Genomic DNA, 72,089 nt, shown 5'->3' on the forward strand with positions numbered 1-72,089 from the left:
CAGGTGTGGAATCAATGACTTGGCCTTAATATCTGAAGGATGAAGTTACCAGTAAGCCATAGAGGACAGAAGGAGCCTGTCTTGGGGGTGAAGAGGAATCAGAAGCTCCCTTGTGGATATGTTACCTTAGAGACGATTGCCTGTCATCCAAGAGGAGGTACTGAAAGACAAGTTGCATTTTAAAGTTCAGAGTTGGGCTGGGGATGTGGCTCAAGCGGTAGCGCGCTCGCCTGGCATGCGTGCGACCCGGGTTCGATCCTCAGCACCACATACCAACAAAGATGTTGTGTCCGCCGAGAACTGAAAAATAAATATTAAAAAAATTCTCTCTCTCTCTCTCTCACTCTCTCTCTCCTCTCTCACTCTCTCTTTAAAAAAAAATAAATAAAGTTCAGAGTTGAGAAGAAGACTGGGCTCTGTGTTTATGTTCTTTATATTCTTAGCAATCAGAGCCATTTAATGACTGGAAGACAGTAGCTGCTTAATAAGTATTTGGCAAATGAATGAGTGAATGAAGCAATGTAGAATACACTAGAACTGATGTACATGAAAGTTTTATATATACAGATTGAATAAGGACCAAACCAGAGTTGACCTATGAAATAGATTTTTTTCACTCGTTTGATAAGAAAATGTAATCACAGAGAGAATCCACTGAACAAGTGCTTACATGCCAGATAGTGTGCCGAACATAACCTTCTATTCTCCCCTCCAGCTCCCAAGGGAGGTGTATTCTCCAACTCTCCGAGAAGCACATTGTGCTCCAAGAAGTTAATTCCATGCCCAGGTCCCGGAGCTAACAAAGTAATACAGGTGGGGTCGACTACTTCACATCCCAACACAAAAGCAACTTATTCTCCCTTCTTAATTAATCTTAGTTATCTCCATAATCTAATTAGAACATTCTCAGGAAAACCACCTTAGATTTTGACACCCCAAAGGAGTAATTTCCCTACACTGTGTATATTTTTTTTCTTCAAATTAAACTGTCCTCTAAGACAATTTGGGTCTCTATCCATGGTTGTCATCACTGCATTTTCAAGGAAATATTGATATTAGAAATTCTTTCCACGAGGGCAATGGGGGAAGGAATTGAATATCATGAAGATACAGGGAAGATCATTGGAGTAGACACAGGAGACTGAGAGGGAAGACAGAGGAAAAGGGAAAGATAAATGAAATGAATTTAGTAAAATATTCTTATTTCAGATACCATAGGGAATTTCACTTTTATGTATATGTAGAAGAAAGAAAATTTAAGGAAAATTGGGGGAAGGAGAAGGGGAGAAAAAGGGAGGGAGATGGAGCTTGAAATCAAATTCCTTGCATGTATTATTATTTTGTCAAAATAAACCCAATTACTATGTATAATTATGGTCCTTTAATTTTTAAAAAAAAAGGAAATGAAAAAAAAATTGTCTTTCCATTATATCCTCTTTTATAACTGAAGTAAGCAGGCCAGATCTTCTGAGTCCAGGGTTTTTTAAGAATTGAAGCCTCCTTTGGAACAGCTGTGGTTCACTGAGTATTCAGTTTTACCTCAGTATCCAAGACCCCCAAAGATGCAAGTCCCTTACATGAAATGGTGAAGTACTTGAATGTAATCTATGTACATCCATCTTCACACTTTAAATTAACTCTATGTTATTTGCAAAATCTAACACAATGTAAATGTTATCTAAATAGTTGTAGTATTATAATGCTTAGGGACTAGTGACAGGGGAAAAAAAAGTCCCGACATGTTTAGTATGGTGTTAGTCAGTGTTTGGTGACTATGACAAAATACCTGAGATAATTAACTTACTGGAGATATGGTTTATTTTGGCTCATGGTTTCAGAAGTTTCAGTCCTTGGATACTTGACCCCAGCTGCCTTTGAACCTATGGTGAAGCAGAACATCATGGCAGAGAATGCTTGGTAAAACAAATGTGCTTACCTCATGGCTGCAGGAAAACAGAGAGGAAGGACGAGGGTCCCAATATCATCTTTAAACGTCCATCCTCAATGACCTAACTGCCTTCAGTTAGGCCCCATTTCCTATAGGTTCCTCCGCCTCTCAAGAGCACCAGAGGTTGGGGACATAGCCTTCAACACACAGGCTTTGGGGTACCATTTAAGACCCAAACTGTAACAAGTAGTGATGGTTATTTCCCCACTATTTTTAATCCAGAGTTGGTTGAACCTACAGATGTGGAACCCACAGAGATGGAGAGCCGAGAGGGCAAACTGTGTATCGTGATCCAGTTACTTCTAGGCAGCTTACTGACCCTTCCAGGTCTTATTGAAAATGTTCCCAGTGACTCTGCTGTTCTTTTTATTCTTCCCTATCTTTTTCTCAAATGAGAGAAGTAAGCCTAGTGGGGGGATATAACTCAGTGCTTGCATCACATGCACAAGGCCCTGGGTTCAATCCCCAGCACCACACACACACACACACAGAGAGAGAGAGAGAGAGAGAGAGAGAGAGAGAGAGAGAGAGAGAGAAGTGAGCCTAGAGATCTTAAGTAAATTATTTAAAAATCACAGAAAAACACACTAAATCTAGATTCTAATTCAAGTCTCTTTGATTCCAAATTTTGTGAAAAATCACACTATTTCTTTTGATTTTCAAAGAGGTACTTTATAGAACCTCCCTTCCTGCGCACCTGACATTATAATCCTATGAGCATATATGATTACATGACCAGTGTATTACTACATCATGTACAACCAGAAGAATCAGAAGCTAAACTCCATTTATGTATATGTCAAAATGCATTCTACTGTCATATATAACTAATTAGAGCAAATTTTTTAAAAAATTTTTTAAAAACTACTGAATCACAGATGGAGGGAGGGGGGCTAAAATTTTCTTACTCCGGTATCCAAGAAAAAATCTTTATGCTTCCAGGTTACATGGAATATTAAGAACCACTTTCTTACCTTCTGAAACAGTTGGTAATAGAATCTCTTTGAATAAGCACAGAACATCAAGGATTATTTTGGGCTGGGGATGTAATACTTGTCTAGCATGTGCAAGGCCCTGGATTCAAGCCTCCAGCACAGAAAAAAAAAAAATTACTTCAAATTCCCTTAGATCCTGAACATGTCCTCTTAATCTCCATGTTGTTCTTACAGATAAAAGCAGGTAGGTGAAGGAAGGTGCATCAAGTGTACAGATGGGTGGCAAAGAAATTATATTTGTTCTTCCTGAACAAATGAAGGTTATGTCAAGTCAAAAAGAGCTGCACACTTACCGTTATTTAAGAACTGTGCATTGAAAGAGTGATTTTTACAGTTCTGTCCCAATGTAAGCATCTGCCTCTGTGAGGAATTGGTGAAAGGCAAGCAGGCCAGAAGGAAAGAATGGAAAATAATTAACTGAGCAACAACATAAAGTAGAAGTGAAGAACTTGATGGAAAAAAAAAATTATGTGCCAACAAAACAGAGTAAGCAAGAGAGGAAATAAATAAAAGACCCAAAAAAGCTATAATAGGTTCTGACTAGTATCAGAAAGGTAAGCCACTCTTTTTTATGTACTCTGATAGTTTGTCTTTTAATTGTTCTTTTGGGTTGGTTCTTTTTAATGGTGTGTCTGTGCGTGTGTGTGTGTGTGTGTGTGTGTGTGTGTGTGTTGAAAGGTAGAATTTGCTCTGAATGTCAAGGCAGTTTCAGCTCTTGAAAAAGAAAGCAACTGAATAGATAGCAAGCAAAATGTAGTCTTTATTATTCTAAGCTAAAAGAGGTAAAAAAAAAATGTTTAAAAAGAAAAAAAAAAGCACCCTTTGGGGAAATTTGCATACTAGTCAGACTTGGGTGCTCTGCAGTGGGTGGTTCCGGCTGAAAGGGAGCTCTATTCTTGGATGTCTGTGCTGAGGCAGAGTGGGGCGGAAATTGTTCACTGCTGCTTCAGGACCTCATAGTCATCTCCTTCAGTGGGGTTCACCTGTCAAGTCACTTTTCCCAAACCTGTGCAAGAGGCTCCCGTAATTAGAGGTGTCATCCCTATTCCTTGGCAAAGCTCAAAGCTGGGCTGTTTCTGTCAAGAAGATACTGAAACACAGTCTGTGTCTTCCACTAAAATGAATGCTGGGGAATTCCTTCCGCCCTTCTTTCTTTCCTTCCTTCCTTTCTTTTCTTCCTTTATTTATTTTTCTTTCCCACTTTTTTTTTTTTTAACAAAAGTGTGTTACAAGTGAACATATTTTCCTCAAGGTAAAACACGTGTTTTTTTTTCTTTGAGCAATAGCTTGAAGTACTGACTTTTTGGTCGTGTGGCTCTTAAACACAACCCAATCCACAGTAAGAATTTACTGTCTAATTACAAGCCAAGAGTCTTTGGGGCCTTTTTAAACATATGTTATCCTTGAATAAACTCATAGCTTAAAAAAAAAAAACAAAGAACAGTGAAGACACCAATCATAAGCCTTTCTTTCTAGTGTTTGGAACTCAGTCTTTAAGTTTTTTAAAAAATTAATCAGAATATCTGTATGTTTTAGAAAGTAGATTCTTTTTAAGCATTAGTTTAAGTTTTTATATTAAGGACTTCAGAGTTGCCTGTAGACCAACAATGTCTTGCTTTAATTATCTGAAACTCTGCTTGAGGATTAGTGTAATATATGTAAAAAGCATATTTAAAATGAGAATTCCCCAAAACAGCATTTTTATTAAGAACCTTTTACTGTTAGTCTTTTAATATCTGGATGATATAAGAAAAAAATATGTTAAGAAAGCAAATGTGAATGTTCTCTAAATGATTCTAAATCCATGCCTATTAACTCATCCTTTTACCATTTGTCATTTTAACACATTAACCTAAGAGAGTTAAAAGAAATGGATGCATTAAAGAAGGCATTGAATTTAATATATTAATATTAAAAGTGAATTTTTCTGAATCCAGAGGAAAACTCAGGCTAAATATAAAACTACCTTAAAGAAAACAAAATAAGGATCAAATGTGATGTTTGCACCTTAGAAAAATATGAAGATCGAGTGTTTATAAGATAGATATACTTTTACATGATTTTTCTATTTCAATATGTATAATTGCACTAAGATTTTTTTAAGATCACCGCTCTTTTTTAAAAAGATATTCCCTATGTGATTCTCCTAAATATGTATGTTAGTAAACATATATGACTCCAGAATGAAAATTGCTCTTAATAAACCGGAGACTAAGAAAAACTTGGAGAATTATGCTAAATCGATGATTCTCTGAACTTAGACATTTTATATACCAATTATACCCTGTCATTAAAAAGACAGAAAGCATATAGGCACATGATAAAGAATAGCTTATTTTAAAAATCAGAGATATATACCTTCATGAAAAACTTCCCATATTAACCTGTTTACTTCTACATTAACAGATAAGGTACAATGAAAATCGATATCCTAACCAATGAGCCATCCCTGAGTCCACTATCTACAGCATTAGAGTAAAGTCATATCTGTTAGGAATTAAGCCTCCTTACATAAGAATGTACATGAAAGCTCACCTGACATCCCACAGAGCTTCAGTGTGCTGCTGTTTGGTATATTTTAAAATTACTTCCTGAGCATCCAGTTTTCAACATTGTACGTTAGTTAAAACAAAGCTCCAAACATCTACATTGTTGTCCTCAAAAAGCAGAATAGAAATCAAAAGGATGAAGATTTATCTCTTTGATCCTGAGACAAAAAGTTGGATAACATCAAATTTGCAAATTTTATAAACCTTATAGATTGTTCTCACAAATGAAATTTGCTATGTCAAAGATAAGATTTGTGTCCCAAGAGCCAGCTTTGACAGTGGACTTTAATTAATGTTTCAATAAAAATGTGGTATTTCAGTATGCCATGAAGTTTCATTTAATGAAAATTAAAGTTCCAGACTGCTTTATGAGAACAGACTTTGGGTGGCACTTCCGTTCTTGGCTTTGCCAGAACTTCATAATTTACTCAACCAATGCAGCTAAAGAATTGTCTAGATCTTGTCAGCACCAGATAGTTGACCACTATTCCCTTATGTCTGCTAGACCTGGGCCTTAACCCCACTCAGGAGTGTCTCTAGCGCAGGCAAATGATGTTCCTGATTAGTGCCTGTGTGGCCCTTGCTGCAATGGCTGGAACAGACTGAAGATGGTCTTCTTTAGGGTTAAGGCCACATGGGGCCCCTAGGATGTTTGGCACAGCCCAGCTCTTGGGGACTTGGGTTCATCCCCATCATGCAGAGGTAGTGTTCCCTTCAAAGTAGAGGAACGAACCTGGTAACTGCGAACACGAAGATTTAGATCCCTCCTTGCAGTCTTCACACTGGCACCCTGCAAGTGTGAGACCCTGGAGCCCTTTGTTCTGCGTGGAGGAGGACATGCCTAAGTTCATGAAGCAAAACGTGGTAAGTTCCAAACAGTCTGACATTTCTGATGAGTGCGACCTGTGCACTGCCTTCCCTTCATTTTAAATCATTCATGAGGAGGGAACTATCTAGGTTAATCCAAAATTAACATGGGAGCCCAACACTGTTCCCTTTCTGGCTGAGCCAGTCACTCCCACATGTACATTTTCTGCTGAATGCACAGTTTCAAACTACACTGTAAGTCTTTTTATTTTCCCCCTGAAGTATGTAAGATTAATGCTATAGATCACAGTTAGGTTAAAATTTTGTTTTAAATATCTTGGTGACCACATTTCTGATACTACTTAATTGCTTGAGCACCTAAGAGAAAACAGAAAAATAAATACATATAGCTCAGACTTTAATTTTCCTCTACCCTACCCAACAGTGCTCTATGTATAAACAAACTAAGAAAAAAAATCTCCTTATTTCATATATCCCTAACCAGCAATTTATAATAATAAATGCTAACCCAAGAGGCTGAAAATATCACCTATTACTTCCATCAAACACATTTTTTTTTTTGGCAAGAAATGCATGGCATTTAATGTTAGTAACTATCAGTTAAAATATTTAAATTTTGAAAATAAAACTTTTAATTTAAAATTTTTTTAAAAATGAGTAATTATATTAAGACTGAAGCAGTTTTCTCCCTACCCCCAGCACCCTATCCCCAAGTGACTTCATGTATTTCAGGGCACATCAGTAATCATCTGGACATTCCCCTGCTGTTTTCCTTACTTAAAACAGTTGCTTGGTGGTCAATGTATTTACATAGTTCATGTGTGCTGTGCTTTCAAGCATTGAGAGTTCAAATTTATTTCACATAAAAGCAAGAACCCAAAGTGCCAAAAGGTGATCATGGGCATGAATTGAACCCAGCAGATATAATATTTGCCTATGACTCAGTTTCACCATTTGTTTTCCCAGTTGTCAACTATTGGCAACATCTTAAACGTGGCACAGACTACAGACTACTCAGAGAGGATATTGTTTTCCTGTTTTATCTCTCTATATGTAATATAAGCCATAGGAGTTCATTCATGCCCACAGAGTTCATGTGCATACCTGGGCACTGCCTAAGTCACTGCTTACACCAATTCTCCAGCCTTCTGCACCTGTGGCATAGATGGAACCTGAGCACACAGATGGTCACTATCCAAGAACTGGAGGTAGCATCACGTCCATCCATGGTATACATTGTGACCAGACACATCCACAAACTACCAAATATTTCAGAAGTCAAAGGTGCCTTGCCTTAGAGGTTATAAAGTCTGTGCCCTCCTATAGGTGAAGCCAGGAAGGTCTGTGGAGAGGTGGGAACTGACTTGCCCTCCTATAGGTGAAGCCAGGAAGATCTGTGGAGAGGTGGGAACTGACTTACAAGCCACGCTGTCACTGTCAGAACTGGGTCAGAAATCCAGCCACCATGAAGGCCAGTTCCAAGCTTTCACTCTCACTGCCTGCCTCACACTTGGTCCCCTTTCCTGGCCATCATGATATAACAAAAACAGAAGGGAAGAGGGATTGCACAGAATGCTTATCATGGCTTTCTCATTTATATATTCATATGGTGTTTCTACAAGATCTTAGTGTTCTTTTCCTCACAGTTTTCAAGATCAGATCTATTTATTATTCTTTAATGACTTTGTACAAAATATTAGTTCTTTCTAAATAAAGTTATTATACCCATGTTTCATAAGATGCATATATATAGATAGGACATTTTCAGCTTAGTCTCTTTTACTGTGATAGTTAACCAGCACTGACCCAGCTACTTTGAAAAGTAATGGTGCTGGGCAATGGTGGCACATGCCTGTAATCCAGGGGACTGGGAGGCCCACTCAGGAGGATCACAACTTCAAGGCCAGCTTTAGCAACTTGGAGACTCTATCTCAAAATAAAATAAAAAGGACTGGGGATGTAGCTCAGTGTGTGAAGCACCTCTAGGTTCAGTCATATTCATATATATATATATCATTTATATATGTATAAATATATGTGTGTGTGTGTGTGTGTGTCAAAAAATTTGAGGATCTTACTTTAAGCTTCCATACACACACACACAAAAAAATGTTGGGGGGGGGGGGTGGGCGGAGAAAAAAATACCCATACAGTGCTCTGTTCTTTAAGGAGGTAATTTACCCAGGGGAGGTCAGGAGGGGGGAAGTAAAAGAAAACCAGCAGTCTTTCTAACTTCTTTTTAATTGTTTAACTTTATTACTGTTGCACCATTTATACAATTACATATAATTTCAATGCATCCATTGTACATTTTTTTATTTTTTTATTTTTTATTTTTTTTTTCCATTTTCCAATGAGTGGTGTGTTGGTGTCTGTGACACAGAATGAAGAGAAACTGGAACTGCAATGAACGCAGACTTTTTTTTTTTTTTTTTCATTTCCACTGACCAATAAACAGAACTACAGGTGCACCCAACCACGGACATGCATTAACTCGTCATGAGAAATCTAGGTAGGCTAAGTACGATGAGAGAATGTTTGTTACTCCCAAAATTATCTGGAGAGGAAGAATGGAGGGTTGGCATCGAGATACATATGGACAAGCTAAGTGGGCTCCGTCTGAAAGTTGGCATTCATCCACAACATTAAAAAAATATCAAAATAAGAAAGGCTGTAAATTAAAAAGAAAACACAGAAAATACTGCTTTCCTAAAGATCTGATTGCCTTGGCACAGGCCCTGTGGGCAGCATCAAACGCCCCACTCCCAACTCCCAGGCAGAAGCGGAGAGACTGGGCTCCTAGCGGTGGAGTCGTGCGTGCGCAGCAGTTCACGTACCAACCATGTACTGTACTTTCAGACGCTCATCTTCAAAATCCAGGACTTATTGGTAAAGTTGACTGAAGGTATATTAGATATTTCCCCACAAAAATACTATTTGGATTCTCCCACCCCCTCCCTCCCTCGATGGGACAGCATCCTTTTCCCCCCTTGGGCAATACATATCCTTACTTCCGATTTGAAACAAGTTAGTATAGGAGAGAGACAGAGAGAGTGAGAGACAGTGTGAGAGACAGAGAGAGAGAGGGGGGGGGAGGGAGAGACAGAGGGAGAGAGAGAGAGAAAGAAAGAGAGGCTGTTTGTAAGTGGCATTTCCCTAGGCGTCCCGGTTACTCTTTCACGGCCACGCTCTGCTCGGCAGCTGGGGCCTCTCCGGGCTGGGGCTCGTCGGCGGGCGCTGCGGGCGCTGGAGCCTTGGTACTACTAGGCGCCTCCGAGGCTGCAGGGGGCTCCTTGGGGCAGGCGGCCGCCTCGGCGCTGCTAGGTTTTGAGTCTGAGGCCGGGGCCCCGTCACTTTTCGTTTCCTGGGTGGCAGGAGCTGCGGGAGCCTCAGTCTTTTTGGGTTCCCCTTCCTCCTTGCCCGCGCCGTCCCCGGGCGCGCTGGCCGAGCTCTCCGCCGCGCCCGCCTCGGCCGCGCTGGGCGCTTCCGCGGCCCCGGGCCCCGGCTCCTGCGCGGGCGCAGCCGCGGGCTCGGGCTGCTCCTCAGCGCCGCCCTCGCTCTTCTCGGGCTCAGCCTTGGGCGCCTCCTCCTTGGCCGCGGCCGCCGCCTTGTCGCCTTCCTGCGCCTCTGCTTTGCCCTCGGCGTCCGCCGCCTTGTCGGGCTTCTCCTCCTGGCTCTCCTTGGCCTCTGCCGCGTCGGCGGCCGCCTGGGGCTCGCTCTCCTTCGGGGTCCCCTCCTCTTCGGTGCCCGTGCCTTCGGCCTTCTTGTCTTTGTCCTTGGCCTTCTCGTCATTCACATTGTAGCCCTTCTTCTTCTTGCTGAGCTTGCCTCCCATCTTGGAGCTCTGGAAGCAAACAGAAGACAAGACAAAAGGGGTTACTGGCCAGCCGTCAAGGCGCGAGGCTCAGGTGCAGAGCAAGGGGCTTGGTCCCAGGGATCGCACGCGAAGAAATGGATGGCGGAGCACATTGTGCTACACGTATTGTATCACAGTTAAAAATAAAAACTGAACATGGGTCAAAAATGTAAAAATGGCAGTGGCAGTTCACTCTAGGTCTATATGGGCTTCATCTTTTTTTTTGGGGGGGGGGGGTGTACTGAGGATTGAATTCAGGGACACTTAACCACTGAGCCTTGTCCCCAGCCCTATTTTATTTAGAGACAGGGCCTCACTGAGTTGATAGTGCCTCGCCTTTGCTGAAGCTAGCTTTGATCTCGATATCCTCCTGCCTCAACCTCCCCAGCCTCTGGGATTACAGGTGAGCGCCACCATGCCCGCTGGGCTTCATCCTTTTAAAGTACATTCTGCATAGCTGCAATAAAGCACAAATCGGGAATTTCTAAGAAATAATCTCAAACTACAACTCTCTTCAAGCTCCTTCATTCATCTGTTTCTATACGCAAACACATCTTAAAGACCTGAGGGCAGGATTCACTCTTCTAACCAACGAAGAGCAAGAGTGGAAAGTACACTTTCTCTAGCTATATTTAATTTCCTAGTGTGTCTGATCTGTATTCATTGCTTTTCAAGGTACTTTTGGCTTAAACGAATAGTTCCATAGTAATATAAAATTGTCTCCTGATAGAATCTGAATTATATATGCCAGGTAAAGGGCCTTTAATGGCCTTTTCCACTGAAAAGTTACTTCTCTATCTTGAGGCTCTTTCTTCCATTCTGGTGTATTTGAGGGCCTACTATTTCTTTTTTCTTTAAGACAGGATCTTGCTGTGCTGTTCAGGTTCAATTCAAACTAGAAAACCACTTGCCTTAGTCTTGCTGAGGGGATAGGACTACAGGCATACACCATCACATAAGCTCAACTGGTTCTATTTGAATCATGAATTTTTCTTCTCTGATACCAAAGCATTAAACCAGAAAAAATAATAAATTATAAATTCATAATTAAAAATTCATAATTCACCATTGGTGCATTAAAAATTAGGAAACCTTTTTTTTTTCTTCAAATGCATTTTTCTAGTATCATATCCATGAGAATCCACTGAAATGTTGGTTTTTCAAAAGATATCAGTTGCTTTTCCCATAGGAAACATGGCCAAAATTACATCATGGTCCCCTTCAGTCCTACAAATGAAAGGTGTCCAGCAGAGGGGGAACACCTTCCCAGGTCCCAGCAGAAGCTGGAGAGTCCAAGAGACCATCTAGGTCTGGCCCAGGTCAGTGTTTACTACTGGGAGAATTATAGCATTCTCCTTAATCAGTCAACTTTTTGAAAATATCCATTCAGTACTGAAAATGAGCTGTTTATTCATTACACTCCATGGAATCATGATTCATGATAGTAAAATAACCCACGTTCATCTTTTAAAAGTCAGGTGTGAAATAGAAAGCACTACTCTTCAGTAAAATTTGTCTCTCCACTCTATCCAAATTTTCTGTCTGAAATGACTTCAACAGTTGGAGGGGGGGAAAGTAATAAATTGAAAGATGATTAAAATAATCTTATTTTCAAGAAAAGTCTTTATCACGTTATCCAAAAAATTCTCTTACATGTCTTTAAAAAATGGCTTTTGGTCAAAATCTATTTTAGACAATTCACAATTTTTCAAGCAGAAGTAGGAGCAAAATATATGGTAAAAATAAAATTTAGGGGGCTGGGGTGGTGGCTCAGCGGTAGAGCGCTCACCTTGCATGTGCAAGACTCTGGGTTCGATCCTCAGCCCCACATAAAAATAAATAAGTGAAATAAAGGTATTGTGTCCAACTACAACTAAAAAATAAATATTAAAATAAAATAAAATTTAGTTTTAATGCAAAGCAATAAATGAAAATAAAAATAAATCTGATCAATATTTTAAATTATAATTTGTAACTCTCAGTGAATTCTTAATAAGCCAGTGTACATGGTCGGTTTATATCAATTATAATTTTAGTTCTGATATTTCAAAATTCATTTTGGTACATTAGGTTGAACTAAAAGAGAAGAAACCTGAGAGGCCTGCAGTAAGTATCTTCTCCCAATTCCCAACCTAGAAATTACGGACCATGAGACAAATAAATGTAGTGTGCATTGTGAGCATAACGGGGGTGCTGCATTCTGACACCCACAGCATGAAATTCTATATAGCAATCCCCAGAGGTTAAAGTCCTGTTGGTTTACAAACCTAAAATCTAAGTTACTAAAATTGGTTTTCCAAAACCCAATTAAAGTCACATTCTATTCTCTAAGTCCAGCTGCACTGCTTTTCTGGGTAAGAAGTGAACACAATCAAGTTGTGGTGAGAGAATTTGTCTTTAATTCTGTTCTTTTTTCAAATGCAAAGTTAAGTAAATACCCCCAACTTTCAGGTAATTTACTTGTGTGAGCTATAGTGAGGTAGCAGAAAAAGACTTGTAGAATGCACTAGATCCCTGGAACAGCAGGGTCATCTGGTGAGTTCCCAACACAATGGAGTGAAGACCTTGCTTACTTTCAGGGGTAAATGAAAATCTAATGTTTCCTAGGTGCAGGCAAAATCCTAATCCTAAACATATATAGTCACTTAACTCTTTAAGCAGCACCATGCAGCTATTGGCCACTAGCACCCTCCTTTACCTATTAGGAAGTCCTATCTGAGTTCATGGTGCTGTATAATAAGCAAAAGGCCAAGTCCAACAACATCTGGTAGAAAAGAAGACACCATTGAGGAGGTCAGAGGGGACTCCACCAAGAGGCTGGCAACCAGGCAGAGCTTCCAGCCCAGGAATGTCACCCTCTTTGGGTCACAGATAGGGATGTGGGGAAAGTAAGGAAAAAAGTTAGCTTTTCATTTTCCTATTTGCCAAAGAACCTTTGCATCCACACTCTTAGGAAATAAGGGAGAACATGGGCATGGAGTCTAATAATTTCCCTCATTTCTATTAACTTCTGTAGATGGAAAAAAAATTATTTGATGGAGAAAGTTGGAACTTTCAAGTTGAAAAAGAGATGCATATTTCAACAAGTTACTATATAATTCTTCCCTGAAGTCACTTAAACCTAAACCAAAGCAAAACCCAAAGGGCTAAGGCTGCCTTTGCATTGGTCCACATTCAGGCCATTCACTAGCAGTTGAATGGCACAGAAAGGACCCTCAGATGCCGAATGCAGACTAAGTCCCATGTGTTCATACAACAACACACACTAGAGTTGATCTCAGTCCTCACATCCCAAAGGAAAGAAAATCAGTAGCTGTCCTTTAAAATCACAAGTAACCTCTCTGTCACAAGGGTCAACCTGATGTAGAAAATAATTAACAATAAATAGCAATAGAGAAAAGTATTTTGAGCTTAATCTGGTAAATGTTGGACTAGAATTGTTTCAGGGAAACTCTGGACACTGGGTCATGGTTGTCTCGTAAGGTGTTAATAAGAATTCTATCTCCACAGCACATCCACCTTGAATCCTTGGGTAAGTTATGTAACACTGTTGTCCCACTATTTCCTGTAAAATAACAAAAATCAATTTAGTGGGAATTTCAAGTGAGGCATCAGTACAACATTTGACTACAGGTCTACAATAAATGTTAGTTCCTTTCCTTAACATTTAATTTTATAATTCTTAAGTAATTCCATGCTTATAAACTACCAGAATAGCAAACATGGATTTCACAAACACACATGCTAGAACCAGCCATTAGAAGCACTGTACTTAAAAATATACATTAAAAATAAAAACTTTAAAAAATGGTATCTAAAGGATGTTTGGTATGTGTTTTATACCAAATTCCAAGCAAGTTCCTGCTCTCTCTGTATATGTGTAAAGGAAGTCTGACAAGTAATCTACTGTTGCCATACTGCTGTTAAAATCAGTCTGCTTCATTGATTTGAATGCTTTTATGTACTTAAGATTTGGGAGGCAGTGAGTCTTTTTAAATAGATTAACAGCCCATTATATGAAGAAATCAGTTTCTAGACAAAGATAAAAATTATAGATTAGTCATCAAGTTCATTGCTCTTCTTTTGAATGAGTCCCAGGTGATCATGGAAGAACCATCCTTCCATCTTCCCTGAATTCTCATGTCCTCTTCATCACTTGGTTCAAGCAAACAAGAAACTCTACTTTCATCATTAGGATGGAAAAGAATTCAATTGCCTTAGTTAAAATTCAATCACGGCCTCAAATTTTTATGCATGAAAGCTAAAAAATTTGATCTGTACTTTGTCTTGGTTAATAAGCTAAACATAAAAGACTTCTGAGAAAGTAACATTGTCAAGTCCCCTATCAACACTCCCTACAGATTCATTTTTTAAAATATCAAAGAGTTTAATATTTTAAAGCAAACAGATATACACACACATATATGCTAAATCTCCCACAATTGTCTTATAATCAATTCTATTCCCTTTGCTTTATAAAACCCAGACTGTATTTAATTAATCCCATTGGCTATAAACCAATGTTCTAGAAGAAATGTTTTCAAGTCCCACACCCTTTTGCAGTGCTAGTTGATCAGAGCAACCTGAGATGGGAACCTGGAAAACCAGAGGTAGGTCTAGAAAGGTTACAGTTTCATTGGTGGTTAATGGCCACACCAGCCCAGTTCTTTTGGCTGACACCTGTTGAGGAACTCAGAGTTTGCACCCACGTAATATGCACCCACCCCCTCTGGAGACTGACATCATGGAATGGTTGTCAGATTAACCACACTCTCTTGGCTGGCACTAGCTTTCTCTTGCTTATTGGTAATTCTCATAAAGAGTAAGTATGCATTTATGAACTTTCATGAAACTTCTAAACCTTTGTTTCTCCACCTTCTTCATCAGAAAAGCAAATAAAAGAACAACTTACTAGTTATGTAGGCCAGGTAAAGTGATTTCTTTTTTGGTCCTTGGAAGCAACTGCATACTAATAATAACAATGAATAATAATGATGATGATGATAAAAGGACAAAGAATAGGCCCTAATTTTCTCTTCAAAACAAATATTAGGAGGATTCTGTCAAATTTTGGTGCTGACAGATATATCTTTCCTTAAAGAAAATTTTATTGATCACCTACTGTTCAAATTTTGTGGTAAAAACTGTGGTCTTACATAATGCCATTATAACATATCTAAAAAACACTAAAAACATCAGTTCTATTGGGAACTTCAATATGAAAACTATATAGCTATGTAAAATTGAAAAAAATTATATCTATATGAATATTTGTATTTTACATTTGTATGAAAGTTTGGGAGATCAAAGGTGAGCAATAATTTGAAATATTTTGTAAATAAGATACTATAAAAAAGGAGATGATCTTCAAAGTTTTTCTAGTAGTTCATTTCTTTCCTTCTAGGAAGGCAGTCCAGAACAGGAAAGACTCTGCTTAGCCATTCAAATCATCCGAGTTGTGTTTATTTTATACAAAAAATCCCCAGGACACACAGGCCCAAAGCACCTTCATGCAAGCTTAATTACCATGGAATTCCATTAAACAACTACGGTTCTCACAAACTACCACACGACTTGGCTACTAATATGATCTAATTCATCCAAAACATTCCTAATATGCACGTAATATTTTTCTTACCTTAAGCCAAACTACCTGAAAGTCAAATGAATGAAAAGTTAGAATTCATTTGAGAAAATAAAAGTGAAAAAGGCACTGACAAAATGACATGCAGGAAAAAATTAAAATTATAAAATCTTTCCCTCAGGACTTGTGTCAAAAACAAGCCATCTAGTATTCAGAGTGAAGTTGGCTAAAAAACAGCCAATGTGCTGGGTGCCAGACTCCACCATCAAGAACATACTGAGTCTGAACCAAGTCACCTTTGCTCTGGGTCTCAAATTTCCTAATCAGTATAATGAAGATTTTAAAATTTATTCTGTTTTGGGGGAAAAAGATTTTTTTATGAATGCATATGGCACTAAATAAAATGTTAAGCTTGGGAAAAATGTGATATTATCAATAAAGTTCTCTCATAAAAACTAATATCATCATACCCTCAAGATTAAATTGAGAGCCAGCCAGTTTAATCACTATGATTGGATAGTCTTTCTACATAATTTCAATGTCTGTGAAGCTTATTGAAAATTAAAAATAAAATAGTGCTCTATATGGGTAATAAGAATTGTAATGCATTCTGCTATCATATATAAATAAAAATATATATAAAAAGAAACTTAAAAATAAAAATGATTTTTGAAAAATTTGAAATAAAAATTTGTAAAGTAACACCTAAATATTTACCAAGGCATATAACTTTTAAAATGTTCTCAATTACATTTAGGAAATGTTTTCAGGATAGTGTATCAGCTTCAGTAATGAGTCAGGATGGAACTACACACTGAAGACATCTCAGATGAAGTCATAACTGTCAGAAAAGAAAGGTTTCATGAGCTTCCCTGGCACGGAACACTTTGACAGTGTTGTGGTTATTTATAAAAGACACTCAGTTGTTTCCCTTTACCTATTTTCATCAAGTCATCTACCAGCCATCAGTGGTCCTGCCTGGCAAGATTTGCCCTATGCCCAGTCTCTGTGAGCAAGAGTACTTCCTAAACCAACCAAACTATCTTTCAATGCAAAGCAACATCAGCCTACAGATATTTTAAAATTACCATTCCAAAAAGAGTAAAATGGAGGCGAGGCTAATCACAATTCTCACACACCAACATGACATTCAGTTTAGTACTGTGTAGGAATGTTGAGAAAATAATAAGTGGGAAGAGTTCTCAGGCCCAGAGTTTTTACAATATATCCATGATCCTCTGAAGAAAAAAAAGTGACTTCTAACTTAAAATAGAAACCAAGCAATATAAAAAAAATTACCAAACCTGGAAAGCTAAATTAAAACATTTTCCTTTTACCTCTTTGTAGCCTATGAGAACCATTTAATTATAAATTCAGTTTCATGAATCTAAGAAGAATTTGTTTCCTGTACATAAAACCCATTTGTAAAAACATAAGTAAACACATACCAATGTAGGACATATTTGGTTGACATTATAGACAGTGTGTGTAAGGCTTCAGGATCACAGCATGCTCAATGCAAATGGGGAACTTCTCTTTGTTCTAAAGCAAGCTAATGCTGTTTCATAGGACACTAATACTGAAACCTGCACTTCGTGAGGACACATGTCATCTGCCAGAAACTTTGCTTTCACCTGTTTGCTACTGGTGAGTAATATTCAGCTAAGTAGTAGGCTAGATTCACTTCTTCCTTAATTAATGTTAAAAATATCAAGTCCTTAACCACAGACTCCTTTTTCCCTAAAAACATGTAAGAAATATTTAACACACACAGAGCAATTTCAATTATACCTACATTGATCCTTTTTTTTTGGGGGGGGGGAAATATACGGTAAGTATCTTAAATTTTATCAACAAAATGGATTAAATTCCTGAAATGTTAAGACAGTACAGCACCATAAAAATGGCCTAAATTTTGCCAAAATTGAAGGTGTTAGCTGTTGACTCATTCCCTTTCTCTTCCTTCAAATCTTAAGGCTTAACACATAAACACTCTTCTCAACAATTAATCCTAAACACTTACTTTGGATGAACCATTTAGTATTTTGTTTTTAATTGAACACACAAATATGGAGTATTTCTTCTAAGGGGGGGAAAAACCTAAATTTGTTCACTAATGCCCATACATTTTCAGAGCTTCTCTAGTATGTTCAGAACCTGTTTGAAAAGGTTATCTAAGGAATTCTTAAATAACCCCACAAATGAAAGGTTAACTCATTTCTATCTTTTTTTTGAAATAGAAAAGTTATACAAAACTAGGACATCTCTACAGAGCTATCAGAATGCAACATTTTATTAGATTTTGTTTAGAATTTATAGGTTGGGAGAGTTCCAGGCCAGTTACAGCTTTTGATCCCTACAGTCCTGCTTTGGGAACATCCCTGGGAGGCCATGGTGACTTTAAACAGGTAAGGACACAGATTCATTACCCTCACACAAAAGAGGGCAAGAGTGAGGAGGAGATCCTGAAAAGGGTAGGAGGAGTGCTTCCCGATTGGAATGAAGTCTCTCCTCACCCTCCCAATCCCGTCTTTGGAAAATCTTCTCCACCAGAACCAGCCTTTTTCTGAATGGAAGCCCCAGTGATAGCATTGACCACCCCCACGATGAAAATACATCCGTGTGGTCGTGGAATGTTCTCTCTCGTGCATGAAGGCTAGAGCAAAGGAACAGGGGACACGCAGTTCTCAAGGAAAGAACCTGAACAGGAGAGAACGGGATCATGACCTTGTTGAAAGAGCTAGGATGCTACCCAGAGCCTGAGCGTTAGGCACTGAATCAGAGAAGGTCTAAGCGTAATTAAAAGACAACAAAGTGTTTCAAATCTAGATTCTGAAACACCCCATGAAGACAAATCCAGGGCCAGAGAACCTGGCAATTCATACAGTACTCATTGATTTCGATAATACTTTGAAGTCGTTAAGAAAATGAGACATTTCATTAACCAGAAAGACACGAAAATATATTGGTATGGAAAGACATGAATTATATATGATAAATGAGAAAAAAATTTAAAAATCCCTTTCCTGCAAAATTACCAAAAAAAAAAAAAAAAAAAAGATAGAGGGAAGGTCAGTGCAGTAGAAGGAGACTGACAGGCAGGGAGGAGGGATGGGAAAGGGGCTCTTATAATTTGACAAAATTACACTATGTGCATATGTAAATATAGCACAGTGAATTCCACCTTTATGTATGTCTATAAAGCACCTATTAAAAATAAACAAATGAGTGGAAGGCAGACCAGTAGAGTAGAAGAAAACAGAGTAAGAGGAGGAATAAAGGCAAGTAAATCAGGACAGAAATGGAGTAAATTAAATTCCATGCATGTATGATTATGTCATAATGGACCCAACTGTTATGTACAACTATAATGCACTAGTAAAAGAAAAGAAAGTGCCCCCTTGCATGACAGTTTCAAGGCATAACCTACCCCAAACCCATGGTGTGTACTTCCTATACTACATTTTCCATGCCACCTCCAATTCCATTTCTGATTAGCATATTTTTACTTGATGTTGCTCCAACAATGAACAACACAATTCTGTGACATCATGAGAGTCAATGGCATACAGTAAATGATATATACAACAAAACAAGATATCAAATCTCTCCATATCATCGGAAAGTTCCCGTATTCACTACATCATGCGCTGTTACTATGTAGATCTTCTTTCTCTGGACTAGTAATATCTAGGCACTTCTTTTATACAAAGGTCTCATCCACTGCAACATTTCTACTTTGAAAATGTAGACTTGGATTAATTAATCATTTCACCTATAATCCTCAGAACAGAGTTCTTAAGGATGACAGCAAACAGATTATAATGCCGGAGATGACTCCCGGTCTTCAGCAAAGCCCGACATGAATATACAAGAGTATGTGGCAGAGTCCGGAGTGTTACATCTAGTTTGATTACAGCTTCATCATGGCATGAAGACAAGAAGCAATCTCGTTTTGATTTTATTTCCATCTCATAATCAGGAGAAAATACATCTGCTTTATTAGGATGCTGGGAATGAGTCAAGGGATCTTGACAAAGTGCAGCATGTGTCCCCAGCATATTAACTGCCTATCCTCAGACAACCAACTGTAACATAAAGTTTCAACTTGCCCATGAGTTTCACCTGCAGAAAAATTCAGACAAGGAACTTTATGATTACTTAGGTTGGAAGAATCCAAGTTACTGATCTACCTAGCTGAAATATGCTGGGATAAAAGAAAAAAAATCTTTTTTTTAACCTTAAGAAAATAATTTTAAAAGAATAAATAAGCACAGCATAATCTGAAAGTATTTTCAGTAAAAATAAAGGGAAAAAAACCTAAAAAACTTTTTTTGTTAGGGGGTAGGAGGCTACTGGGGATTGAACTCAGGGGCACTCAACCACTGAGCCACATCCCCAGCCCTATTTTGTATTTTATTTAGAGGCAGGATATCAAGAAGTTGCTTAGTGTCTTGCTTTTGCTGAGGCTGGCTTTGAACTCAAGATCCTCCTGTCTCAGCCTCCCAAGCTGGGATTACAGGCATGTGCCACTGCGCCTGGCTTAAAACTTTTGGTTCTATCCACAAATACCTATTTTGAACAAAGGACTAGCCTCTTTCTTTTAAATGGTCAAAATTTTTATTGTAAAATGGAAAAATGAAACAATGTCATGTGTGCATATTTTTGGCTTCCTGTCAATATGTGTTCTGTCACAATGATCTCCTTCAGGTTTCTTCAATGCCTGGTAATTCTCATTTAGAGGTATTGTTGCCAATGTTTTGATTCAGTCAAAGCTTCTATTTGGCAATTCTAATATCACCAAAATTTATGGGATGGGAATGTTCCCTGGGGAGAGAGAACTGTAGTAAGAATTGTCAATCCATGTCTCAATCTCACATTTTTAAATACCACAAAAATTGAAGTATAATAAAAATTCAGAAAAAAAACATTTTCACTATAATTTATTCCCTTGTCACAATAAAAATATTAAGCATTATAAAAATGTACTGCAAGACAATTTGGGGGTAGGGAAAATACAGACAGTGATGCACACATTGATGCAACCCCATTTTCCCAAACAGGGCATTAAAGAGAGTTACATCTACTAAGTCAGAAGGATCAAAACAAGACTAATCACAAGTAACCTCTCCAACTCCTAGTCTAGTCCTGCAAAGTATCCTCAACGTGTCTTTGGGGATCTCTCCTAAAAATCCAACAAGCAGAGTGATCTCAAGACTGTCAGATGTTCCAAACTTATTCTAGAAAAACAGGCTTGATCTTTGTGGGGAAAGATCTTTTTGGAAGTGTGTACCAAGTGTGAAGACGTGGAAGGGGACATAAGTAAGGAAAAGACCACTCCAATCTATCAGGAGGAGAAGACAGAGAGACACCTGAAATATAAGTGATGGTAAGTGCCATAAGAGTGATAAACAATAAGAGTTTCACCTAAAGAGGAGACGGTAGTTGAGGTCAGGAGATCAGGAAAGGTCTATTGAGAAAGCAGACTGAGACAGCAGAAACATCAAAAGTACAAAGAGGACTCACTCTGCCGAGGACTGTTTCAGTATTTGACCTTTACAGAAGTCAATCCCTTCACTGACCTAGGTGAGGACCGAGCTATTGCTATTCCACTCCACGATGAGGAAGCGAAGAATCACAGGAGGTAAATAACTCACCCAACATCAAACCTGAGCAGTTCGTGCAGATGCAATGAGAACCCAGGCCCTCTGGCCAGGCAGGGAGCCTCATAACCACCTTACGCCACCTTGAAGGTCAGTTGAGCTTTCGACATGAAGATGGGGAAGTGCAAAGTGCAAAGTGTGTATGACAGAAGGAACAAAGAGGAAGCATCTGGTGAAGATCATCAGAAAACCCACACTCAGGAGGCAGACGACTGCTCTGAACGACCTGGAGTGTGGGGTGATGGAGTACAGACCTACAAGGTTGCCTAACACGGAAATATCTCGATTGAGGTAGCACCATGCAGATAAAAAAAAAAAAAAAAAAAAAAGTTCTTGAAGGAAAAAATAATGTCTCTGATTACCAAAAAGAAAGCGAGATTTTACGAAGCAGCTCTGAGGAGTCCTATGCTTCTACAGAAAGGTTAAGAAAGATAAGAATGGACATTGTGCAATCTGACTTGCTAAGGAGCTGTCTCCACGGCCTAGGGAGCAGCTTAGCTAGAGCAGCCCAGACTCTGGGCTCTTGGGAAGGGTTCAAAGAGCATGTGAGCACCTGAAGACACCTCCACGTGGCCAACACCAGAGTGTGTGAGGGGAAGGCAGGAACCCGGAACACTGGCGAGAATGAGCTTCACTTGTTTATAAGAATTTAGAGAAACTGAAAATACGTACGGGAAGAAGGAATGGAACAAAAGAAAAAAAAGAGAAACTGAAGGTCAAAATGAAGGAGAACTATTGATAGGGCACAGTCCTAGGGGTCTCAGAGAGGTACATCAAAGTTACGTTTATTGGTTCAGGGGCCCATGCCTGTGATCCCAGCTACTCAGAAGGCTGAGCCCAGGTGTGCAAGGCCACCCTAAGAAACACAGTAAGAGACTCCATCTCAAAAAAAAAAAAAAGAAAAAAAAAATCAATTGGTGGAAGAAGGACACTTGCCACTCATGATTCAGATAGGGGAGGGAGGAAAAGGAGAGAGGGACTCCCAGAAGGCGGCCCTGGCTTAACATCACTCTCCTCCAAGTGAATATGGGCAAATATGAATTACTGCAGACCAAATGCTCAGTAAGATCTTTACACAGTAAATGATAGCCCGAGGTCTCTGAAATGGCCATTTAATCTTCCAGTATTTTAGGTGTTCACTTGTCCTGCCATTTATCTTCTCAGTTCTCTCCCGTGACAACGTTTAAGGTTTCTTAAGTGCTGGGAACAAAAGGGCAGATATTTCATCAGCAAAAGGTGAGAGAACTGATGTCATGACCACTAAACCTGGAGAGGTCTTATTGTGAAAACATTCCATGCACAGAAGTAAATAGACTTGCTGCACTACCGTTTCATGAGCTTCTGAAATAAAGGAAGACTCAGTCAACACCCAGACACATATTTTCAAATATAGAAAGGGTCCTTAATTCTGAAGAACTCCTTTTTCTCCTTTATTATACTATCCAGTCTTCATCTTTGGTCATTTATCTGTAACATCATTACTTAATCCTTTCATGTTCTGTTGTATTGTGTTGGAAGTTTTAGCAGGAAAATAGACCCTGACTTCTCTTATATATTGACCTACAGTTTTTCTTTAGTATAGATTCAAATATGACTAATGACACCCCAGAACAAACATTTTGTTTGTGGTTGCTAATATAATGTAAATATTATAAACTCACTACACCCTGAAAGATTCAATTTCAAAGCTATGAACTTGTAGGACAAAAAAAAATCAATACAACTATGACTATAAATTAAGTTATGTAGACTCATCTTTCACTTAGCAGTAGAAAAAAATAAGTATTTTAAATTATAACTGAAATGTCCATTCCATTAAATGAGACATGACCAAGTTCCAGACAACATCTGTGGCAGCAAATTGCAACCCATCACATAATTGAAGAACATAAACAAGGATACCATTGCAACAATACTGTGAAGACTTTTAAGTAACTATGTGCATATTGTAGAGACCAATTTTTTTAACTGAGTACTGTCAGCCCCCGTGAAATCTCAAAACTGGTAGGACATCCAGCCCTTAAGTCTCAGAAATTACTCTGCATAGCAGAAGTTCCCTAGCAGCCAATTCTCCTTCCCACTGACTACCCCACCATCCCCTTCCCTACTGTTAACCCTTCTTGTTAGTGCTATCCTTGGCCACAGAAGGGACAAGACACAAGTACATCTCCTAATTGATTCTACAAGTTGTAACCATGAAATTCCAAATTGATGATGGTGATACTGGTATTGAAGTGGCAGATGATAGGCTTCTCTTCAAATGCAAAGGTTGATTGAACCTAGACATTATGCGGAAGGTTTTTCCCCTTTTAACATATCCCGCCACATGCAGCAAACACTATCAGAAATCATGCATTATTCATTCTCATCAATAGCCCACTGCTTTTAGAGTCCACTGTGCAGCCACATGGTTATTTATTTGCACTTAATGGGTGGTCCTTTCAAAAGCCCTGGTTGCTGCATCCTAACATGACTTTGTATGAATCACCTGCTCTTTTAGTCAATAAGGTGAGTAAGTGAACCACAACCAGCTCAGGAAATGTAAACTGCTGAGATCATTTCTGAACCACTTTTCTCCTCTAAAGACCCAGGAAACTTAATGCGTCTTATCACTGCAACTAATTTAGAACTCTCAAAACAGAATTCAAAATAAAGTATGGGGAAAAAAACTAATAGCAGCTGAGATATATTTGCTGCTTATTAATGGACTTGACAGAATGTGATGGGCTGGGAGCCATGAGAGGCCAGTGGCTAAGAAGAAGAGGGGAGGCCCACCTACACCAGGGGTAGCTGCGGCATATTGCCAGGGATTTTTATCTCCAAATATAAAGTGATTCACACTTTAAAAAAAAAAAAAAAAAAAAAAACATTTTTTAGTTATACATGGACAAATATCTGTATTTTGTTTATTTATTTTTATGTGATGCTGAGGATCAAACCCACAACCCAAGCCCTGGTTCACACTTTTTATTACCAACAAAAATTGGGTATCTCTTTTTCTGGCATCAACAGCAAATGTAGTATTTATGATCTTAAAGCCATTTCCTATTCTCATCATTCTCAGTGAAAACCATTCTAAAATTCTTTCAGACCTATAATTTATTAAACAAAAAAACTACTTATTTCTTGGTGTCTTGAAAAACACAAATAAGGGTTAAGAATATATTTGCTGAATTAATGAGAAAATGCATTAAATCCAGAGGTGAAGGGCATAGGCTGTGTCCACCTCTGAGACTCAAAGTTGATTCTGAACAACACACTTCACCATTCAATGTCATTGGCTCCTTCTCACAATTCAAATATATTTCAGTGGAAGCTCCCAGCCTATCCATGATCACATTCTCCTGCACTCTTTTGCCATCTTCAAATCTAAGCCTCTTGGCTACCTAATGAGACATTGAGCAATGAAGAAACACCCAAGACTTGAGTCCAGAGTCGGTGAGACTTTCAAAACAGAAATGAGGGTACTTCTTCTCACTGATGGAATCTTAAATAAGACTTTGCTTTTCATCCTCACACCCAGCACACAGTAAAAGAAAAAAACAATCAGTATTTTTTTCAATGAACGAATGGAATGAATTCTAACTGAGGCAACTAGAATTCAGTACCTATGCCCCCTACTCATGCTGTGACTTACAGCCATCACTTTGTCCGTTTATTTGCCAATATTTCAACATAATGCATCAGAAAGTAGTGATAAAATGGGCGTATATAGGAATCATCTGAGAAACTTGTTAAAAATGATATGGAAGGGGATGGGGGGGGTGCACCAGAGCCTCTATCTACTCTTTCCTAGTGGAGACCTCCACTGAGTCCTAAGAACTCATATTTTACTAAATGGTGCAAGGTTACAACATTGAGAAATACAGATACACGTAGGTTGCAGTGACTTTGAATCAACTAATGTTTTTGCATCATCCATAAAACCAAGAACAAGAAAAATCCCAAAGACCAGTGTAATTATTAGTAGTGACAAAGCAAAACCAAAATCATGCCAGGAAACCAGGCTGGGCCTCGCCTAGAGGTGAGGGTGCACTAAACTGAGTACTGTCAGCCCCATGAAATCTCAAAACTGGTAGGACTAAGTCTCAGAAATTACTCTGCATAGCAGAAGTTCCCTAGCAGCCAATTCTCCTCCCCATTGACTACCCCATCATCCCCTTCCCCACCACTATCTGTCAACCTTCCTATTAGTGCCATCCTTGGCCACAGAAAGGACAAGACACAAGCAGCCTATGTTGGAATGCAAGATTCGGTCCCAGCAGCAGCTTTATAGGTCGCAGAGAAGCCCCTTGTCCACACACTAGGTTGGGACAACTTTTATCTCTGGAGGGGTATAAAGATAGCCTTAGGCCTTAGCCTAAGCAACTCCATTTTAAAACTCCAGTTTGAAACCTGCAGTCTCACCAGGCACACCCAGGAGCCCTCCAGTATGGCCCTCAGGCACAAACAAGTCACTTCTCCCCACCCTGACAAGCTCAGAGTGAAGTCTCTGCCATGTTGTCCTCACCTGGATAAGGAGGACAGGCAAGAAAACCAGACCAGATGCTCTAACCCCAGGGCAAATGACATCACTGAGAAATCTGGTAACAGCTGATAGGGATTCAAAGAGTGGTCAGAAGCCCCAAATTTTAGTAGAAATGATGGAGCAAATGAACAGATATTCAGCCAGCTGACACTGATGCACACAAGCCTCAGAGCCTGATGAGAACCTGGACTGAAATCCCAACTCTTCTCCTCTGCCTGATCCTCTGCATTGTTCTCACCGCTCTCAAACTCTACAGCAGCCTCTTGACTCTGGTGAGAAAAGGACTTCTCCCTATGACCACCTCCTCAGCCAGCCATCAGTTCCACCCCAGGAGCAGCCTGCCTTGGTTCCTGATCTGATCACCAGGATCTGAGTGACGTGCATCTGCTGGACTTAGAGCCTAAGGCATGAGACTTTTGATCTGACACTTGAGTTTAGCATGCAGAGGGAATGCCTGTCACAATTAAGTGTGTTTGCAGTGCCTAGAATTAATCTAGAATTGTTTGCTGTGAATTGATTGTGTCTATTGCAGTGCCTAGCATTAAGGATTGTCATTTTTCTTGATTAAGAACCTATAGAGTGAAATTGTATTGAGTGATTTGAGTGAATAAAGCATTGAAAAGGGCAGAAGCCTGTGGACATTCTTTATTTCTCCTCCTCAACTGCATAAATCCACCTTGTGCCCATTCCAACAAGAGGGGGACAGGAAAGGCACCCTTGGGCTCTGTAAGCACCCTTCTTATGTAATGTGAGCCTTCAATTGTCCACAATTTACAGCCTGCCCTGTGAGATGATCCTCTTTTCAGAAGCATGCATTGTATGTAATTAGAGTTCATATTTCAGAAAACAGGTTTTTCTCTTCTAGTTCAAATGGAACTTTGATGGCTTGCCAGTAAGTTTTCAGCCCTGACCCAACAACACAGACTATGAAAAAGAAGTATAAGGAGTCAGTGGACCACATTCAGTGATGTGATCCAGGGCCTGCAAAATCAGCCCCAGAAAACCCAACCTGCCCTATAGAATCAAAAATAGGGCAGGAGGCCATTAATAGCATTAAAGGGAATATTTGCAGCCAAGGACACAGTTTGGCACATGACACATACAGTAGATTTTCAGTCACTTTCACCTTCCTTTACCTAGAACTTCATTTCTTAGCTCTGTTCACATATAGCACAGAGTAGGTCTCAATTTCAAGGAATTCTGAATTTCAAAAACAAAACAGAGGTAGGACAATCTCTGTATTCACAGCTGGCAAACAAATGGGTATTGATTCAATTACAATTATCATCTTCCTTTACATTGAAATCCTAGGTTAGACTCTGCAAAATGCATTATATAACCTATGATTCTAAGAGTAAGTCAATGTTATTAAAACTTACAATGATAAAACAGATGGATCACGTTGGTAAAAGATAAATACAACTGGGCACAGCATATAATCCCAGCTTCTCAGGAGGCTCAGGAGAGACATGAGTTCTAGGCTAGCCTCAGCAACTTAGCAAAACCCTATCTCAAAATAAAAAATTAAAAAGAGGGGTGCTAGGGATGTGCTAAAGCACCCCTTGGTTCAATCTCCAGTACCAAAAGAAGGAGGAGGAGGAAAAGAAGGAGAAGGAAGAGAAGGAGGAGGAGGAAGAGAAGGAGGAGGAGCAGGAGGAAGGGGAGAGAGGAGGGAGAGGAGGAGGGAGAGGAGGAAGAAGAGGAGGGGGGAGAGTAGATAAAGTGTCCCTGGGTTCAATTCTCCATTCTAGGGAAAAGAAAGGATGCACACAAATGCAGAATGCCAAATGACTGAGTCAAGCACAGACCAACACTCTAAGGAAATAATCCCAAGGGAGAATGCACCTTGAAATGTGTTTTACATTCCCAGAGGAATTCCACTTAAAGCACCCTCAGGAGACAGGCTTTTCCTAACTATATTTTCATCTTACTTGCATAGATGAGACAGAAGCTGCAGCAAAAGGCCATGCACCTTACTCTCTTTTGTCCCATTCACCAGTTTGAGGTTCAAAAGTTTTTAAATTGAACTATCTTTTCCGTAGGAATATTTGATTTTCCACCCATAACTGTAAAATCATATTCAAACACAAAATAAAGGAGTAACAGATATCCTTCCTCAACCTTAGGATAAAATCCAGCTGGAAGTCAGACACCACCATTTTTTTCCTATAAACCTAGAGAAAGCAAGTCAAGAAAATCCGTTGCCTGAATCCAGGAGCAGCTCTCCTAGAATTAGGGAACCACTAGGGAATGTGGCACTGCATTCCAAGCCACACCTTGGCCTCTTGGTATTCAGCCTACAGGAGGGCTCCGAATCAAGGCCAAGATAATGCCAGAGAGTCCAGCGCATGTTCCAACCACACAAGTTATCTCTGTAGAAAGTGAGCTAACACCCTCTTTGTTCATGATTTTTTGAACATGAATCTTAAAAAAAAAAAAAAAAGAAAAAAAAGAAAGAAATAGAAAAAAAGAAAAAAAATCTATTCAACTTGGGTTTGAGTCTACCACAGCCACCAAACTAGCCATTTATGTAAAACAGCTCCTTTTTACTCCCCAGGTTTGGCTATTTCACTTGCAATATAAATGACTTTAATTGTATCCCTTAGGTCTATAATTTTTAGTCTTTACACAAATGTGCAGCAACCATCTATACATTTAATTACATTGTATTAAGCACTCAAATCCACTTAACTCCCCCCTTATTTCAGAAATGACATAAACATCTAGGCACTGTGCTAAAGGCAACAGGACACAAGATCAACTCTGACCTTCCATAGATCTCTCTAGCCTGTATCCTAGGAAAATTACACCTCTTTAAAGACTCAAAGGAAACAGGAAATGCCAGCCTGTTGTCTGAATTCTGGGAGCACTGCTTAAACAATTTTAACAGGTCAGCTACTAGAAAAAAATAATTTATTTTGCAAGAGTTAGAGTAAACTAATTTTATATATATATGAGAGAGAGGGAACATTTTTTTTTTTTTAATATGGCACTAAGGATAGAACCCAGGGCCTCCTTCAAGCAAGGCAAGTGCTGTACCACTGAGCTACAACCCCAACCCCCAAATCTTTCTTAATGAGGCTTTCTGGGGTCTCCACTCAAACTTTTTTGTGCACTGTTGTGATACAGGGCAAGATGGGAACTACAAAGAAGTGGAGTGTTGGAAGGTGAAGGTGTAAAACATACAGATAGCAGACAAATGAGGAACAGTATTGAACCTCAGATGTCAATAACAGGACACCTCTAGATTCATTCAGTAATTACAAATTCCTTTTGCACTCAGTAATGTCCTACGCTATGCACTCAAGGATGTCTTCTTCATTTGACCACCTGGATCTCCCTATCTATAATCCTATGCTGCTCTATAAGACAATGCTGAATAGAATACACCAGTGCCAGCATAAGTCTTAAGCAATCTGCAAGATGCAAAAAAAAAAAAAAAAAATGTGTTTGAAGATGGTGTAATGAATTAATAGAAAAGTCAAGGCAAACATATTTCCAGGCTAAAACAAGGGTAGAAGTATTAGAGATGTATTCAACATGAGAATATTTATCTGACTTACACAATCTGACAAAACCCAACCTCAGTGAAGATTCTGGGTGTCTAAACATTGATGCACACAGCCAACCCTGTACCTCCACAACTTCCTTTCCTGTAACTCCATCATGAGTGCTGGGTTACAAATTTCATCATTTCCCTGAATGACACCAAGCATCCAACATGGAGCAAGTGATTTCAAAACATGCACCAGCCTCAGTCTGACACAGGTACCACAGACTCTTGGATGCTGAAGGAAAACAGAAAATATGAGCTTAGAAGGTAATAGTAAGCTATGACTCATAAGTCTGTTTTAATGGGGAAAATCCTAGTGAACTTATTATAGTATTAAGTGGGTAGATTATTTTACTATGTCATTAGCATGAGACAGAAAGACTGAAAATAGATTACACTGAACGAAAGGGAAGTAGAATCTGTTAGAACAGCATCACCTAGCTCTTGTGACCCTGTACCATTTCTTCACATCTGTACCCATGAGATTGTGCAACTTCATCGCTATAATGCTATGTATCTAAAACTCTAATATGATAAATACCAAGATAGAAAATTTGCAAGTCCAAAACAGTTTACATGTTGGAAACAATAGGTCCACTAAATAAACAAAAACATTGCTTGTAAGATTAAATAAACTGTCATATGATATGAAGGGGGAAAAAAATCAATGTTATACCTTCGTCAGTTGAAAGACAGGAAGAAGCAGAGGACAAACTGCAGTTACCCAAGACCCCCATAGGATGGGCAACATTTACGAAGAGAAGGATTGGTATCAGAACATTGTCTTTTGGTGCCAATTGAAATAGGACATTTTATGTGCTGACTGCTGAAATCAAGATATCCAGCGTGGATGGTGCTTTAAGATTTACTCTCTGCATTTATGTACCTCTTTTTTTCATTTAAACCTCAAATATCTTATGACCAGGATCAACTGTGGTATGGAATAAAATTTCAGTATTCAGGATGAGATGATTCATATTTTGTTTCAACTCAAACATGGCACTTACAAATCTTGTCAAATCTAAGAATAAACGTGGCCACTAAAAGTGTTTTCAAACACTTAATAATATACAAAGATCCACTGCACATCAAATGTTTTATCAACTTACCTCACTTGACCTGTTCACATAAATTGCTTCCCTCTAAAAACTCCTAGGAAATTAAAAAAAAAAAAAAAAAAAACTGCACTTCCAAAAAGAACTAGAAAAATCTGATCCATCCCCTTGGACGTGGAATTAGTTAAACTCGACTGTTTTAGTTGTTTTAACAGATTCACAGGATTCATCAGCCCAGTGAAGTCTTCCCAGCTCCCCAGTCACTCCAACATTCAGAGACCCTTTGCACCAGAATGTTTTATTCTCAAAACCCAGGATAAAGCCAAAGGTCAAACAGATGAATGGTCCTCAGCCTCAGGGTGAGGAGACACTGGTAGGAGTGCACCCTGGGTTACTGCAACAATGCAAGCCTGCTGGAAAGGGAAAGGTTCTTTTCAGATAAACACAAAGAATGAACTACAGTTAAGTAGCCGGAATATGCTTGAGCAGTTGCAAACAGACAATAAGGAACTGCTAAAAGGAATAGAGACCAGGGGTTGGGGTTGTGGCGCAGCAGTAGCATGCTCGCCATGTGGGAGGTGCTGGGTTCCATTCTCAGCACCACATAAAAATAAATAAATAAAATAAAGGTATTGTATCCATCTACAACTTAAAAAAATTAAAAAGAAACCAGCTTAAATGGGAGTTCATAACCCACTTGAATCAAAGTGTGAAATATGATAGATATATCAAGAACTATGTAATGTTTTGAACAACCAACAATAAAAAAAAGAAACCAACTTATAATTCTTTTAGAAATTAATTATGCTTATGTGTCATAATCAGCCCTCACTTGCATATAAGATGCTAAAGTCCTCCTAGTTCATTCTTTTATTAAAAAAAAAATTATCCCTTCAAGATTCAGTCTGGTTCAAATTACCAAAAATCCTCAAATATGGTACCAATGAAGTCTGACAATTCGAACACAATGTTAAAATCATCAACATTCAAATCCCATTTATAATGCTTTTCAAAAGTACCCAATGCATATCCTCTGCTTAATACAAATTAAAAACATCAGACATAGTGATTAATGTTGAAGGGTATTTATGTTCCAAAAAGCCTCCTAGAGGTGTTAGTGGTCTTCTCACTTCTGGTGAATTAATGCATGAAAATTCACTAGTAATTCAAGTATTCAAGCTTTCTCTTGGCCATGGATTCCTGTGTGTAATCCCACAGACGTTGAGGTTCACATAGATGGGGATCAAAGCAACTTAAACTTCTCAGTTTGGTAACCAGGGCCTCCCTGATTTAGACGGTAGTTTGGGTTATTTTGAGAGATTAGGAGGACTTGATTATGTACTGCGAGTTCCATCAAGGCTACACAGGAGAAAATAAAGAAAAAAGTGGGCAATCTAATTTCATACTTTGCATCTGTGTTCCTAAAATCATCATTACACATTTCAAAGATCAATGCAGAGATGTCAGATTTTTTTAAAAGTAGGTACGTTTTTGTACTCAGTAAATGAAGAAAAACAATTCACTATTTTCACAGTTTTGTCATAGATGATTTTACGTGACAAATTAAAGGTGAAAATTCGAGAATATAACCTTTCCTTCTAGAGCAGGGGTCAGCAAACTGGGCAGGCTACTTGTCTTAGAAAATAACATTTTACTGGAACACACTCGTGGTCATTCATTGATATACTATCTATAAAGCTCTTTCACACTCCAAGAACAGAATTGAGTAGCTGAAACAGGAAGTATATAGCTGGAAAAGGCTAAAATATTTTCTATCTTGTCCTTTAAGTAAAAGCTTGCTGACCTGTGTCTGGAGTCTTAGATGAACGTACTTAACCCAGTGACTCAGTTCCTAAGATCAGATGAATGTGTGACTCAAGTCTAAAGGATGCTGCAAAGATTAATCAGGCACTCTTTGGTTTGCAACAATAGTATCAGTGAAAAAGAATGTCACATGGGAATGTATTAAGACTGGGAAACAAGATACTTTTTTTTTCAAACTCTAACTGCTCATTCTGGAATTTGACTGCCTGAGAGCAAAGAGATTTAGGTTTGAGGGAGAAACATAACCCTTACCAGGTCAAAAACTTTGGACAACTCATTCAGCCTCCCAGCAGGCACAGTGCTACAGCACAAAGTAAACAAAGACCAGAACCAAAAAAAAAAATCATGCTTGGGTTCCAAACAAGGATCCATCCTTTCTGTTGCATGATATACAAGGAGTCCCCTAACCTCAGGAGTCTGTTTTTTTCCACAAGCACAGGACAGGGAAAATACTACCTTCATGTGAGAAAGAATTTGTAAAAATTAAACAAAACAATAAAGTTAGATGCTACTCTTGAGCAGAGGATGTGGTCTTGTGGTGCCCCATCAATTATATAATACTGTCTGAAGTTATCTCTATGATGTTTCCATAATACCAAAAACTAGTCCAATGATAACAGTAAAGGGAAAGAAAAAATAGTTGTTTCTTATGAGCTTACCCCCAGCCCCACAAAAGTTTCCTTTCAGTTCTCCCAGGACTTGTTTTTCTCACCTTCCTCCCCAGCTTGGGCTCTTCTCCACCATTCCTAGCTTCCTCCAGAAGTTCCTGGGGATGTCACCTAAGCCCTTATTCATTCAGTCTTCCTGTTCTTCTTGGGAGAGCCATCCACTTAGAGTCTCCAGAGCCCTTTTGGATGCTGAAGATTCCTTTCTGTACACTCTCCAGACCACTGTCCTGTCCTAGGCTTCAGATTCAAGCACAGTGGTACCACTGACCTACATGGATATCCTCAGGAACCCAGACTCAAGACTTTCCCACGTGTGCTCATGGCTAGCTTTCACTACCTGAACCAAATCCTTTCCAGTATTCAGTTCCAAGAGGCAAGATGCATCATCCACCCCATGGCTCTTTCTGGGCCAGCTTGTGCTATCATCATCACTACCCTTGCATCCAACTGCATCTCTCCTCTTTCCACTTAAAATCTGTTTCTAACTCCACTGCAAGGTGCTAGAAAGTAAAAACAAAAACAAGCAAACAAACAAAAAACTATATGCTGGCTGTTTCCTAGTACACCTTTTTTTTTTTTTTTTAATTACACACAACCCCTTTACCTTTTGAAAACTTCAATTTAGATTCCATTCTCATTGAATATAGCAGAAGAGATATCATGAAAGTCATAACTGCATTCGACATTTCAGATTCCTGGTGAGTTAGATCACATCCATATAGATACTTCTGGTCCCACAGCTCAGGAGGGAACTACCACACTGAAGATCCAGAACCCTGCATTCCAAAAACAGAAAGCCTCTCCCTGCCTGCTACAGATAATGCACAGGGAGGAACAGATGGCATTTCACCTTTCACTGAATTCTCTTCTGAGTAAAAACCAAAGGAAATGCAGGAAGACCAACATTTACTGTACCCCACACAGGTCAGACCCATCCAGGGATGAATCAATGCAAGTCCTGCCACAGGGACAGTACCTGCATTGGGCCTGGAGGCACAAGGTAGGGGTGTCTGAGCTCATCAAGGCCCTGAAAAGTATCAAAGTTTGAGATAAAAAATAAAATAAGTTCTCCAGAACACAAAAAAGACCTCCAGATTTTAATTAATAAGTGTTTATCTACTGTAACGGTTATGCCAATTAGCTTCTACAGTTCAACACATTTATAATTATGCAAATTGCATTTAATTTGGGATGTGAGTATGTGTTCATGTTTAATATGATTTGGAGCAAGGCATCCATTATGAAAAGATGCTGGAGCCCATGGAATTGTGGTGCATGAAGGGAAAATGGAAATCAAGGAGCCCTACAACAGGTGCATTGATAGGTAAACGTGCTTTATGAGCTATAAAGAAGCACAACTGCTAGGTGGGTTTTCTTTTAAGAGATTACAGTGCTGTCATTCTGTACCACCTTATTTAATGTGGGCCCATATTAACATGCTTGTTTGGGGACATACTACAAATCATTCCCATTCTTGTAGGACTCTGTGGCTCCTGTCCTTCTGAGCTTGAAAGAACACTGTGGTGTCTGCACTTGGTTTTATTAATTCTCAATTCCATGCAATGAGGATATTCCATCATAGATACACACTATGGTAATGATAATTAAACACCATCCTATTACAGAGTAATGTCCAACTCAAGCTAAAATGAATACTTTGGGGTGGTTTTGCTATAGTGAACTCCCATTTAACTAAAACAGAATAGAATTATAGTCCTTTATAGAATCAATGCAATCTACACTGACAGGGGAAATTTTAATTATAAAAGCCTGTATCCAGAACACACAGAAACAGCACATGATGGAAAAAGCAACCCTTTTTTAAAAGTATGACACAACTATTTTCACATCAAATGAACAGATTGAGATCATAACTGAGGTCCTTTAATAACAACCGTTTAGGGGCACTGTATTAATTAAAATTAAGTGTGTTTCAAAGCAGTTGCTGTATTTATAGCTCAAGTGAGAATTCTGACAACAGGATTATAGACAACTATCAAAAAATAAACTCACTGTAACATATTGATAGCATGAAACCATCTACCTAGAAACTCTGATCTGGAAAGTTCAAGTATTTGAACTCAAATCATCCTAAGCAAATAATGAGCAAATCCTAACCCTGGGATTAGTGGCCAGTTCAACCTAAGACACATTCATGGTGGCCTAAGATGCCAACCTTCACAATTTCTCTGATGCCCTTATGCAGCTGGAGAGGCCACCGAAATGTGAAGTATTTCATAAATCCCCTGCAATGAATTTATATCCTCATTTGCATGACATGAACTGTACTGACTTTGTAGGCTAAATGTGGAACACAAACTTAAATAAGCACGAAATGCCTGCAGAACACTGATACAGCCCTCCCTCATTCCCAACACTATCTGTACTAAAAGATTCGCAGTTTTGTAAATCTGCCTGAGGAGTTGGGCCATAAAAGGGTGGCTCGAGGCCGGTCTGGAAACTTCACAGGCCACATCAGTGCTGCTTCCTAACCACCAAGATCTTTTGAAGAAGCAGCATTTTCAGTGAGTTACAACTGTGGATTAGTCTCAAAGCCTGAAAGTATACAAAAGAACACACACTGTGCAGTTTAGTATTCAGCCTATGTCTTCATAGTTTAGATGAAAACACAAAAACATTATAGTTTTCAATCTCCTAAACCAAATTAAAACATTGAAATAACAACATTAAAATAACATAATTGTTGACGTGCATGAAGTCAGGATCCGTATCCCTCATAGAGCCTGCACGTAGATCAAAAGTCCTATCATGCCATGGCCAGAACTTTTAGTAAAACGCCAACATTCAGAAACTCACATGATTTTTATAAGGTGATAGAAGATAAAAAGGGAGACATATGTGATTCTCAGTTGTCACAGACAGAATTGAGATCCTCATAAGCTGAAAGGGAGCAAAAAAAATGCAGTTTTAAAAAAGACTTTTTACAGAAAGGTTTGAAAACCAACCAGGAAAACGGGTAGCTTAGAGAAATGAGGTCATTCCAGATTTTTCTAAGTGAACATATACCCTTAAAATTCTGTATCTAGTAGTCACAGAGATGTGAGTTGACTCAAAGCATAACACAATTTAAATTTAACAAAGTTCAAATTAAATCACAATGATAGAAATAATAACCAGGATCCCATTTTAAATCTAAACTTCCCCTTCTCAAGTTCACTGGCCTGTGTCAGGGTGATCCCTTGGCTCTCCCTCCCATCTAGTGAGACAACCATTAGAGTTGTCTGGAGGTTGAGACCCAGGCTCAGCTCCCTTGGATCCACACTTTGTTGAAATTCCAGTCTCACTGGCTTCCCACCACCACCACGCAGACTCAGCTTTGGGGGGATATTCCAGAACCTTCCATCTAGAATCTCTTTCTTTCCAAAGGTCTTTTACAGGGAGTTTCCACTCTTATTAGGACATTACTAAATGTCCTCCAAAAAATGCAAGCCCAATCCCACAAGTTGTGGGTAGGTTGTGGCAATTTTTTTCCAGCAGAAAGACCTCTTCCAAAGACCTCAGAGTGTGACAGGTTTCTACCACAACACATTCTCCAGTTATTCTAGAAACCATCTAGCTCCTGTTTCTTTTTCCTAGAGTCTCCTAGATATCTTTTTCTCTATAAATACATTTCATTCATGTTATTCAACATACTGGTAATTCACAAACGTCCCCTAGGTTTACATTTCCACTCCGTGAAAGCCCAGGAGCAAGGTCAGGGGATCCACAGACGTGCTTTTGAATCCTGGTGCTTCCCTTCACATTCTCCTGAGAAATGAACTTATTCTTTCTGACCTCAATTTCTTCTTCCATCTCTCCTTTTTTCACTCCTTTGTCTCTTTCTCCACTTTTTTAAACTTTCCCCAGTCTAAGATACAGTTTTATCTATATTTTTTAAAAGTGTGATAAATAGTAAAGACCAAGAAGATTCTCTGCCTAGAAGAAAAATTTCAACTTTATATGCAGAACCTGATGATTTTTAAAAGCTTATAAAATTATAAAATTTATTTGTCATTAATCCCAGAATTTTATATTCTAAATTGCTGAGGTAAGAATGCTTATTTAAAAAAAAAAAAAAAGAATCAGTTACAGAAATCAAGAGGTAACTATAGATTTGTCTCCTGAATACAAATATATCACATACTTGACATTTTAGATTTAGCATTTATAAAATTCCTTTTAACAATTTTAATATGATAGTGGACCAAACAGTACTAATTGGCTAGCTCTCATGAAACAAAATAGTATCAATAATGATAACATTCAACTCCATCTTCAAAATGAGAGAAAACAATCTTTAATGTTATTTATTTGCAGCCACTACAAGGGGAAAAACATCTTATTATAACATGAACATTTAAGTAACGTTTTAAAAGCCATAATCACAATATCTTCAATGTGCATGATGAAAATTATACATTCAATGTCCACAGTCCTATCAAGTCAGTTCAAGTTAAAATATAACTTTAAGATCTGACAATATTTATAATGGAAGGGCTCTTGAGGGTAATTCCTAGACCCTGCCATCATGAGCTCTTTTGTCCATAAAATGGCAAGGTGGGAGAGACGATTCCCAGGATTCTTCAGGACTTGTCCAGTGTTATTCCCCAAATCAGTGGATTTACTAACCAGAGCACATGCCCCAGAGGTTCCTGGACAATGTATCCTTAAGCCAGAATGTTTTACTGGTATTGTATAATGGTATTGTATCATATTCATGTTTGAAGTTCAACATAATTTTTACCTGCCCATACAAAACAAACAAAAAGTAACACTGTACAATATCCCATCTGAAATTAAAGTAGATCCCTCATGAACACAAATCCAATTATACTGGCATAGGCTAAATTACTTATTTGGAGAAAACACACACACACACACACACACACACACACACACACAATGTTGCACCAAACTTTCACCTAATTCTTCAGTCCTCCACACATTGGGAATAGCAATGCATACATTCTTATCAAGAAGGTATATACTGGAAATATTTTAACACATAGATTCTAATGAAATTGAAATTCATCTTCCAATATTTAGAACCTAAAATATCAGTTAGAAATCTTCAGTCCTGTTTTAAAATTTATAGTATAGGATATTATTTGCAAAAAAAAAAATTAACTTTATCCAGTTCCTGAAAGTATCCAGAATTTATTCAGCTTAAAATATTCTGCCTGATGAACATTTTGGCAGGACTACAATGCTCTGTGTTCTTCTGGCAACAGTAAATATTGGCAATGGATATTCACTGAGGACAGAGTGCAGTGTGTTGGAGACAGAGTCACTCCTGAGACAGAGGACCTGGTAGCACCTTGTTTACACTGCAGGCTAGAAAGGGAGATGGTTAGAGTCACAAATAATGAAGGCAGGTTCCTCAATCATAACATCATAACATCATATACTAAGACACAGTGCACAAAGAAGACAGACTCACAAATACAATAATCAGAATGTGCTGCAAATGCTTTGAAGGACACCAAGATGTAGATCACAGTAAAAAGGGGATGAGGAGTTCCCATGCACCTGGCTACCTCTGCAATAGAATGAGGTAGACATTAGTATCAAGTTAGATACAAATAACGGAAGCTAAGCAGGTGTAAGGAACTGGCCCAAGTCAAGGTTCCATAAAGAATGAAACAAGGATTTAAGTAATTGTGGGTATATTGTGATACCCTTTCCCACCTACCATGTGGGCCTACTGGAGGCCAAACACTATAAGCATTCCAGACTGTTCCCTTTCATGTTACCCACATAAATGGCTCTGATTTCCAGGTTTGAGGAAAGATACATATTTATGGAGATGACAGGACTTATACAAAACATCATTTTGCAAGCATAAATTCATTTAAAATCGATGCCCTCTCCAAATTGGTGCAGCCAATATGAAAAGCAGTATAGAGATTTGAAAAATTGGGAATGGAATCACCATTTGACCCAGCTATCCCTCTCCTCAGTCTATACCCAAAGGACTTAAAAACAGCATACTACAGGGACACAGCCACATTAATGTTTATAGCAGCACAATTAAAAATAGTTAAACTGTGGAACCAACCTAGATGCCCTTCAATAGATGAATGGATAAAAAAAAATGTGGCATATATACACAATGGAATATTACTCAACAATAAAAGAGAATAAAATCATGGCATTTGCAGGTAAATGAGTTAGAGAAGATAATGCTAAGTGAAGTTAGCCAATCTCCGCCCCCCCCCCAAAAAAAAACAACAAATGCTGAATGTTTTCTTTGATATAAGGAGGCTCATTCATAGTAGGATAGGGAGAAGGAGCATGGGAGGAATAGACAAACTCTAGATAGGGCAGAGGGGTTGGGGGGGTTATTAATGATGTTGGTATGTGATGATCATTATTATTCAAAGTACAGTTATGAAGACACGAATTGGTGTAAATATACTATGTATACAACAAGAGCTATGAAAATTGTGCTCTATATGTGTAATAAGAATTGTAATGCATTCTGCTGTCATATATAAATTTAAAAAATAAATAATAAATTTTTAAAAAGAAATAGAAAGCATTTGCTGTTGTTGACTAGAATGCTTCCGGCAAGTTAAAAGCATGAATATGAATTAAGGTGTCCCAGATCACACTGGCTGGACCTGTTATTTATTTCTTTATGCCACAGTTTCCTCATCTGTACAACGGGATAACAGTGGTATGTACCTCATCCAGTTGGTGTATTTTAAAATGCCAATCAAAAATGCCTTTTAGGCATATGATAAGTAAAAGACAAGCTTCTGTTCAGTAGAATAAAAGGTTTTATTTTGAACTATTATTATTCAAAGAAATTATAAAACATTTGGCTATTAAAAAAATAGATCTTTGTCTTATTTCATTTTCCCTGTAATGGTGGTTTTAAGTTATAAACTTAAAATTGAAATCACAATAATCTAGACTTTGTTTTGTGGGATGTCTTAGTCCATTCCTGCTGCTATAACACCTTAGACTGAGTAATTTATAAATAATTTATTTCTCATCATGTTGGAGGCCAGGAAGTCCAAAATCCAGGACAAAAGTGGAGTAGGATGCTCCCATCAACCGTTTTTTAAGAACCCTAATCTCATTGATGATAGTGGAAATACTCATGGCTTAATCATGTGCCAAAAGACCCTTTAATACTATCACACTGAGTATTATTAAGTTCTACTATATAAGTTTGGGAAGGGCATACACATTAAACCACAGCATAGGTCATTTTTTTAACTTTCTCTGTTAACAGGTCCTACTACGGAACTACTGACTAGTGAAGAGGAAAAGAAAAAGCAAACACCACCACAGTACTGCGTTTCCAAAGCAGAAGTGACCAGCAAAGATGTTTCGGATTGGGTATAGATTCACAGGTTTGGGGGGGAATCCACACCAGAAGAGTTTGACTTTACTAGTTCAAGTTTGTGTTTTCAACTTTGAAAGGACATTATCAGTGCTGCACATATGGAATTCCTGGGTCCTAAATAGGATCAGCCTCATTTTGCAAGGCTTTAGAAGACATAGGACCAGAGTTGGATTACAACATCAATCTGTGACCTATGATCTCTGGACACATCCTCTGGGACACTGTCGCCCAGACTCCAGGGTTAGTGTGAGGTCCACAGTTCACATCAAATATATGGCCTTTTGTTAACACTTGTTGGGTTTATTTGGATCCTAAATTTGTTTACCCCAAAAATGATTTTGCACAGTGAGTGAAGAGACTCTACACATAGACCACACCTTTCAAAAAGAGTTAATGGTAGCATGTGATATGAAGTCACATGTTGACAGACTGTTCAGGTAAGGAACAGTGTGTGGCTTTATTCCCCAGCTCAACATGTTATTGGGTGAACCAAGCTGAACTGGCTTCTTCCATGGCTAAAATGAGTGAGCACTAAACCAATTCTCTTTCCTACTTATCTCTCAGAAAGCTGGGCAATCCCCATTTGAATAGAGGATGTTGAAAGTTCACTGAATATAACCAAAGTTGAACTGAAAATAGGCCTTGAATAGTTGTGCTCAGAAATTTCCACCTGTTCTTTGAAAACTCCTGAAGTCATATCGATATTTAAATACTATTTATAATGAGCCATGTTTAAATAGTTATATAATTTGGGTCACACATTAGATATTTATCAGAAATTATGAACAGTTCACAGTGCTGAAAATGAAGATGACGAACTTAGAAAAAGAAGAGATGGTAGGAGTTGAAGAGGAAAAGGTTGGTCAAGTTCAAGTTCAGATTGTATTGGATGTGACTCAGCTTCATTACATTCAATATAGACATCTAGGGCCAACAGGCACTTTTACCCTCACCATCGTGGGTTCCACAGAGACCTTGAACCACAGGCTCCACTTAGGATATTAGAAGTTTCTCCATATTGTTCTGAAGCTTGACATGAGTCTCCATTAACCCTTAACTACATGTTTCATCCAATAAACATCAAATTATTCCCAAGATAAACATCAGTAGGTGTTAGTTGAAAGGGAGGGGAAGGAGGCTCAAGCCTATTCTGCTTCTTTGAAGTTTTATTTTTGGTTAAATAAAAACTCAGATAGCCAGCTATGGAGACTGAGTTGGTTGAAAACAGTGACCACATTCCCTGCAGAAGAAGGCTGAGATGATGCAAAGAACCAAATACATCTTAAAAGAGTTTGAGGAGAAAGTCCAGCACTGTTATAAACAAGAAAAGCAGCTAAAACAGAGAAAAATCATAAAGGTACCTAGACAATAGATTAGAGAACATTCACAAAACTATTTTGAGCTCAAACCACAGAGTGACAGTAGGAGTGTCACCTGCTTAGATCCACCCAAAGAAAATGACCCCAAATAGGGAAAGGACAAGAATCCCCCAAATAAGGACTTATATAATAAAACAGTCGCTTCACACAAATCCATGTCTCATATGGGCTTAGTGACACTGAAGACTACAAGCACTCTGACTTCAGAAAGCCACGTCAGGGGACAGCCACTCAGGAAGATCCAGAGCCCAGTGAAGCACCTCCAGCCATAATGCCTTCAAGCTCAACCAGATTTGGGTAGCCTTTCTTTTTTAAAATGAAAATCACCCAAGACGCTAATGTTAAGAACAGAACCAGTCTGTGCCTTGACTCAGGAAATGTTCCCGATGAGCACAGGAGGGTTTCTTGGAGGCCCTAACTGGACAGCCTTACCAGTGTTCCTGACTACCACTCTGTGAAGAATTCTTGGTTGTTTACTGGAGCATGGGCTGAAAGATTCCACTACCAAACTTTCAGAGTATACAGAAAAACCCCAGCTTTTAAAAATTCCAGGGGAATTACACAGTAGCACAAGCAGCTTTTTTTATTTGCAGAATTACAATTCACTTACATCAGGATGACCTACTAAAAAGTATTTAAGAGATGGATCTAACTCAAAGAAGGTGCTAGCATATTTGAACCACTCGACCTTCAGGTGTCTGGATCTTGATATAAATCCTTTGTTCCTCTTATTAAAATGTGTCTTGCTGTTTTCAATAGCGACATGAAAACTTCAGGACATGCTCTCAGGATATATTCATTTGCCATTGGACTAGGTAAGAGAGAATAGTGACAAAGAGTGAAATGTTTTGATTCCCATTTATCAACAAAAAACCTAACTCCCTGGATGATTTGCCCAAGAACCCCACAAGTATAAAATAAACATTGATTTAAATACATGCATTAATAAACCATTTTTTATTTTCTCTGTTTTTCTTCTCCCAAAGCAGAATGGGCTCAAAAATGAACGCATCGATTCACATCGAGCAATTGCTGTGGGCCAAGGACTATCTGAAGTTCTAAGAAAACAAAAACCAGGCAGATGGGGTTCCAGCCTCCAAAGAGTTTCCCATGAGATGGAGAATCAGATGCTGGGGAATACAGATCAGACTGGATGGTGAAAGCCAGACAAGAGCAGTGATAGGAGATCAGTTATCAACTTCACTCTTAATTTGTTGAGATGTTAGGGGGGAAAAAAAAAAAGATCATGGTCAAGAGTCTTGCAATTCAAGAGCTAAGAGAAACCAGCACTGTAGAGCAAAAGTGGCCTCCACATCTCCTATGCAAATCATTAATGGAAATGCTGTCAATATTGGTGGTGCGAACACACCTAGCCCACTATGGAAACTCTGGGATTAACACTTTAAAAGCATGTTTTATCAAAACAAATGTTTTATTTGTATAGAAACACCCTCCTTCACTGTATGTCACTGCCATTGCAGTTATTTTCATGCACCCCAACTTGTCTTCCTAGAGTCAGCATCCTTCTTACCATTCATTTCTTGGACTGGGAAAGAAGCGCCCTACAGCAAAAATTCAAAAACCTATTGCAAGCATTTCTCAGAATTTTGAAGACAGGTCCATAGCAATTCTTCCTGTTTCTCAAGGGAGCAGCCTGTCTTACCACAGTTAGACTGTCAGGAGAGCACTGCCTGGGGACAACTCCCAGGGAGGCCCAGGTGTGAGGACACCCAGATGCGAGACATATTCTCACTCTGCATCAACAACTGGCTGTTCTTGGAGACTTTCCCTTCAATTTCTTATCCCAAAGCACTAGGGTTTTGATAGGCACTTAAGATACTTAAATGTCTTTTCTATGTTGTAATTAAGATCTTTGAACTAAATGTAATCGATCCTGAATTCTCCCATATTCTCTAAAGTGATATTTACATAAATCTCTTTAAATAATAGCCAATTGAACTTGGGATAACTCGCATGGCTTTGTCAGGCAAAAGGAATCTACAGACAGACTACAGACAGACAGGAGAACACGGCAAAGGTACAGGTAATGATTGATCCAAGAAGTTAATTTAATGACTATCTGCAGGTCACTGTCTCTATCCCACATATCTACAGACCAATACTTATCTCACTGTAATTACTAGTTTACTTGATTGCCCTCACCAATTGTAATCTCCTTAAAGGAAGATAATAGGTCCTTGAGTCTCCCAGCTCCATCAATAAATAAATATTAATTCTGCAATATTTTAATGTGGTTTGCATTTTCCCAGGTCACATTTAATAAAGTAGAAAAACTTTATGTCAGTTGCTCATTCATGGGCAGAAAAATAAGTTTTCAACATATGCTTAGAGAGGACTGTAGAATCATTTGAACCTCTTTTTAAAAAGCTAAGTCTAGAAATATGCTTCCAAAGGCCACTAATTTTTCATAACAAATGAATTCAGGTGGGCATGGTGGTACATGCCTGTAATCCTAGTGGCTCAGGAGGTTGAAACAGAAGAATCACAATTTTGAGGGCAGCCTTAGCAATTTAGCAAGCCTTCCCTCAAAATAAAATATTAAAAAAAAAAAAAGCTGGGGATATAGCTCAGTGGTAAAGTGCCCTTGGGCTCAATCCTCAGTACCCTCTCCCCAAAGAAAAAGAATGAATTCATCACAAAAGCAATACTTGTACCTTTTAACTACATAAAATATGCATTCTGTACTTAGGGCTTCAAATGCTCAAATTACATCATACTCCTCCAACCCAGTAACAAAATCTTCACATAATCAAACGGAGGTGAAGTGCACAGCTGCAGAAGACTGAGCCCCAACCTTAATGTTCCCTGGAGGTGGGAGAGAGTGGACTTAAACAGCTATAATAATCATGCCATGGACTTACTTATTGCAGCCACAAATACTTTTCTGCTTGTATTCAAAAGTTTAAACCAAAATGACATCATCACCATCACTAACAAGTTGCAACAGAAGTAGGGAAAAAAAAAAAAGACAAAGAAAAAGGGGGAGAAAAAATATCATCTGCTTGGAAATATATATCTAAAAGCATATCAATCGGTCAACTAGATACTTATTTATTTCATAAATTGCTGTTCAATCATCAATACCACTTTTTCCCAGCTAATCACACTTTCCAATTATGTAATCTACAATATGAGTCCAGGCTTCCCAAACACCACCTGAAGTTCAGAATGCAAGAACTCAGGAGGCAATGTCGTGACTCAGGGTCTCTAAACAGCGCTTAGGATGAGAAAGCAATTGCAGAGAGACACCTGGCCCATAACCTTGACTGTCTATTCTACCACCCAACTTAAATCAAACTGACTTGACCCTATGGGAAAGTGCCTTCAGATCTGTCCACCAAGTATCCTGGGGCATGTAATGGGGAGGGACATCAGGAAGGAGGAGGATGCCCATGGCACTTAAGAATAAGACACTGGAAAATGAATTCTGATCATCATGAGTCCTTCAAAATCAAGGAGGTAGGGAAGTGAATCCCAAATATGTCTTCACTGCACTTCTCTCTACTGGGGAAAAAAAAAAGTGATGTTTGCTAATGGTTCATTACAAGTTGGTTCTTGGGTGTGAAATAAAGCCAAGTCAAGGACACATTCTGAAACAGATCTTATTGGTACAGCACAGGTCACATGGCCATGGAGCGTGCCCTTCCATTTGTTTCACCCTTTATTGGAAAGAGGTTCAGGGCTAGCAACCTGATATCCACAGATGAACAAAGTCCCAACTAGAAACTCACAATTGAGTGTAAGTGGAAACAGCACAGAGCCAGGGCTCCATTCGTTGTTACTTTGGTAGGTTTACCATTCACAGATATGTGATGATTTCAAATCACATGCTTATCCAGGGACCTAATATTCTGGACTTCACAAAGGCTGTTACTATCATGCATTGATTAAGCCGCTTACTGGTGTCCAGAGCTAACGAATGACATTCAGTGACTTGGAAGAACAGACAAATCTGCCCCAACTTTCACTAACTGTATTTTTCAATAAATCCCCACAATGTAATATTATTTGCTTCCCACAAATAACACACAATTTTATTCTCCATTCCAGACTCCACCTTGGGAGGAAGCTGAGATGCACAAGCCATCAGGACTAATTACTTGTAATGTCTCAGGGCTTTAGGACAATTTACTACCAAGGTGACTGGCTGGAAACAGAATAATTACACTAATTGGAGTTCATCAGCTATTCATCTTCATAGTAAGCACAACTGATGAGGTGAAATTTAGTGTCCCTATACTGAAGTCATTTCAGCTGTCAAAAGGTGACTTTCAGGAGACATGTGCCCTCCATGAAGACAACATGCTCTGAACAAACATGGAGTGCTGAGCATGGACCAGAAATTGTCACAGGGCACAGTGATAGGTCTAAGAAAAGCTGACACATCCCTGCCTCCCGGCTACTTCCATCTAGAGGAGCAGAAACATTAAATAATCACATCAGTTTTAGTGAGCCCAGGGACAAGAATGCCCAGTACTATGAGGGGTGGTGATCTTCAGGAAAATGACACTGAATAGGAGTAACTCTGTGGGAAAACAAATATCCCATGCAGAAGAAACAGGAGGAAAGATCTTGGAGCTGGGGGCAACTTCTGCAGCCAGTGGGCTGGACCACAGAGGTGGGGAGGGTGAAGACTGAAAGTGGGCTGTAGAGGAAAACAGAAGATTGAACATGCAGGACCCTGCAGACCAGAGGAGGGTTTTGAATTGTATTCTAGGTGTAACGGAGAGTCGGGATGGAAGGTCTCAGGTGGAGAAATGCTACACTAGATTTGCAAGAGGTAGTTGCCAAGAGAAGGATGGTCTCACTTCAAACTAGTTTCCTAGCTTAAGGTGAAGAGAAATGAGCAAATGTGAGAAATGAAAGAATGATGGTCCCAAACATTTTCTCTGATAAGCAGATGCTGATGCATAATGGGGGGAGGTAGGGAAGAATGGAGAACTTTGGATTGTGCAGAGGAGAATGAGGAGAGGAGAGGGGGTGTGGGGGTGGAAAGGACTGTGGAATGAGACGGACATTATTACCCTATGTACATGTATGATTACAAAACCAGTGTGACTCTGCACCTTATACAGCCAGAGGAAGAAGTTGTGCTCCATTTGTGTACAATGTGTCAAAACACATTCTACTGTCATGTATAACTAATTAGAACAAATTTTTACAAAAGAAAAAAGAATGCTGTAAGGATGGGCCTTGGAAGACAGTGCACAGATATGCCAGCCTTCTGACCTGAATGGAAGAGGGGGCACACACACACACACAAAAAAAAAATTGTATACTTCAAGAGGACCACCAGAAATGGATTGAAGATAAGACTTGCACAAATTTTAAAAAGTTTAAATTTTAAAATTTGAAAGTAGCTCACACCCCATGTTTTATGCAGAAGATCATTCACCAGTGGAAATTTTAATAAAAGATATTAAAGAGCATCAACTTTCAATTATTTGGGGGCTGGAGATTTGTTTATTCAGTGTAATAAAATTAAATTGTCATATTCAATCTCACTGTGGATTAATGAGGTCGTGCTCAGGTTGCCATAGTTAATACCACATGACGTGACCTGAAACATGAAACAGGAAAGCAATGATTGAATGACCTGAGTAGGCACTCCCAAAAGTTGTAAAATGCTCTTTAAAAAGAGACTCTCACAGTTGCTATGTGTAACATACCCACTTCCACATCTGCTTAGAATGTCCCTCTAAAGAGTCCCTTTAAGTATCACTACTTGTTTTGTTGCTTGGAAAGGCCCCAAGATTCATTAGCCTTGGTTTTTGTAGTCATCAAGGATTTCATACAATTCCTGGCAATTACTTCTGCCTCCATGGTACCCCATGAAATCATAAACCTGTCACCAAATCCCACTCTTCCAACACCTGCTCTTGTTAGAGCCCCTGTCTTCTAAAGTCTTCAACCCCAAGCCTTTGTCCAACAAAACTTGTTCCTTGGTAAAAATCTGTTGGCTGAATCCATACCTACAAGCATAGATGCTAGAACAGGATTTTAAACTGGCCTACACATCTGGCCATCTCGTCAGGGAAGGACTCCCTATCATTGCCACTAATGATGGGGTATTTTAAAAGAAGCTTCCCCAGAATAATTCCCTTCTCATTTAGAAAGCCTGAGTCTGGTTACATCTTTATATTGCACACACTTAGCAACTCTTCCTCTTTCTCTCTCTTGATTCAGTCTCTTATAACACTTGGGAAAGTCTTCAGCTAGAAGGAAAGCCTCAAATTTAATGTCAGAAGGAAAAGAAGTTCCCCATGTGTTAATGCCTATTGGTGCAGCTCCCTAAAGCTCTGGGTCCAGGAGGACACCGAAACCTGACTCTGAATCCTGGAGAAATCAACTTCTCTGCATTTCATGTGTCAAATGGAGACCCTTGTGCTGGCCTCCCATGGATTCATGAGGAGGAAACCAGGTTGTCCATCTCCCTCGCCCACTCCCTTCTTCCCGAGTCAGAGAGCTTCAAAAATTCTTCACTGGACTCTCTTTTCTTATATGAAACAGCAGTTGTCACAGGCAGAATCTCATCCCCCTAAAATCCATATGTTGAAGGCCTAACCTCCAGCAGCCCAGACTGTATTTAAAGATAGGGCTTTTAAAGAGGTGATGAAATTGAAATAGAGCTTTTAGGATGGTCCTTAATCCAATCTGGCTGGTATTCTTAAAGAAAGAGATTAGGACACACTGAGAGGACATAGTGAAAAAAACAACCACCTGCAACCAAGGGGAGGGGCCTCAGGAGTAACTAGCCCTGCCAGCACCTTGATCTTGGACTTCCAGTCTCCAGAATGGTGAGAAAATGCATTTCTGTTGCTTAAACCACATGGTCTGTAACATCCTTACGGCAGCACAAGAAGACTGATGCAGAAATAAAGCCACCACCACTTCTACTCCTGCAAGCTGATCTTCCCAGCCTTTACAAACTTCCCCCTGCAAATACCATGAGGCTGGAACAGTGGAGTTCAGAAGGCAGAGGTAACTGACCGCTGGCCTACAACAACATGATTTTGCTGTCTATATTGCACTGATCAGAAATCCTGCCCACATAAGGGGAATCCAGACACTCCTAGGAGGAAAAAGGAAGATCTTTCCCCTCTCCTATGCAAGGATACTGCTGCAAAATTACCCTGCTGACACTTCCCTCCAGTGTAGCCATTTCCTCCTTTTCAGGAGGGTTTTACCAACACTGATATTTAACAAGAAATGCTTCTCACAAATGCCTCTTCCTCTCTCAAGTCTGGAACTGTGTACTCAGCTTGGGAGGTAGTTAAATGTGTTACTGGAATCAAATGGAAATGTGTCTCAGTCAACTAGACCTCATGCTAACCACATCGAACATTAGTATGCCAAAACTTTGGCTCTATGTTGGATATTTCTTCCACCAGGTAAACTATGCAAACAGCCGCCAACGTGTCAGGGCTTGCTGGTTTGCTATGCTGTGTGCTGCTAATATTAACAACCATCTTAATACCCTGAGGGTATTTTTTACTTAAGATATATCTCCTCCAGTTCTCACCCTCTTCCAACAGAAATCACACCCAACTCAAAACTGGCATTGGTTTTCTTCACTCTTCTTAGAAATAGCAGTTAACATTTTTTTGCAGTATTGCATCACTCTGGACTTCTTTGCCCTTTATCTGAGATTCTTGGCGAACTTACCACACAAATGACAAAGGATCCTCTTTTGGTAATGTGCCTAGCCAAGGGGAATCAATACAGGAATGAAACCTGCCAAGTCCTAGCTCTAGGTCTAGAGAACACAAGATCAAGAGGTAACAAAAATATGTGTGCTAATCTGCCAACTGCTCTCCCTGACCCCTGTTGCTACCTTCCTGACATAGCATAGAAGCATTCACTGCTAGAAACAAGGATATGTTCAAAGAATATGTTGCTATTGACATCACTAAAGATGAAATTGCAACAAAGTGATTTTTTTAAATATTTATTTTTTAACTTTAGGTGGACACAATATCTTTATTTTATTTTTATGTGGTGCTGAGGAGCGAACCCAGTGCCTCACACATGCCAGGCGAGCGCGTTACTACTTGAGCCATATCCCCAGCCCCAATAAAGTGATTTTTTAAGCAAGAGCTAATTAACATGGATTTGGGGTAACCTAGGAGATGAATATAAAATTCGCTTTTTTGTTAAATTATCTTTTTTGTTCAAATTTCTGCTTTCAGAGTTGCAACAAGCTAAACCCCTTATCTTAGAGAAATTAGTGGGACTCCTTTTCCATTAAGAGTTCATCCCATATAAAACTAAAACTCTTACCTTAGAGAAATGATTTTTTAGTTTTCCGTGGTCGAGCTATTACCATGTGCCCTGTGGTCAGTTTAGTTTTCCTGTGATAACCCCCTCCCTGCACATCCAAGACCCTAGTTCAGATGGAACCAAAGCCCAAGCTTTCTGGATAGCAGAAATAAAACCAGTTACAATAGAAAGGCAGAGATGAATGTAGTGAGCTATTAATGACTTATTTTTCTGTTTTTGCTTCTTCCACCAGAGAAAGGATAACTAAACCTGCCCTGAAACCTTTCATTAGTCAACCATTGCATCAGGTGAAGAAAAACACTGAGTTGTGAGTCACAAAAAGAAACACACACCTGGGAGACCATTGTCAGTCTTGTCTTAACAACCTTTGGTGGAGAGTGGGTACAAACACCTGTGACTATCTGTAGGAAAATCAAACACTGAAAATTCTGAAACCAGGTTTGTGAAGTCCAATTGTGTGAGCCCAAGGTAACTGGAGTTTGAGATCTCAACATAAGATCCCCACTGATAAACCCTGTGTCACTAGTACAGCATTCGCCCTGTTTACCTAAAGTTGGTGACCATGCAAAGCCTCAGAAGCCACTGCGTACTCAGCTTGGGAATCTCAGTAGTTACTTGAGATTCTTCTCTTTCCCCTCAGGAAAAGGAATCATTCAAAGAAGGTTCCAGGTTGTCTTATTTGATCATACTAATGTCGTTAGTAAACACCCAGTCACTTAACCTTCCATAAACTGTAGGATAAAGAAGGCGGGAGTTGTCTCAGATCTGCTTACCTGTAAATCACTGATTTTCTACTTTTTTTTTCTTTTCTCCCATCATCTTTAATAATCCTAAGGCAAATGCAGAACACAGATACTGTTTTCCCTATTGAAACAACTGAGAACACCTGTAAATGTCAAAGAAAGCAAATATCCCTATAGCCCCTGCAATCTCTAGGGTGAGCTCAGAGATGCCTAGGAGAGACATCTGGGAAAACTGGACAACTGGAGACTTCATATAGCACCATATAGGATCACACTGTGAAGAGATGGTCACTGTTTTCCACTCTGATACACTGTTTCATGTTGATTAGATCTTGCTACTATTTAACTTGGCTCTTGTATTAGTCTGTGTGGTAAAGGTGTTTTGAATAGCCTATCAGCTGGAAAATGATGTGGGTCTTTCCAAAGTCACTTTGCTGAGCAATCCGGGAAATTTGTAATTCTCAAAGTTCAACTGGTAGAAACTTTTCTTGTACATCTATTTCTTCATCAACTTAAAAAGGAAGTCTTAATTTGAGTTTATTTTAGTAATACATCATTTTCTGCATCAGCCTAAGTAATGGTTAAAACTCTTAGAAAGCTGGGCGAAGTGGCACACACCTGTATTCCTAGCAACCTGGAAAGCTGAGTCAGGAGGATTGCAAGGAGGCCAGTCTGGGCGACTTAGAACCACCCTGTATCAAAATAAAAAAATTATTAAGTGGGAGCTGGGAATGTAGATCAATGATAGAACTCTTGCCTACTGTCTGCAAGGCTCTGGGTTTGACTCCTGGCATGGGAAAAAAAAAAAAAAAAAAGTCTTATGAAAACTGCAGGCCCTTATTTATTTCAGGTTTCTCTGGAAAAATATAAATTCCTCAAAGCTCCACTTAAGGCACACAAACAGTTTAACTTGTTAATATGTTTCAAGAATTTCATTACTAAGCCCTATAATTTGTCTTAGTAACTTAAATACTTAGGTTCCATATTAAAAAAAAAAAAGTTGCAAATGGACACAATACCTTTATTTATTTATTTTTATGTGGTGCTGAGGAGCAAACCCAGTGCCTCACACATGCTAGACAAGTGCTCTACCACTGAGCTATAATCCCAGCCCCAAGTCCCATATTTTAAAGACTACTTCAGAACCATTCACCTCTTTTAAATCTCAAAACCAGCCCAATTACTGTAAATGGTAATTCTAAAGTAAAAAAAAAAAAAAAAAAAAAAAAAAAAAGATGAAATCTCCTGCTGTATGCAGTTCCCAAACCAATAAGACAGAGAGCACCAGAAATCAGCATAAATGCTGTCTCCATCACCACCTGTGCACAGTGATGAGCAGCATGCTGGTATTCCCAGAGGCTCTGAGGTTCCTGAGATTTCTATGGCAGGGTGCTCCACTGTCCCACTCATTCTACAACACCCAAACTAGTCTAAAATCAACTGGCTCTCCTTTGAAATCTGTACCTGCCATCCACAGACTCAACCCTGTACCCATTGTTCATTTTAGGAAGAAAACCAACACACAGTACTAATATTTAATTTTATAAAGAAAGGTGTTTCAATACATGCATATAGTCTTTGGAATATGAAAATTACATGCATACAACGCAAGAAGCAGAGACGGGAAAAATAAGGGAGACAGATGCCAATGGATGAGGCAGAAAGCATTAGTTACAGAAAGTTCCCTATAGGAGCACATGTAGTATAGTAAAGGGCAGAGGAGATCCCTATGAGAAAGACAGTCAGAGAGAAATAGAACCCAGATGAGATTTAAAAAAAAAAAAAATGGTAACAGGGTTAAAGAATGGTAGGTTTCTTTGGTTTTCTTTTGTTGTCGTGTTGTATTGTTCTGTTGTATTTTGTGTTGCAAGCAATGAGTAAGAGTCTGACTCAATGTGACACTGCTTCTGTCTCTCTCTCTCTGCCTACCCTCTCTCCCTCAGCAAAGAGGGAAGGCAGGAATGAGGCTTTATTGGTAAACAACCTGAAGTTCCCCTAGGCCACTAACGAGTTCATGGGACCTTGTGCAAGCCAGTAATTTCTCTAAGATCCTGTTGATCTTAGAGATAAACATATTAGTCCTGAGCTTTCCACCCTGCTCCAATGACACAAGAATTTACAAAGGGCTGAGGCTGGGATAGTGGTTAAAAGTAGCCACTGACCTTCTGAAAATGAATCCTGCACAGAGACAGAAGGAAAGGAGGTTAACAAGTCTAGGACTTGGCTTATTCTAACCTGGCAACCCTGGTTACACAGATGCAAACAGGTGGATAAGCACCTAACCATGTCCCAAGAGCAGAATCACAGATGAGGCATTTGAAGTGTGACTCCCACCCCAAGTGAAATGTCAGGAGGTGAGAGAAGAGGCTGACTACATCCACACTCAGTTGCAGTCCTCAATAACAGCAAACACCATCTTCACCACCTTCATTGTCCTGGAAATGAGTATGAGTGAGTGGCTGTTCACTATGACAAACAGCACTTCCGGTACAGAGGTACTTACTGTACTTACTGCTTGAATACTTAAACTATGCACTTAGTGCAACTCTATCTGAATGGATATTGAAGGTGTTATATGTTAAGAGGTTACTTATTTTATCCTAAGGGTCCATGTTATATAAGATGAAATGTCAAGGCTCACAGGCAGTACAGTGTGGTGCTGGTGAAGAGAACAGGGCAGAAAGCCATAAGACCCGATTTAAGTCCCACCAATTTCTATTAGCATTGGGATCTCAGGTACATTATTTAACTATTTTTCATTTATTCAAAGATAAAATGTGTCTTACAATTTGTTTGAGGGGATTAAAAGTCAATTTGAGCATGTTATCACGCATGCAATAAACTATCACCAAGTATCCATCCTCATCCTTTAATTTTCCCAAGTTAAAAAAAAAAAAAAAACTTCAAAGAAGCTTTTATAAAGAACCACTATAGTCTCTTTCCCTTTGGTAAACTTGGCAGAGTAACTATAACTACCCTTCTGAATCCATAAGATTTTCAAAAACCAACTTTGCTTAAAGAAACCATTAAATATATCTTACCTAAAATTAGAACGATTCTACCTTTGCTCAAAAGCAAGCACATGTGCCCAGAAGGACAAAAAAAAAAAAAAAAAATCATCTGAATATGCCCCTAAATTCAATGCCTGAAATTTTCAGACCAATTCCAGGATTGATCCACCCCAAATACCTGAAATTCCAAAGAACTTCCTTCATGGTTTTAGGAGGCCTGTATCTAAGGTCTCCATGGGGATAATTGCTTCCACAGATTTGTCAACAGGTAACAGCACCTTTACATTCCTGCCTAGTACAGGTTTCAGTTTTCTTCCTGGTATGGAGGGGGCAAAGATGTGGGAAAGTGAAATGGGAACACTATGTCAGCTGTGTGAAGGGGTGGAGGATTGTCACCAGATAATATATGATGCAGAATTTTAATACTGAGGTTGGTTTATCAATCTTACCAGAAATGACCAAGTGACTTCTTTCAGTGCTCACTAATGCATATTGGTTCAAGATATAACAAAGCTAAGTATTTTAGGAATCCAAATGAATTATGTCCATAGCCAAGGTCATATGGCTAATCAAGTTGAGCTCATGTCTCAACATGGAGTAACCCTTTCTCTGTAGTTTCAGGGACTTGCACCACATCATCATCATTTATTATTATTATTATTATTATTTTCATTTCAAAAAATGCCAATGCACTGTGGAGGCCGAGGTTATGTCAACCTTCTACCTACTGTGTGTATGCTTTGGAAACTATTACAAGTGTCCTATCTGATAATCAAGGAATCAGAGCTATGCCTGGAGGATTTTCTAAACCACTGACTTCTATGTCCTACCAAACTCTGTCCAAGGCACCAGCATCAGCCTGTCTTGCAATAATGATCCCTTTGAAACAAGCATGTGAATAACTGTAGAAATAGGGGATAAAGTTAGGAAAAACAGTGTTCTTCCCCATTTTATGATGAATGTGGATTACAAAGATGCACTGAGTATGTATGAGGCTTTGCCCTGTTTGACAATTTCACTTAATCCTCACAATAACCCTGTATTACTATCTCATTTTAAAGATGAGGACTGAGGCACAAAGAAGCTAAGCAATTTGACAAAAGTCACACAGCTAGTAAATGGCTGAAAGAGAAGGCTAATCGGGGTGAATTTGGCCCCAGCCACACCAAACCCTATAAGTCACAGTGTCTAAAAGTCATACTCCCTACACAAAGCACAATTGTTGAAATATTTATTTCAAGGAGAAATTCAAAAAACAAGCCATTGAAGCCCAGTTCTTCTTACCATATCCAAAATAAATTTTCAAAAGCAGTAAAAGTTCATAAAATGTTCAAGTGATAAGGAAAAAAATGTTGTGTAAGGACTTTGCCTTCCCCACTGAGCACCATTTTCCTATATTATCTTGAAGTATTTCCTTATGCCCTGGGCCCCTGTTGTGCTTACAGATGGTTTCTATTTCTAAGTCTCCAAAGCTTTCAGGAATGTATTCCTAGACTTCCAATCTGCTCAATCACAACCTCTGGGCGCTGATGGCTTTGGCTTCTGCTATCCCTGGATTTGCATTTAAATCCTAGTTTGCAGTAGAGGGAAAATGGCCCCTTTGCCTCTCTTGGCCTCCCACTCCATTCTCCTGCTAACTTCCAGTGGGAAAAGGAGAATGCGGTTGTAATCCCACTTAGGCTTGTTGTCTCCTCAGAATTAAAATTTAACTCTATCCTGTTGAGAATTTGATTCTGTATGATTGTTTTTACTCTTGAGAAGGTTCACAGACAATTTTTATCACATGACAGCCACCTATCTGTCTGAATAGCTATGCGGGGAATGGCATGTAACAAAATCCTTCTTCTGGCAGGCTGGGAACTGCTGTGGTTTTAAGACTACCTATATTTTTCTCAAAAGAACTTAAATGCCACCTCTTGAGTTACATAGCAGCCCTGGGAAATTCAAGGAGGGTGGCCATCCTGACACCACACAATCTACTCCTGGGCAAATCTCCATACAACACCTTACAGAATTTCAAATATGTCTCCACTAGAGGACCAAAGTTAGGGTATCTGAGAACCTTTCAGATGCCCAGACAGTATTTTATCCTTCAAAAACTTCTATTTGCAACTTCATGGTAATTTCAAGGCGTAAAGTTCACATTCATCAGGTTATCTAAAGACTTAAGAGACAGAAAAAAAAAAAATGGAAAAGACTGACTTGAGAAAACTTGAAAAGATGATAAGGATTCTGCATCTGTCCCAGGGACCATCCAATGCATCCACATATGGTTTGCCCTCAATAGCTACCTGGATTCCAGTTCACACAATCATCAGGAAGACCAAGAAGGTGTCTTGGTCAAGATGAGTTGAGTGAGAAAGGCCTGAACAAATCAAAATGTCTCTTTCAACAGAATCAAACACCAGAGATACTTGTTTTACTTTTTAACAGGTCTTTTGGGGACATATTTTGAAAAATGAAATTTTACAAGAGATCACAAAAATTAAACAGAAAAAAAATGCATAAGTCCTTTATTTAGTAAGCATTGTGTACTCCAGCTTTGAAAGTTCATCAGTGTTTAATGAGTTTTGAAGCCCCTAAATGAACATCTTAGCTTCAGATACTCCAGGCAGCCATTTATTTTAGGAATACATTGGGAGAAATTGAAGATGAGCATATTAGTAGACTAGTGAGCCTTTTCTAAGCATATCCTTAGAAAGACAGAAATTGATTATTTTCCAAAGACCAATGTAAAACCACTAGAAAATAATGTTCTATACCAACTAGTTTAGCACATATCATTAATAAGATTTTTACAATCTGTACATAAATATAAATAGATATCCATGCGTGTATGTACATACACACTATGCATTCACATGTGTGTATATACATGGTGCTTTAATAAAAAAAAAATGGTTCTAAATGTTGCAATATTTTACAAAACTATCACAAACGACACAGACATCCATTTTACAGTGATCAAATCTCCTGCAAAGGCAAGTTCTTCTCTGGTATCATATTCCAGTTATTTTAACCATGGAAAGAAAATGACGTGAAATTGTTCTGGTGTGAAATTGGGGGAGAAAAAACCTAAAGAGATCTTAAACCATCATGTAGTTTTTTCAGGTAATTCCAGAGAATTATTAAGAGGCCTCCAAGGATAGAGAGCCTAAATGCCTAGGGCTCTGAACATTTAAATTAGGGTGATGTGGGTGGGGAGGGGAAAAAAAGGATCCATTCTCTATACCACAATGGTGGCCTAAGTACCAGTTAGAGATATAAGGCCACTGTCATGCAGTCACTGTTGGTACATTTTATCAAAAGATTCAACTAGTTCCCTTCCTCTACCTGCTAAAGCTTGGCATAAATAAATAAATAAATAAATAAATAAATAAATAAATAAATAAATAAAATTGTAGAAACAAAATAACTGATAATTGCTAATATTTGATTTTTAAATAATCTTGTTTAAAAACTCAAAACTCCCTGAATTCAAGGTATACTGGCATATGTCAGCTTGTATATTTAGTCTGTATTTCAACACAAAATTAGTCTGTATTCCCACCCTGCTAAATTCTACCTGATAGAAGAGGAAAAAAAAAAGAAAGAAAGAAAGAAAGAAAAAGCACCTATAGCCCTCTAAGCCACAATAACCCATTCAATACTAAGCAGCACAGAAGGAATGATCCATGCTACCTAGAATACAGCCAGGCTGCCACCATAGCAATTACAGGCTCTGGTAATATTAAACATGGCTAATATCAAGTTTTTATTAAAAGGAACAAAAGAGATGACTTCCGTCTCACGCCACGTGTTACTGCACCAGTATATACTGAGAATGCTTCAGCATGAATTTTTTTTTTTTTACACATAACCTACTACATTACAGAAAATGTAGTACTTAACTCCTATTTGATATATATAGTAAGTCACCTTTAGGAAGGTAAAAACAAACCCGAAAAGAATTCTTAAGGGTTATAACCTGGAAAATACATCATTTGAAAGAAAATCAGTCATCAATGTATAGACCACGGCTTCTGGTTAGATTTTGTAGAAATAAATTTTTTTAAAAGAAGCATCATGAACTTAGAACTTCACCATATTCACCCCGGCAGTCCTAATTGCCATCTCCACGGGGTTTGCATTTTGGAACTCTTAATGAAACAGTAGCGTGGGAATCAAGAGAAACCAGAAGGGTTAGGATCCTGACAAGGTAACCATTTTCTCGCTCCGGTTTTTGTAGGCCATCTTGTTCGTATAAATGCCAAGATGTCTTAATTTTTTCCCAGGTGGTGTTACTAGGGGCAACACCCACTGCTGGTTTGAGACCACTGTCCTTTAGTCAAATGACCAGCAACAAAGCTCTGTCAAGAGGAATGGTTAATTGATGCAAATTAAGAAAGCCACCCATCCCGGTAGAGGGATATGTTACAGGAAAAAGAACAATGGACAGTTCTAGAAGGTAAAATAGCAGTGCACGTTTAAAATATATTTAATCCACAATTTGTCCTCGCCATAAAGGCTAATCTTGGTTTTGGTCGGTTGAAATCAGTAAGACAGCAAATGATGAGTGATAGCCTGGGAAAGAGGAAATAGACACACGGGGAGGGGGGGGGGGCTGTCATTTGTGTCCCAGGGCTTTAAGAAACATTTAGGGCAAAAGCCTTTGTTCCTAGGCTTCGGAGGGAGTGGGTGGGTGGATGATGGGGAGATCAGATGGGGCTGCCAGGCCCTCCACACCCTGCTCTCCAGCGCATGCGCGAGGCCAAGACAAAGGAATAGGTAATTACAGTCCGGATTCATTCATTTTGCCCGCAGTACCCGAGATCGGTTAGCCCCGGCTGTATTCCCAGAAGGGTGGGTGGGGGCGGGAGGGGGCTGATCCACACCCCTATAGCAGAAGACCACCTCAGTGCTAGTGTTTGGTTTTAACCCGCCAAGCAAGAGCTAGAGGTCGTGGCGAAGACAGAGGTGTGTCAACCCTGCACAAGGCACTAAAAACGCACCCATGTACGCCACGCTAATTTCAGCAGAGTGAAAATTACTCGGGCAAAGGCTGTCCACCGAGTTCGTTTCAAGGCGGAAATGTCTCTGGGGAAGCAGATAAGGAGCCCAGCCAAGCGTTCGATGAATATTCATGAAAAGAATGCGGTTCGTAGCCACGCATTGTGTGTGCAAACGGATCCAGGGGTTCCGCAATTTTTATTTTTCTGGCGATGGGGAGCGGGAACTGGACGTCAGACTTCGGCGATTGCGCCTTACGCAAAAAAAAACTGCTAAACCCCAAACCTTAGCGCACAGTGAAGCTGAGCCCCATTAGGGCCGCGCGCTGTCAGGCTGCAGCTCGCACACCGCAGGCCCGGGCGGCGGTGGAGGCGTGCGGCTCATTCTCTGGGCCAATGGCTCAAAAAATAAAAAGCTCCGAGGTAACCCACAGGTTGATGGGAAGGCAATTCAGCCACGTACGAGACTGGGGCTTTGATCGGCTCTGGATGTGCTTCTGGATGCATGCTGTCGCGTGAACCTCGTGTTCCTTGGTTACCCCAAACCAAGATTCAGGAGTCCCACGGGTCAAGGAAGCCCATTTGCCAAACCAAAAACCCACCCTCTCCCTTCCGATCAGAGCAAATTCCTCCTCTTCCTTCTCCCCTTACTCCCGCCCCACCCCACCCCCACCCTCCATCTTTCTCTGCTGCGCCCCTCACACCCTGCCCTTTTGGTCCTCCCGGCTGGGAACGGTTCCGATGACAGAAACGCTCGGTTCAACCCACCACAGAATCTTTGGGACTCCAGCGCTTCAAGGGTTTCGCATTCAGCATTTCCTCCTTCTCCAGCAGCTTCCTTCTGCTAGCCCCCTCCCTCCCAAACTCCGTTTATCAGCCTCGCCACTCCCCTCGTCCTCTCCACCCCGCGAGTGGCCGAAGCCTCCCACCTTAGGGCCCCCCACCACCCTAGATCCCCAAAGTGTGACCGAACCTTCACGGAGGGACTCCACGCCTACTGCTGTCTAATCCACCCGCATCCCGGCTGCCCGCTGTAGGGGGAAGAACCCAGGGGCTTCGTGGGTGGGGCGGGGCGCGGTGGGGAGACAGAGGCCCCCGAATCCACTGTGGCAGCGGGGCCACCAGATGTGCCTCCTTACCTGCTCTGGGTGCCTGTGCCGCCCCTGGGTGAGTGCGGTGCCACCAAAGGGCCCGGGTCGCTGGTGTGGTCCGGCCGGGTGCCTGGCCGCTGGCGGAGGCTCTCTCCCGGCTCGACGGCGGAGCCCGGAGCTAGGAGCGAGTTGGAGCACTGCCGCCGCCGCCGTCGCCGCTGCCGCTACTGCCGCCGCCGCCGCCGCTGCAGCCTCTGCATTTCTCGCGCTCGCGCTCCCCCTCCCCTTCCTGCCCAGCGCCCTCCCCCGCCGCGTCCGCCCGCCCAGCCTCCCTCGGCTCGCGGACCCCGCCCGCCTCTCTCCCCTCCCCGCCCCTCCAACCCGGCGCCCCGCCCGCCTCCCCTCTACTCCTCGCCACCTCCGTGCCCCCACCCCCCTCCTCCCGCAGTCCCTCCCTCCCCTCTCCTCCCCTCCAGTCCCTGCCAGCCCTCCTCCCCTCAACTCCCCGCGATCCAAGCACCCCCACCTCCCTCCCTTCCTGCAGTCCCTCCCACCGCTCCCACCACTCCCATCGCTCCCCTTCCCACCCCTACAACCCGGTGCCCCTCCCGCCTCCCCTCAATTCCTGGTTGTTCGAGAACCGCCACCTCCCTCCCCACCTGCAGTCACCCCCAGCCTCCGCTCCCCTCCATGCCGGTTCCTCCCCTCCCCTCCAACTCTGTGCCCTTCATGCCTCCCCTCAATTGCCCTCTATCCATATTTTTCATAAACCCCCTCCCTCTGCTGCCCTCCATTCCCTTGCCCTCCCTTCCCCCTCCGCGCAGGGGCTGTTCGTGGGGGCTCGCTCCCCCCTCTCCTCCTCCATCCTTCCCTCCTTCCCTCCCTCCCTACCCCCCTCATGTATTTGGAACGGTCGAATAAGAAGTGCTGGGCTCTCGCTCAGACTTAAGGGGCGAGACTGACGCCCTCGCCAAAAGCTACCCTTCTCCACACCCCAACCCCGCCGGCTTCAGACTTCTCGCTGAGATTCCGCTATACCGGCAGGCAGTGAGGTTGGGGGAGACCTGGTGGTTCCCTCAGCCCATCAGAACAGACGTCGGCGGGTTTAGAGTGGCCCCGACCGCAGGCACGTCCGGGCTGCTCTTCTGCGAAGGAGACTTGCTCCTCGGGAGGCTCCCCGCAAGGCTGAGCCCCCCGAGGCTGCTGTTTTGGGGAAGGGCCACCGCCAAAGTCCAGCTGCCCGGACAGGCAGAGTTGCCCCTCCGAGGATGCGCCTGAGACTTGGGAGAGGAAGGAGGGAAGAGAAGCGCCCGGCAAAGGGGCCGTCGATTTTTTATTTTTTATTTATTTTTTTTTTTTTTTTTTATTTCTGTGCTTTAATGGAAGCCATCAGTTAGTTCTCAGAAGACAGGGCTGGCTGAGGCAGCCCGCACAGCGCTGCTAGAAAGCGCCCGGGTCAAAGCTGCGGCCAACTGCGTTGTGTCCAGGTATCCTAGGGGGCGGCCACTTTTTGTAATACCAGGACACAAAATAGTCTCCAGGGGTGGGAGATATGTTTACTGTGTTTACCTGTTGACAAAAGGGAAATGCAAACTATAACCTAACGTGACATCGTTTGCAAAGGTAGCTTTCATTAGACAAAAGTCAATTTTACCTTCCCGCAAACCCGGTCTGAACCTTTGGAACTTTTATTTGCGGCAATTTGGCGCCCTCTGGCTGTATTTGGATTATTTTCATGTTCGCCTACGTTTCAGCCAAGGAAAATGATCAACTTGCGGGTTGTCCTACAGGGCGGATGCCCTCTTGACCTGGGCACTAATTCGGGACAAGCCTGACCTCCAGAATCAGGGTGACAAAATGTAACCACATTTAGATAGACACACACTAAAGGTAAGTGAATTTGTATTCCATGGGGGAAAGATAAGTATGTTTTCCCTTAACAAGAAAATTATTGTAACTTTAAGTTAATCGAAATGGCAGGTCAGCCCAATATGTTGGTAGCTGTTTTGCAGTGGAAATGCTGACTGAATGCATACAGTTTATACGAGGCTGCACCAAATTAGGTCAATGCGTGCAGACTGGAAATGTTCACATTTTAACCAAAGAATGATAAGAGAAAGTTTTGTTTGATTTTCTTTTCTTTCTTTCTTCCCCACCACCTTCATTTGGCATTTAAATGAAATAAGAAATTAGGAGAGCACAGGAACAGAGAAGCAAATCACCAGTATGATTGCTTCCAAAGCATTATATTCATTTGAACATTTATTTCCCTTATGCTGGTATACCGTGTATGAAGCTAGTTGTAGGGGTTCTCAGCCTCCTATTTGAAAAAGGATAATTCCCACACACTCCCTAATTTTGACCATCAAAATATCTCCAGATATTACTAAATTCTCTCAGCAAGCAAAATCACTCCAGTTGAAAACCATTGATTTGTAAAATTGTGGACTTTTATAACCAAGTTCTCCTTTTTTTTTACCCTATCAAATTTAATAAATGTTTATACAATTTTTTGTTCAAGATAAGAATTTGTTAGAGATGCTGACTAATTATTCATTTACCATTCAGGTATTTTTTTTATCTTGGTGGTCATCTTAAAATTAGTGACTGTATGTTCCCATTGTATTTACATGATAAGCCTATGGGTGTTATCTTCTTTCTTTGTTCCCCACTCCAATAAAAAAAAAAAAAAAAAAAAAAAAAAACAAGCTAAAATTTAATGTTTGGTACCTCCAGTGCTTCTGGCGAAATTTTCATGATGGAGAGAGAAAACAAGCCTTTCAAAGGTGTGATTGGAATACAGATCGCAGGTTACCATGGAAACTGGAGGCAAAAGCCTATACCAGTGAACTGCAGGTGTCCTCAATTTTGTCTTCCATTAGATATAGTTGCTCTCTTTAAAGGTGTTTTTTTTTTTAAGAAGAAAAAGAAAGGAATTGTTTATGAACTAGTGATGCAACTGATCAATAATGCTATTAACTTAAGGATAGAAGCTTTTGGAGAATTTGTAGACATGCTATAAATGGTGGCCCAAATGCTACATCTCAATGCAACATTACTATTATTAAATAAATCTGACTTGTGATGTTTTTAGTCTCGTTTTTAGTTGTTCCTCTAATATCATAAATTTGGGGGTATATGCTCTTGAAAAACTCTTTAAAACACAATATGGGGGTAAATGAATAAGTTTTTGAAGCTCTGGATTTTAGAAAATTGTTAACATTTCTTAATACGGATGTTAAATGGCTGTTTAGATTATAGACTTGATGAACTTGAGAGCATATATTAAGGGTACAATTTATAATAACTTTAATTAGTTTTCACCATTACATTCATGAAGAAGAAAGAGTGAATATATTTTCAATAAACAAAGCTGGACTTTGTTGATTACAAACTGAATTCCACTGTCTTTTTAATTGCCTACATAATTTGCTGCAGGAAAGCATAACATGCCCTATGAGGTATTTATCAAAAAGAGAAATCATTCGTGATTGCTAGTTTTTACTAAAGGATTTGCCATAGAATTGCTTCCAATATAATGGACTCATTGTCACTTAGTCAATACAGAAACACTAGTGTGTTCAGCCATTCAAATGGCATCTATGGTGTCAGCTGAGATACCTGCCATACATGATTTATATACATTTTATCTCACCTACAAATCTCACTTATGACATCCCTCCTCCTCCCTCCCCATCACCCATGGAGATCTAGCATCCTCCCATTTCCTATCTTTTCCTCTTAAATAGTAAAAAGAAGATTAGCATCTCAAATAAAAGATGTAGAATAACATAAATAAAGGAAAAGCATGGTGACAGAAGCATCATACTTCCAGCCACCTTTGCTTGACATCTTTGTGGATTATTCCTACTCCTGGCCACTGAGGTAACCAGACCCTCAAAGACCAATCTAAAGAAAATATATCTAGCTCTACTGGTGAATATTGGGTAGAGGACTGTCTTGCTGCAATTTGTTAAACAAATCTTACCTACAAATTGCAAGCCAAGGACCAGTCAGCATTGTATATGGCAGTGTATCGCTTTTTCCCTTTGAATTTATTTTCTATTTTTCATCAAAAGAGAATATTGGGATCTGTGTATTTACTTCATCTTTCTCCTTTTCCACCACACCACCCTATTACGGCCTTGCTCTTCGCACAGCCCCATAGGACAATCCCTTTGTTTAAATCAGTGGTTCACAACTAGGGCGTGTTGTACTCCCCAGAGAACATCTGACAGTATCTGGAGGCATTTTTGGTTGTCACTATGGGAGGTATAAGGGTGCAGGGTAGAAAGGGTACCACCTGCTGAGCAGAGGTCAGGGATGCTGCTAGACATCCTCCAATGACAGGACAGACCCATAACAGACTACTACTCAGTGCAAAATGTCAATAACAATGATAACGATGAATGAGATTGAGAAATTCTGCTGTTTGTGAGTATGAAGTTGATGCTCAGTTGGAAAAGATACCATTTATTTATTTACTTATTTACTTATTTATGAGAGCTCAGTGCAGAGAGAAGCTGTCTCTGACTTCAGCAGGGCAACAGCGTACTTGAAGGAACAACATATAATGGAGATTTCCCTTTCATCAGGCCACAAAGCAGGCTGAGCCCTTCACTGACCCGCCCCCCTCTAACGCAAATCAGTCCAGTTACTTCAAGAGCAATGCCAAAGATTAACATCAGGGGTTCTGAATTCCACTGCCTGTGACTACATGCTGAGTAACTGAAAGAAAACAGCTTAACCTGATTCCCTATTTCCCTTCCTTTTTATATACTGTATGTAAAAGGATAGCCAGAAACCTGAGCAAACATCTGTTTACTACAAAGGTCTGGACTTGAAATGAGAAGGCCAGGCTGGCCTTGGGGCTGAGCTGGGAGCATTTGACCAGGATAAAAGGTGGATGAGAATAATCTCATGGTCTATGGGAACAGTTCTCATTCCTAACCTCCTTCTCATTTTCATTAGTCACAGTGCCCCCACCTATCCCTTTAGTTCCAAAATTCTTTTCTACTCACCTGCATTTTCTTTTAAGAAAATATGTAAAATTGATGGTAAATGGTGATTGTCTCACTAACCAGGGGGGGTTTTCCAGGTAGGGCCTACCTGTTCCCATAGGCAAAAGGCAAGGGATTAAAGTGCCTTGCCTCAATCTGGGGGAAGCAGTCCTTAATTCTTTGGCTAGACCCAGAACCCTATAACCACCCTTTAAGCCCTTCAGAACAAGCTCATTTCCAGTGGCATAAAGAATGTTGCAGCCTCATGTTCCCCTGATTCCACTTTTGAACAGATGAAGACTGTAGAGATTCCCATGTTAAACAGCGTGAGCACTGAGCCCAGCTTCCCCTTGTAATACCAACCGTTTCTAATTTCAGATCAGCCCCTACGGGGTTGTAGTGATTAAAATATTGTTACTTTAACACTAGTGCGAGGAATCCTACCCAAAACAAATTGGCAAGGAGCTAAACAGAATAAAAAGGATGCACTTTTTTGTTATCAATAAATTAAGAGGTGCCGCTTTGCCTATTGATCCAAGTATAAATACTGTCCAAATGCAATATCTGCCTAACTGCACTTTTGATAGACTCCTTTTGAGTCCCAAACAGTAGTTCTCAAACCCAAGAATCTCCTTCACAGATAAGCTCAACTCAGTGTCAGAAATAAAGATTTTTGCCTAAAGAAAAAATAAAATAAAATCAAGCAAGATTAAAAGAAATAAGAGCTAGACTGAGAATGCATTGTGGATAAAGTTGGTAGAAATATTTGAGGATATTCCAAATCCAACTAAACCAACTAGCCATTGTGTCAGTCACTTTAAGGAGAAGCAATGCCATGTACTAAAATGAGGGAAATGAGGACAGGATGTGTCAGGGTGCTTAACACAATTACGGTACTTGAAAATCACAGTTACCATCCTGAAGTATCAGTGTTCCTGGAAGACTTGAAAGGAAAAAGAAAATCAACTTCCTTGTATTTAAGATAATAATTGTACCAAAGTCAAACATAAGGAAAAGTGTCAAAAACAATTTCTCAGATACCTACAGCAAGTTGCTGAGCAGTGTGTGTAGTCTTGTCCCATTTAAGTTATAATTAAATACATGGGAAATGTCTGCAGCATGTGACCCCAGACTGTCGACACAGACCTCCATGAGAGATGGTGCCATTTCAGAAGTGGAGTGGAAGGTAGCCTCTCTTTCTGAAACCACGTTATAAAATTCTACATTGAATGAGTATTTTGGACACTGACCATTTGTTGCTTCGGTAACTATAATATATGATTTGGGGAGATGCTCAGGAGCCCTGTTAGGGTATTCTTCATTTCATGGTGGTTGATCAATGAGTAGTGATTACAGGAACAAGAAGATTTTAGCCTATGCTTAATATTTTTAGCTTCCTTTTGTGTCAATGGACCCATAACACACATACACAATATTCTACTTTGTGCATAACCTTGGTGTGTATGTGTGTTTGTGTGTGTCTTCCTCCATATATCTGAATGACCTAGGACACAGCATTAGAGCTAAATCAAATCCATTAAGTACTTTATATTCTATTGGAAGCCAGTGATCTTTCTTTCCCTTTTTCACTTCTCATAACACTGTATGACAGCTTCAAACCCATAAAGTTTAAACCCTTTGAAATATCCTCAGTTTAAGTTTCTAAGTATGATAGGGTCTATCAATTAATGCTGCTTTGGTTTCTATGGCTTTTTCCCTCCAATAAGATTAAAGGTGGGGCTGGGGTTGTAGTCTGTGGTGGAGCAGTTGCCTGCCAAGTGTGTGGTGCTGGGTTCGATACTCAGTACCACATATTATAACCAATAAAGGTCCATCAACAACTAAAACAATATTTTTTGAAAGAGAGAGAGAAAGAGGGAGAGAGATTAAAAGCAGCCGGCATGGTAGCACATGCCTGTAATCCCAGCAACTCAGGAGGCTGAGGCAAAAGGATTGTGAGTTTGAAGCCAGCCTCAGCAATTTAGCAAGGCTATAGGCCCTAAGCAACTTCGTGGGACCCTGTCTCAAAATTAAACATAAAAAGGGGTGGGATGTGCTTCAGTGGTTAAGTGCCCTTGGATTCAATTCCCTGTGCCAAAAAAAAAAAAAAAAAAAATTAAAGACATTCAGTGCAACTGAAAGAACCTGAGGGAATGGTTTCCTCAAATACATTTTACAGCTTTTCATAGGTACCAATGGTTTTAAATTGAATATATTTAATTACCAAAAAGATTAGACTTGTGTGACGCTACCTCTTGTACAACCAAAGACATATAAATTTGTTCTGCAATTGTGTACAATGAATCAAAATGCATTCTGTTGTCATATACCTAATTAAAATAAATTAATTAACTTTTTAAAAGATTAGACTTTATTTTCCTATATTGATTCAGTGATTTGTCTAGTTTAACAGTCTCAGTCTTTTTAAAAGGGTTAACATCAGTTCTACAGGTAAAAGTTTTCAAACTGTCCCTTCAATGGGAAAATTAGTCTGTCCTTAGAGACCTGTTCTCTGGGTAACTCTTGTCTTCCACTAGGAGGTGACCAGGCACATGATACATCTTAGTGGCTGAGCAGACAAACTTGGTTGTTACCTATAATGGGTTAGAATCCCAAATGTGCCAATACTTTCTAGCTTCCTGTGTTTGAGCAAAGTCCTTCATCTCTCTTGGCCCTAATTTTTTTAATCTGGAGAATAAAATATTACCAACATTCTTGGGTTATTCTGAGGGTAATATTAAAAAAAAAGTTTATGTAAAACCTTTAACACAGTCATACAACACCCTCAGAAAAATGTGTCCTGAAGAAGCTAATTTTGTAACAACACCAATTGGATACATCCTCTTACAAAGGGGATAATGAATTTGTTAAAGGATAATTTTTAAATAAAGTTTTTATGGGAAATACAGAAATGTTCTCATGAGGCCTTTCATTGTGTCAACCTCAAATTTCAGAAACCATCACATTATAATTCTACGAAACCACTTTTCTGAGAAGGAAAAATAACACCCAGATGGGCAAACTCTGTGCTGGGAGAGAGTCTCCATGCAGGAGGTGGAAGGGAGGAGGAAGCCTCTCCTGGAACAGTGTTGGAGTTCCCACCAGGGAGCAAAGTCTCTCTGAAATGCATATCCCCCTAAGGCTGCCTCTGCCCTGGAGTCTCAAGCAGAGCTTTATGACCAGGGAAACCCAGACTGATGGACAACAGGGAAGTCTTGGACCACTTCTGCCCTAGATCATTCTTATTGAATGTTGTGAACTATAAACAAACACTGCAGAGGAAAAATGGGCTTCTCAAGTGTTTTATTGGCAGAAAAACAATAAATACCTGAGGGCTTTCCTCCTCTTCCTCTTCCTCTTCCCCTTCTTCCCACCCATTCATTCTCTTTCTTCTTCTTCATTCCTTCTCCTTCTCCCCCCTTTTCTTCTTCATTTTAAACCTTGGCTCCTACCTTGGCCCCACAGAGGAGAGCTCTCCCCTTTGTGCCTGGGGTCTGACATGGAGACACCATGTCTTGTGCCGTAGCTGTTTAAACTCTGCTCAAGGGCCTACAAATTGCTGAGTGCAAGCCCCAGAGGCCAGAAGCACAGAGGAAGTAAAAGGCAACCTGTGCTGCAAAGATTTTTGAAGGCCATAGCTACTGGGGGGATGTGGCTGGAAAGTGCACGCACTTGAGTGGCCTCTGGGGGACTTGGGGGAAGAGTCCAGGCTGGAAGATGTCGAGCCTGAGGCCTGTGCAGAGCTTCCTTCTGGGGTGGAAGATATTGAAGATCCCAGCAGGGTAGAGAAGTAGAGAATACAACCATTCCTCCAAGGGAGGAGAAAATAAGGTGGGCCACAAGTAATACCTGATAGGAAAGTTTTAAATGGCAACCCCTGCATAAACTTGTGTTGGACACTGCATTTTTTTTTAAAGTTGTGGTTAACTGATAATCTGAAAGTTGTTACTAATATTATACTTTTGTAGTCCTGGGAATTAAACCCAGGACCTCACATGCCAGGTGAGCACTCTACTACTGAGTTACACCTCTATCTCCTTTTTATTTTGAGACATGGTCTCTTGAGTTACCCAGGCTGGCCTCTGACTTGTGATCCTCCTGCCTCAGCCTCCCCTCTAGCTGCTAACACAGGAGTGTGCCATAGTGCTCACCTTGATATATATATATTTTTAAGAGCACTTAAAAACAAAAGTTAATTATAAAATCCCTACCTTCAAAAGTATACAAGCCAATGAAGCTTATGACCTAGAATGGGAGTCAGAAATTTTTTTTTGTAAAGGGTCCTCTAGTGAATATTTTAATTGTTGAAGATCATGAGATTTCTAGAGCCAACTTTACTACCGTAGCAGAAAAGCAAGCCATAGGGGATGCATAAACAATGGACATGGCCGTGTTCCCACAAAACTTTATTTACAAAAGCACATGGCAGGTTGGCTTTGACCCCAAGGCTGAGTTGGCACATTCCTGATCTAGACTGTTCATGATTTCTTCCTCCTGAAATCTCCATAATAGAATGACTTTGAAGCTTCCTTTCAAAAAACTCAATTTTTAAAATATGCATTATATTAGTTCCCTTAGGAAATTATTGTGGGGCAAGAAATAGGAAGAAAAGAGCTCTCTAATCTTTTGAACATGCTGTATACAGAAGTTCACATGTCACAAATGGTTCTTTTTTTTTTTTACTTAAGATAAATGCCTCACAGTTTCTTTTGTCATTTCTTTCATCCGTTCACAACATTTCTGACTGCCTGATACATAAAGTGATGAAAATCTATACTTAATCCAAATTTCCATTAGGAGAGTTTCACACTGCCTTCTGAGGTTTATGTTATTTTAATCTAATGAATTTCATATTATCCCAGTAATTGAAATGTGGCTTGGAATATTTGCCAGTCTAGTCTACAATTATCTCCTATGGAAAAGCAAAATGGGGTGGGGGGAGAAAGCAAGACCACCACCCAGAAGAGACGGAAAGAAGACACATCTTAAGGGAAATAAAACATAAAGAATAATAAATACTAGACTTAGTGCCAGAAATTTTTCTGAAAGGCCATTTTTTATTTGGGTGGGGGGGGGTACCAGGGATCAAACCCAAGGGCGTTTAACCATATCCCCAGTCCCTTTTTTATATTTAATTTAGAGATTGTGTCTCGCCGAGTTGTTTAGGGCCTCACTAAATGGCTGAGGCTGGCTTTGAACTCACAAGCCTCAGCCTCCTGAACTGCTGGAATTACAGGCATGTGCCATGGCACCTGGCTTAAAGGGCTCACTTTTAAAATCGTATGATAGACTACTTCTCCGTCATGACATAGGCTATCAGGTGAATCCTGGTTAAATAAATAGACACAGCTCTGTGAGATTAGTTCCTGGAGGTAGCAACTTATAATTTTGAGCCTGTGGTTAGTTCTTTTTCTATTACTAAATGTTGAGAAGCCTTCAAATGTTTATCTAATTTGAATCTAAAATTCGACTGAACCGATGATGTTTTGAGAGGTGGTCTTTTAAAATCATTCTTTGACATTTAGAGCTAGAAGGAACCATGCTGTCCAGGAAACAGACCCTGCCACCTCCCACAGGCAGGGTGGACGGTGGTGATCACTCAAGTCTCAACCATGTCATTCTTTGTAATACTCTACCCTGGAGTCCACTGCCAAGTCCATCTTCCCCCCAAAACTGATGTGCACTTCTTGCCTCCAAACCAGCTCAATTGCTTCATGTAACAGGTTGGAATCTAGGCATATTGAAGTTAAAGAACTTGTTCAAGTGGTAAACCCGAGTCTCCTGTCAGCGCCATGCCCTTCATGCTCCTGTTCCCAAAGACTAGATTACCTACAGAGCAGGGCAGGATGACTGTTGTGTGAATTCTAACCATGCAAACATTAAGCGTATTTGCAAAGTGCCTACTGAATGCCACAAACTATTCCTGGATGCTGGGAATCTAGCTATCAAGGTAAAAAAATAATAATTTTTTTTAAAAAGTCAGGTAAATGCAGGCAGTCAGGTCACTCACTGCCAGAGAATAACTTCTCTCTGAGGAATCGTGGGCTGGGGATGAGGAGCCAGCCTGTGATAGATGGTCAGGGAAGGCCTCTCATACAAGGAGCTGGAAGTTTCATGATATGAACCAGCCTTGAAAATATGGAAGGGAAGGTATGGTGGCAAAGGAACAGCAGCTTCAAGCCTCCCAGGATTTGTTGGGAGGGGCAAAGGCAATGTTCAGTGCTGAGAGCCAGAGTAAGATAAGGATGGACAGGGACCCTCTGTGCTTGGAGGTAGTGTGTCACCTGGACAGGAGAGGTCCCAGGGGAGTGGAGATAGCAGAGATGGTGGAATACAATTAGTAGAGAAGAAATGGATACATTGAATATGAACAAAACCTTTAAGACATTTTACTGTGACTAAGAAATGCAGCATTACCCAGAAAAAAAAAATGGGATTAGACAGAGATTTCTTTTTTTAATGAAGGTTACTAAGGCATGTGAATTTGTTAATGGGGACATAGGAAAGCAGGGAGCTGATGAAAAGGGAGGAACAATTACAGTTGCAAAGTCCTTGAGAAAGCCAGACAGTAGAAAAAGGGAAGCACCTACTTTTACAGGAGCAGAGACGGCCCACCCACCCATAGCAGGAAGAATTCGAGGGAAGGCAGGCACAGGTGTCAGTCAAAACTAGGTTGACAGGTTGATGAAGTGGGCACGTTTCCAAATACTAATGTACATACACAAGCTTTTGTCAATTTGATCACTATGGTAAGCTCAGTGCCTTACATCAGGATTGATGTCATATTAGGCGCTTAATACGTTTTTATTGAAAGAAAAGTATTTGCAGAACTGTCTTGCCCATGTGATTTTCAAAATAACCACAAGGTGGCAGGCTCATTCAACAAATCACATTATCATCTGTTTAGCTAATTCTTAGAGGGCAATAATAAATACCAAACCCAGAGAAATGTAGACTTTTTCCTGAACATTTTAGCAAAATAAAAAATAAGCTAAAACCTTAGGACATGTAAGCATTCATTTGCTGACAAATAAGACATTTTGCAACCACAAGAAAGGAAATAAAATGCGAAAATTGGCTAGGTACCCAAGAACTAAAGATATGCTTCTGGTGATATAAAATTATTTCCTCTTAAGAATTATTTCCTCTTAAAATAACAATGCTTAAT

At 39.9% G+C, this 72,089-nt stretch overlaps 1 protein-coding gene across 1 annotated transcript; it reads right to left on the reverse strand.

The window, feature by feature from the left end:
- Positions 1-8,593: 8,593 nt before the first annotated feature.
- Basp1 (brain abundant membrane attached signal protein 1) lies at positions 8,594-60,133 on the reverse strand. The gene is made up of 2 exons (XM_026393618.2): positions 59,970-60,133; positions 8,594-10,164 (listed from the first exon to the last, which is right to left on the reverse strand). The coding sequence occupies exon 2, from the start codon at positions 10,153-10,155 to the stop codon at positions 9,490-9,492; it is 666 nt and encodes a 221-aa protein (XP_026249403.1). The 5' UTR covers positions 10,156-10,164; positions 59,970-60,133; the 3' UTR covers positions 8,594-9,489.
- Positions 60,134-72,089: the final 11,956 nt, after the last annotated feature.

Source organism: Urocitellus parryii, chromosome 1, assembly GCF_045843805.1.
Source record: "Urocitellus parryii isolate mUroPar1 chromosome 1, mUroPar1.hap1, whole genome shotgun sequence".
Classification (NCBI taxonomy): domain Eukaryota; kingdom Metazoa; phylum Chordata; class Mammalia; order Rodentia; family Sciuridae; genus Urocitellus; species Urocitellus parryii.

Bases quoted from the DNA above. Each gene is read 5' to 3' on its own strand.
- Basp1 (XM_026393618.2), bottom strand. From the start codon at position 10,155: ATGGGAGGCAAGCTCAGCAAGAAGAAGAAGGGCTACAATGTGAATGAC.